The sequence below is a fragment of the Ceratosolen solmsi genome, unplaced genomic scaffold (genome assembly GCF_000503995.2).
Source record: "Ceratosolen solmsi marchali unplaced genomic scaffold, CerSol_1.0 scaffold28, whole genome shotgun sequence".
NCBI classification, from domain to species: Eukaryota; Metazoa; Arthropoda; class Insecta; order Hymenoptera; family Agaonidae; genus Ceratosolen; species Ceratosolen solmsi.
The window spans coordinates 5,031,986-5,095,830 of NW_011948429.1; the positions used below are offsets into that span (position 1 = coordinate 5,031,986).

The following is a 63,845-nucleotide window of genomic DNA, read 5'->3' on the forward strand; positions in this document are numbered from 1 at the left end:
CACACACCCGAAGCCGTCGATTGCTGAGATCCCAGGAGGAATTCCACAGCCGTTTGTTTCTTCGATACTTTTTGACACCAGGCTATCTCTCTCGGCTCCTCTCCACCCTCCCCCTTCCCCCCGCCTTCTCTGCGCTACATAATCGTTCCCTCTTTCCCGAGAACGCGAAATGTTAATTCGCGCTTTTTACCTACAGCCGACTCGTACTTTTGCCGCTCGATTATTTTATAGAAGGGATTTTGGCATAATTTATGGAGGGTCCCCTTTGCGTAATAAACGCGAGATTTGTTATTTACGAGAGTTAACTTGCCGCGCTTAAAGGCTGCGAAATATGACAAGCACGCCTGTACTTGTCAAGTGCTACATTATTGCGGCGGGAGCAAATATACGTCTCCCATTGGCGCGGATGCTTTAATAATTTTGTGTATTGTATGACACTTTACTATGGCTCGTAGTAATAAAATTACATTGCAACAAGAATATTAATATATCTTTGTGCTCAATTTTCCCTTGCGATACTCCACTACTACTTACGATTAATATTGAATTGCTCGTTTCATCACTTCAACAAGAACATTGTACTTTCATTTACAATTTATTTTACTTTGCATTATGTATATTGTGTATGCGTGTGTCTATATTATCCTAAAAATAGGTCATAAAATCTTGAATTTGTGAAATTAAATCACAACTGAATTATCGTTTCGTATTTATTGACAAGTGCGTTAAAAAAAAATGCATATATGCACTACTATTATTAATGTAGAATTTCATATTTACCATTAGCGAAAAAATAATACATCATATTAATTGATAGGATCACATTCGCCTAACTGCCATCGTTACCAAACCATTTTCCAATACATTCGTTTCAATTTAAAATATTCCTCATAATTAATAACGCACGCGCGCGCGTGTCTACATATATTTATATATGTGTGTGTGTGTGTGTGTGTGTGTGTGTGTGCGCGCGCGTGCGTGTGTGTGTGTGTGTGTGCGTGCGCGCGTGCGCGCGTATGTGCGCGTATATGTATATCATAATACATACAATTATTATTATTATTATTATTATTATTATTATTATTAACTAAGCTATTGATCTATGCTATTGGAATTAATTCATTAATTCCAATTTCATTAAGATAAAATCGTAAAACAAAAAAATAAATAAGATTATAAGAAATACAGTTATTATACATAACATTTTATTTATATTTTATTAATTGTGAATCTGTAATAATATGATATTTAATCTGGCCAAATTTATATATGATAACAACAACTATTTCATATTATATTCAATTATAATAATAAAAAAAAAAAAAGAAAAAAACAAATTCTAAAAACATGAATATTCATTGATTAATTTGTATTTGATATTGTAAATCAAATCCGCAAAACTTTTTTTTTTAAATTATTTATATCGGTACGTGTGTTCCCCCATATGGCTAATAATAATTATATATATATATAACAAATAAAATCTATAGATTTTTAATATAAAATACAAGATATAAGAGTGTATTGAAAATATTTTGCCAGTACAAGTTTTATCTCAATACTCAGCATGAAAAGTCGAATTAATATATTTAATAAAACTATACTAACATGTAATTTTATCTTACGACATATTCAATATTTTATATGTCTACAAGGTGTCACATACAAGTCAGGCAATCAACTGAGTGGCGTTTGACCTCGAAAAAAGAGACCCACCAAGAGAGAGAGAGAGAGAGAGAGAGAGAGAGAGAGAGAGAGACTTATGTAATTAATAGGTTTTATCAGTAGATACGTAATGAGAAAGTTCGAGTAGTTCGATCTACATGTACGTTGAGCGTAAATTTTTTCAAATAACCTAATAATGCAGTGGCACTCGTAGAGTGACTTGTCCCGTTAATCAGCCGACTAGAGCATTCTAACATCACGTGCCTCGCCATTTCATTCACAGGACCTCGGCAGCGCCTCCTCCTCCTCCTTGAATCGCCCGAGAGCGTCGAGAAACGTTGCCAGTGAGAGTGCTTCTGGCGTTATTCTGACGCGCGAGCCTAAAATCTTAATAATTGTTATTATTATAATATAAGGGACCAAACAAAGTCTTATAGATTTGACGGCGTGAAGTGATTTGCGATTTTCCACGCAGTTGGCGTGCGCGAGACTTGCATGTGTAGCGGACTCGATTAGCGAACCTCTCAACGAGAGCGAAAGTTGATGCCCTTCCCAGCTCTCAACCATGCGTTGCTCCTGCGCCTAATGCGAAAAAAAAAGGGTGTGTTAATTTGAGGAAGTGATGCCGAGTTAGTGGTAGATAAAAGTACGAGGAACGATGATTAGTTCGGGGTTATAATCGGGGGATAATCGAGGATTCGAGGATTGACTCGAATGGCGAAAATAACTGATTAAAACAACAAAAGATGTAATTGCGAATTGGATTTTTCAAGTTGCTGCATGCAATGCATTTAAAAGTCTTAACGTATTAAGGAAATTGTACATTAGGTAATGAGAGTCGTGTATCAAGGTATGTAAATTATTAATACGGTCATAAATATTTGCGAATCGTTACTACCAAATCTGTGCGAGAGACGCACGATTAATGTATTATCATTTAGCCTATCGCACTTATTTAACGTTGATATTATTAAATTTCAAGATCTTATAGTCGATTGCGAATAAACGATATAAACGAATACATAGTTATTCTTCTAATTAATTACCGATCTACGAATATTCCCTCTAATTGAAACATTTCCTAATGATTATCGTTTGGTCGATTGGATTCATATCGTAGATGGTTGTTGGTTAAAAAAAAATCTTAAACAGCATCTACTGTAAAGCATTATCATTATTATCATTGAATAATTGGCAATAAAATTGGAATAAAGTACTATTTAATTTTAATAAACGGAGCGATAAAAATCCTCAATATAGTAATGCATATTATTTTAATGAACTTTTGTAAGCGCAAACTATACTGACATTGCAGCTCTTTTTATTCAACATTGTATGCCATAATAAGCCGTCTTTTTCTCCACATTATTAATATTTGTCATATAATCGATTTATATAATCTTATACTAATGATTATTGCAAAAGGCTTGAACAACGATGATGTGCAGGTGCACTTATGGCCATATTAAGAATCCGTCGAGACGCAAATCGACGAGCTAAACAATTTTTTCAAAATTCTACCTAGGTTTACTAGGTTTTTCATCTCTCTTCTAGTGTTTCTTTTCTCATTCTATTTTCTTTCTTTCTTTCCCCCAATGAAGAATGGCTTACTTCAACTTCGCGACGAAGAGCAATTGTGCCATCCGCGATGTGTTAAAATTCTCACGTCCATTCCGAGGGAATAAGATTTTCACTTTCAACCGAATAAGTTTGCGCGCCTCGCAAACTTGTTAATTATATCTTGGCGCTGCATCGCTTACACTCTTCCTTTTACAGATTTTCTCCTAAAAATACCTTAAAGACACTCTCAAGACAATTCTCAAGCGCCATAAGGAGCTCGAATATTGTGATCGAGGCGATGGTTCGTTGCGTAATAGAATGCCGCGCCATGAGACCAATTTGGCATTGTCTTTCATCCACATTGATAGGATCGGCTGATCATCAATTGGCGTCGGGCAGATCGCTCGATCATCGAAAAATCGAATAATCGGCCGATCCTCCGCATCCTCCAGCCGCACCACCGCCCCGATCGCCCACCCACCGTTAACTGCCTCGCGTACGCTCTTATGTGCGATCATTCTCACGGCCTCCCGCGGCTGGCATTGGCCAATGCGCATCCGCCTTCACCTACCGCGCGATCGACTACCGTGCGCGAGCTCCTTTTGAAATAACACATTCGAGATAGCCGATATTTCGCGTGCTTGCCAGCTGTTTGACGGGCGAGTCGTCCACATCGAGCCTCCTCCTCCTCCACCTAACCGAACCATCAAGTTCACACTTTATGCCGGCGCGCTAATATGCTAATTTACGATTAATGGACGAAAGCCAAGTGATTATCGATTATGGCATTTCTCTCGTGTCGGCTGTCACGATTCTTTCACTCACTTATTGTTTAGGCGCACTTTTTGCCGAATAAAGTGTCATATACCTAATTGCGTACGACCTGGACATTACATTTTTATCCCATAGTAACGTTCATCTCCGTTAATGCAAATAATTTTGCCAATACTCTGTTGATGATGGTTCGAATGGCCGATTGATCGTAACTAAGAAATTTCCAATTATAAATTAAAATTCTCTGCGACATTTACGATATGAAGAAGACCATCCTTGTATGAAATAAGTCACGGTAAATTAAATTCGCCTATAATCCGTATGGGTGAAGAAAAATTTTATTTCTCAGATGTTAAATTTACCGACCACGTTTTCTAATTATGCCTAAGTGTTTAACTACGAATATATCTAAATATAAAGTAGAAATCCCGGCTTAAGTTAATAAACGTCGTCTTATAACTTTGTGCAACGATAATTTCTCTTTTAACGTATTTAATAATACTAATTTTATTTATGAATGTCGCGTCGTGCCTACTTTATTCTAGCATCGTATAGCGGCTCATCGATCTCGTACTTTAACAAAAACAAAATGATCATTCAATGTGAGCATATGCCAGTCGCTACATAATTGACATTGCAGTTCAAGGGCAACGCTTACAAGTCACCGTTTACATATCGCGTCGGCACACTTTAAATCCTTTTCCTCATTAGCCTCCCAACGAAAACAATTAAGTAATGCCAATTAAGCGAGCGTTTCGTTAATTATTTTCTTTTTACAAAGACTTCGGAAGCAATGCGCTATATTATCCGAAGCCACTCGGTAATTAGAAAGTCATATAAATATTGCAACGCGAGCTAAAAGAATCGGCAGGCTTCGTATGGTGAGACGGACGTTAAAGAGAAGCTAAATGGACGACAGTGGAAGCATTATACTGTCACCACTGTATCAACACTAGACAGCGCTAAAAAAAAAAAAAAAACAAACAAATACAGGTCGTGATCTAGACCGCGTCAACGCAATTGGGCGAAGGCCTTGCTCAATCGAGAGTGACAGGCGCTGTCCTCCTCCATCGCCTTCGCCGCCGCCGCTTTGAAAGCACGGAATATCCTTTTTGACATGGGCACGGCGCGACGGATGCTCGATCCTACGTATGCGCGGTTGGTCAAAAGACACGATGAGGTGAGTAAGCGTGAGCGAGAGCGAGAGCCCATTTGGCAATACCTGGGGACGCCACCAATAGGATTTGGCAATGGTCACGTTAATATCGAGAGTGAGTGTACGACTTCTTCGTCTCTCTCTCTCTCTCTCTCTCTCTCTCTCTCTCTCTCTCTGTCTCTCTCTCTGTCTCTCTCTCTCTCTCTCTGTCTCTCTCTCTCTGTCTCTGTCTCTGTCTCTCTATCTATTACTTGACGTCCGCGGGACTCGCGCTCTCTTTTACTTTTACTCGAGGGAAATCAGTGCCGCTGGAGGTATGCCGGGAAACCCAAAATTACTAGCAAGCATCGTTGAACGCAAAATTAGAGACTCGAGCGTCCATTTACGAATGTATATAGAAGACATTTTCTATCGGCATGGAAGTTTCCAATCGGTCATGGTAATTGGCACAATCGCGATACGATACGATCGCTCAAACTTTTTTCCATATTGTCGGCGATGAAAGACATTTGCCCTCCTCGCCCATTCGTAAACATTTGAACAATATTTATTATTTCTTTTTTTGGATTCATTTTTCACGATATCATTCGACTGATGTTGGATATGTAATTGTGAATATAATCCAGCTTGAAATTTACATTGCACTCGAAGAAGCTGTTAAAATTGACATATTGTAAATACAATTATGGAAATGACTTCCTTTATAAGCTCTCTATTATCGGTAATTTAAGATATCCTGATTTTATCACAATATTGTAATAAATAACTTTCATATCTTCAACATGTCGCATCGTGCTCGTGCTTTTTTTTTTGTTTTTTTTTTTTATTTTTTTATTTTTTTTTTTGTTATTTTTGTTGCTTTGTTTTTTTAAAATAAGGATCGTTGAAAATGTAATGATTTATGGGAGATATTTAGGATTAATACGTCGTATGCAAGGATAAATTTCTTTTCAACATTTTGCAAACATCCACTTTGACGTGAACTGTTACGTGGATACGTTGATTATACCAGTAATTGGTACATGTTCCATGACACTAAAATTATATTTCTGAATATTTTTCGTTTTCTTGTATAATAGATTATTATTATTCATTTCATAATTGTAAAATTTCATGCAAAATGTACGAGCTTACTATTGGATTAACATTTCTTCTTTCTTCTGTCTTGAACATCGATCAAACTTTCATTATATTTTGTTCGTAGATCGTTAATTCGTAGATAGATTTTTATAATAGTAAATGACAAATTTACAAACTTGAAAAGATTTTATTGTAATAATATTGCTAATTAATCTCAAACATGTATAAACTATACAAAATAATTCCTCCCCAAAGAGAAAATAAGAAATATTGTTTGATTATTTTCCTTTTACTATTCTTTAAAAAAGTATATTCAAAATTATATTATACCACTCTTAATACTTTATTCCTTTCTTCTTTTTTTTTTTATAAAGTATTATTCGACAACATAAATAATATTTAACTAGATTTTCATATTCGCATACGAGTGAAAAAATAAAAAATTATATTCATATAGACTGTAAATAATTAATAAATTAGAATCAATATATTATAGCTTAAGAAACTCTTGGGTACATGACATATATTTCTATTCTTACTTTTGCACTTTCTTAAATAAAAATAATATTGAAACTCTGCATTATAAAGCATGTTTATTTACGCAAAGTGTATCTCAAATATTCACTTTTACATTATAAATATAAATGAAAGAGATAGAGAGATAGAGATAGAGAGATAGAGAGAGAGAGAGAGAGAGAGAGAGAGAGAGAATGTGAGAGAGAATAGAGTCATCATCCATAAACCGTAAATAAAACTATTTTGTACTTAATTTATATCGTTTCTCGTAAAAACTTTCTATAATTGATTACTAATGACCTACTAATAGAATAATCTAACACCATCTATTTAGCCTATGACCTATTGGATAGTGTGCGATCGTGATAAATGACCTTGAACAAAGATTTCTCTAGCCCGATACGCAGATACGCAACGTGCTGCGAGAATAAATAACGAGCGAGTATCTCGAAAGAAAAATGACCAGGCGGGGAGAACAAATAAACGGAAAGCTCGCGGCATAATATGAACTCTTGATAAAGCTCTCGAGTTGGCCATAATTTTTCGTTAAATCGAACTTATGGCATTGAAGCCGCTGTCTCCTTTCTTGAGCCCCCCCACCCCCACCCCCTCACAAAATCAAGGGGACACGACCTGGCAACCATACGCTTACATTCGCGGTCGCCACTCACTCAACCTTCTACCCTCGGAAACCCGTGCAGGCAGATCTTCGAACCCACGCTTACAAGGAAATCAAAAAAAAAAAAAAAAAAAAAAAACAAAAAAAAAAAAAAAAATAAGCACATAAGCAAGCAAATAAACAAACGGACGAACATGAAAGTAAGTACGCGCACGTTCAGAGCGAGGCGAAAGACCTACGTAGGAGCGAGCTAGTGGAGCATTCGCCTTCTCCGAGTCGCGGGCGCGAGAAGGAAAAGAAAACCCCCACTATTGGCAAAAGCGTGTCGTATAGGTTATAAAGGACCGTGGCCGCTTCTATCCGGCTGCACTCTCCGAGTGAAACTCACTCAGGATCGTTCCTCAACGTCATTTGCTCGCACACAAGCATACGATCGACCAACCCTCTCACCCCCTCGGCCAGCACCATCGCACTACCGCCGTCATCGTCAATAGCAGTGCTACCGCTTACGCCGTCGTCAACGTTGTCTGTGCTACGTTTACCCTCGAATTCGGTACCTCGTTTTATCTTGGCGACGCGCGCACTGACACACCATGAGGATACTTTTGCTGGTAGGTGCCTCTTTAACTTGTCTCGCTTTAATCACAAATGCGTTGTTAATGCGCCTCACCGGGGGTTGTTAATGACCGCCGTAGGATAGTCGGGGGGTGTCGCGCTTCCAGCAACATTAGGCTGACACGCGTCAAAATCGGTGAACGAGTCGTAGTGATTATGATGTGTTTGAATTTCATAAATAATTATCGGTGTTTCGCTGTATTTGGTGAGCGTTTTGCTTGAAGAGAATTTAATCGACCGAAGATATAAATTGCGTGACCATGTGTTATTCGTAGCGTCCTACTTCCCTAACAAGAAGAGAATAAGCGAATAAACAAATTCATCTCATTAAAAAACCTTTGGAATAGCCAGCCCTAATGAATAATCGTTAGTCACTTTGTCCCGTCATTTCCTAAAAATCGCTTTTATTTACACGGAGTCGATTGTAGGCTTTTAGCTATATAATATCTCAATCGCGGTATATACATTTTGCATCAGACGGTTTGTTTAATTGGCTTTAATTGGCTTCCGAGTCTATTGGATGATGCTCTCCGGGGACTTTTATGCACAAGAGTCATTAGGCTCCTAGAGTATATAATGGACAGCTATGAACAAAAAGCGTTATTATGTGTTTACGTATGCCAGTACCCGTGCATGTAACTCGCAGACACTCATCGTCGATCTACTACTTTCACACGAATTCTTAATGCTTTTTATAATCGACGGGGTTCGCGAAGAGTTCGCTCCTGTAATGTCGTCTGGTCGTTTTATCTTTTATCTATCCTTCCCCATCTTCGGCTTTCTATGTACACGCGTTCTATACGTATGCATATATATATATATATATACACACACACACACATATAAGTATTAACTTATTCAATATTATACTAAGCTACCAATCTATAGCGTAGCTCTTACGCAAGCTATCGTTTTTGCGAAATTTCGTTAAGATTCTGATGAGTTTTGTGCATCGTTTGTTCATAATTATATACTGGAATTGCTTTTAAATTAGACACACGTGCACACGTAAATAGAAGCGCGCCCATTCACATACACGCGCACATCTTCAATAATGTTAAATACATCTATTACAAGTCTTGTGTCTCACTTGTCATTCCTTCAGATCTGAGATTTATTTGTCGTAAATCATACCGTAGAGCACTCGGATACACCAATACGTTACAACTCGAAACTTCGGTCTATATTTTTTGCTCCTCTATTGATTATGATGATTGCAAATTTCATATGCAATTCCTGAGATAAAAATTTGAAATGTTGCACATATTAAAGCATGATATATGGATGTTAAAGTTATCGGATACACGCTGTTGACTAATTAATGGAAAATTCAAATGCATTTTGTATCATATTTGAATCGTTGAATTCATCATTTTCATCAACTGATCAATCATTTCTTTCCATGTCATTTAAATCCTCGGTCTCTTGAAATAAAAGCATCAATATTTAAAATTAAATCAATGTGTCTGTAATAATTATGGGATGGAGTGAAAATGCTATTAAATACTTTACATAATGCTTCAACGGCATAGAGAATTCAAATTTGATAGCCTTAAATTAAGATCGTATTAATTAGAATTTTGAAATTAGGCTTTTAGTTAAACGACTAACATATTGATCTAAAAAAGTTACTCTATTAGCTCTCATAGTCTCAATATTGTTTATTTCTCGTTTAATAAGCATTAAAAACTTATGAATAAATTCCGGTTTTTTTTTTTGTTTTTCTTTTTTGTTTTTAATAAAATCAATAATTGTTTTCTAATACTTCTCATAGCTTAAGTCTTGTAATATATTTTAATATATTGTTTTAATTTTATAGAATATAACTATACTTTCTAGTTACAGAGTTCCCATTAAAAAGACACCAATAACTTTTATTGTAAAAACGATGTTCGCGATTTTTGCTTGAAGATTCGGTGATCGAATGCCTGTGTATTTATTCATTCTCATTAATAAAAACTCCACGACAGATTCGAAAAACATAATTCCATCCGTTATCTCCAAAAGTACCAATCTATCGGATAATTTTGATTTTAATTTGCGACATAGAGGAGATTAACTAACGCCTGCGCCTGTTTTAAAACTAAATTATACGCGTACAATGTTCGCGCTACAAGCGGCTGCCGACAGATGCGTTTTCATTATAACAAATATCTGATTCGTCAACGTCAACTTTCATTGATTACTATGCAGCCACTAACCGCTTTCTTTTATTTACGATTCTAATCTCAAAAAGGAAGATCTCTCGTATACAAAATTCATTCATCAGCTAGGATAATTAAGTATTTTTATTAAATTCATTATTAACCGCACAGGCATGAAAAATGTAATTAGAGAAAGGACCAATTAATGGTATTTAATATTATCCAGTGATTTCCCATTTAATCTAATTATCTTATTAAAAAAAAAAAAAGAAAAGCGTTAAGATAACAGCCACTGTTAATCTTACAAAACAAAAGAATTGTAACTTATATATTTTTATTTTGATGGTCTAAGAGATTATACTTATTTAGCCGGATATTTGGGAGTCTCCCAGTACGATGATTTATGGCCTCCAATTTCCTTAAAATCATAATTTTTTGCCTATGTACGTACTACAGCTCCTATACGTTTCATAATGTAACTCCGACTATCGTTCTTTACGAACGTGATGCGCCTAAATAATTTTGAAAATGAAATTCCAGTAAAGCATTTGCCTAAACAATCACGAGTCATAATAATAAGAAAGGACACTTTCTCATGGATTGATAAGTACACGTAGCTTAGTGCTCATTAGCCATTCTTAGCACGATTACCAAGATATTATATAATCGATATAAAAGCAAAAGCAAAATTTAAACAAAATTCTTACTCGCCCGATTCATCTGTCTCCCCGCGTGCAAGGCGTTGTTGCATCGAGCGATCGAAGAAAAAAATTTTGACCTGTCACCCAATTTTCGCGTAATGTTCTCATGGGACCTCTCTCCGGATGTCCCTCCCTACGCGGCACATTGGTACCTGTACACGCATGCGCATTGGCGCGCACCCATACGTACGTTATTGCACCTTTCGTAAGAAGTTGGTCTTCTCTCCTGCGGAGCGCGGCTTCCTTTCCGAAACTTACACAGCGCCGAGTTTCGTCACGCGACACGAAATTTCGTCTCACTCGCGTATGCAATGTTATTATTCTGGTTTGTTGGATCATTCATAGATGCTCGATCGGTTGATGTTATATCCACCATACGTCCAAATTGATTAGCCAACATCTCACGCTGATTGATGGTGTTTAATCGTCTCTTTCTACACCCGCGTATTTATGTTAAATTTGAATTTTGTATCGGTAGCTCGTAAAACGATGGAGTGCTATTGAAGCTTAAAAGGCAAAAATTTTCAACAATATCTCATCTAAAAGGATTAATCCACATCGATATCGATTTTAAATAATAATTACATTTATTTCCAGTATTATCTGAGAATTACAACCGTTAGACAATCAGAATCAACAATAAAGCTTTAGCCTTGTATAACATAGCCTACTCTATAACATCTTGTAAATGTAATTTTAAACATAATTAATGCCTATTTAACTGAAGTTTTAATGTTTTAAAAAGTAAGCTATGATTTAATATGACTTAATATGTTCAGGGATAAAGATCTTGTGAAAAAGCACGAATATTCTAGACAACTTTTGAAAAAACTTTTCAAAACTATATTCAATACATTGATTTTAATATTTGTCGTTGAATTAGACAAGAATTTTAATTTTGTTACCTGTAAATTTTCACATTATTTCCATTTTCTAGAATTTTTAATTAACATTTTCGTTACCTGTAAATTATTTTTATAAAAGACATAACTATGATTCTTTTGGTAATTTACACGCGTTTAATTGTTGATAAAAAGCATAATATGCAAATGCAATAGTGCGTTAATACTATGCAAATTTTCTAGACTTTCAAATTTTTCTGTCAAAATGTACATGAATAATCACTTGTCTATAGCCTACTTCTTCAATGTCCCATTTTTATTATTATGTTTAAAAAAGTCTCGAATTATATGAAAACTCAAGCTTAAAATTAATAAGAAAAATAGACATATGTAAAGAATTTTGTAATGTCATAAGTATATTCGTGGCATTTCATCTTTCTTTTTTTTTTTTTTTCTTTTTTTTTAAGCAAGCTATGTGCGTACCTTTAAGTATATATTAACAAACATCATAAGTACGTGACCGATTATAAATGGTTGCGTAATCCACTACTGTCCCACTTTTTAATTTGAAAATTTTCCTCTCTCACTCTTCCTCGCTCGCTTTCTTTCTATTTGATAGACAACAATATAGAGAAATAAAATAAATAACGTTTGCCACGATCAATGCCAAACGACCGTACAATTACTTTTACATTTCGAAGATAAAAAAAAATATTATTAACTGGCTGAGATAAGTCGTTCTTTAATTTCAAAAAGTTTCTGCATCTATTAAGTGGAGATTTTGCTCAGAAGGAAGTAGACGATTTGATTTAGTACTTCTCATAAAATGAACGATTTATACTTTCGATTAGAAAACCGAAGACAGACGTTTTGTTTACCTTGGATAGTACATGTTTTATAGAATTCAATCGAATTAATCCATCTGTTATTCATTTACATGCTTCATTGCCCGCCATTCGTACGATGAAAAACGAACAATTTATTTATAACAATCATGAAAATGATTTAATTACGATTACTTATACGTATTCAAGATATTGAACTAAATTATATGATTGAATAATTCAAAATATAAGCATTTACCAAGAATTTTATTCATCTGAATTATTTATATTTACAACTGCAGCCTCGTGGTTACATAACACTAGCATTATATGATATAATTTAAACAATTTACTACAAAATATATTTTATAAAATATAGTTTTTTACTTATTAATCAAATTTCGCAATATTTTCTGTAAATTAAAGCTAGTTGTGCGAATACATGAAAGTTATAATGATTACTTCGATACAGTTTTATAACGCCAATTTATAAAATTTACGATTCTTTTAATTTAAACAAAAAGTTAATTGATAAAATTAATTTCATTATTATGTTTAGTATATTTGTATTAGACTTAAAATCAAGAATAGATGTAATGTTTGCATGTATATATAAAGAATGTGATACTTAAGTTAATTACAAATCTTAATTACACATTTATTTTTTGATAATTTTTTATAAAAAATATTATGGGAAATTTTAGCAATCAATTATATATAAATAATATTAAATTTTAGAATGAATAATTAATTAAATCAATAAATATATATATGTGTGTGTGTGTGTATATATATATATATATATATATATATATATATATGAGGTTTTTTATATATTTATGAGGTTTAATGATATATTTAGATTTTACATTTATATTGAAAATCATCGCCAATATTTTTTATTCCTTTATATATATTTCTCATGAAACGAAAAATATCGTCCGAAATCTAGTATCAACCTTTCATTCTATTTTATTTCCTATGGAAAAGTTATTTTCTTGGGATCTAAGGCATATTGAGCCTTCTTATTGCCGGCGTTAGATCAATATCGAATCGAATAGACTTGAAATTTTCGTTCCTGAGATTCATTAATAACCACTTGAAAGATCTTGAAAGATCAGTTTCACTGCGCCAGCATTATTCGATTGATCGATCAATCAGGAAATTGAGCCTCTTTGAGTTGAACTTGTCAGCCATTATATTCGAGTCCTACGACCACTGCATCAACTGTCGTTGTATTTGCTGTCGTCGCGATTTAAAAGAATATCACGATGATTAATACATTTTAAACTGGCCAAACAACAAAAAACTTGGAGCATTACAATTGATGATTTGGTCGACTCGCTTTTTTCAAAAGTATTTTTCCGAATTACAATTATCTTTTAGAATAACGTATTAAGAGACCAGTTACATAATAATTAATCATAAAAATAGTGAACAGCCGGTTGATTTTATTTTTGTAAAATCAATATTATGCAGAGTTTCAATAAAATTATTTTAAAAAATAGTTAGATACAATTGTTTATTAAAATTCAGAATTCATGATGGAATCAAATTAATTAATTAATTCCATTATAACGAATTAAAAGATTTTTACACGATAATTAAGTAGAATTAATTTCAAATACTCTGTCTGGTATGTGTATATTATATCAAAATTTTGATTTTATTTTTTGGTGCAACATTAGAATGTTGAATTAACGAAAGAAAAAATATAAGCTTCAACGATTAAGAAGTTTTGTAGAAAATACATTGAAATGCATTCCGGAAATAAAAGTTTATCTAAACTTAACTTTCAACTTGAAAATATACTAAAACAACATTAAAATGCCAATCTTTCATTATACGATATATATATATATATATATATATATATATATATATATATATATACATATATATACGACGTCACTTACAAAATTGCACGAATATAATAAAGTAAGAGGCTTATCAATTTTTAACAATCTAGTTATAAATCCCTCCTTTTTAGTCGTCATATATACTTCGACAAGCTCTTAATGATTACTTCACGTATTTAATGATTTTAGTTTCCAGATAATTCACTCATTATATAAATGATGTAAATTTAAAAAATAATATTTTTATCGGCTGAATTTGTCTTCAGAAATTTATGTCCTACTTAAAGAGTATTCACAAAGTACTTAAATATATTTTATTCTTTTGATGTATCGACAATCTAATTATGTGTGCCCACGAATGCCAACGTATTAACAACATATCGATAAATTACGTTTTTAAAAAGACGCACGCACAATGCATCGTACGTGTAATGTTAACTTTATTTCCAATGGGTACTTCAAACATTACATCGTAACTGTTTATTTAATAGTCACAACAAGTCTTTCCCGATGTACATCAACATTCACAATTAATAATTCAGTGGATATTTTAAACGATTATCGAGTAATCCTTGTGAAATTCATAAGACTGATAAGCAAGAAAAGCGAAAAGCCAGAAGCAGATGACTTTGTAAGACCGTCGCTATTTGGTAGCTTCCAACGATATTATAACCAACGACAGCTGCACGAAGTTACGTCAAGGGGGGGGGGAGGACAGTAAGAGGGGATAAAGTCACATTTCCAACGACTAATGCACGGAGCGGCAGAAAATGACTGCATAAAATATGTATTCTCATAAAGAATAATTGCGGGTACTCGTAGCTGAGGATATCTATCCTACTACGTCTACGAAAAGAAATAACTTCATCGTCTCGAATTTCTTCGGTAATTGCGTGTAATAAAACCAATACTCGACGCTATACTCTTATCCCATGAAAAAGAGATGCCTAGCCCCTTGTCCATCTCGCCCTCTCCGTCGAGCGCTCGGTCGGAATTGCGAAAGCGAGGCTAATACACATAATCGAGGCGAGGAAGAGAGAGAGAGAGAGAGAGAGAGAGAGAGAGAGAGAGCGTGCTCGATCGCTCGCTCGCTTTCTTCCCCGAGTGCGACCGAATGTCACGTTCGGTCATCATCCTCTCGGCTTCCACGGGCGATCGTAAAGACCCGCGGCCGTTCCCCTCGTGGAAAATACCTCGGCACCCTGATGAGCCGCCGTCCTAAACTCCCAGGATACTACGCATGCTCTAATGTTCGATTAGGCCCAATACCCAATAAGCCCAAGCAACGGACTTTTGAATGCTCGCGACTATGGACGAGCCGAGGAGTTCCCCGTCGTGCTCATCTCCTCCTGTCCAAGATCTACGACCGTCGCATTTTGCCAGCCATTCGTAATTATTGGTTTCAGAGGCATCGTTTATCTTATTTCATAATATAAATATTGTGCAAATCCACGAATGGACTTGCGAAAATAGGCCCGATGCTGGCTTTTACTACCGTATGAAAATCTTTAGTGGAAACGCGTTTCTTCCAGGCCCGCTGTCGGTAGGCTAATTGATTTTTCTATTTGTATGCTCCGCTTTTCCACGAATCGCACCTATATTTAAAGAAATATTTTACCTCCAATGGTCGTGCGAAGACTTAACTCGCTGACTCGTCGAGTCATTATAATAATAATAACCATACTATCAGGTTAAAAATTGCTCTTACGCTTGTTCTTGTCAATTTTATTTATGAGAAAGTTGCTAAACTACTTTACATGATAATTTACTCGTACTCAATAACATAAAATCAATTTTATATTATGTCTAGCATTATTGAGATTATTAAAACGTATCGTTAAAAAATATCGGCCGCATTCATTTTTCAATTCATTCGCGCGTACATTATTGCGCGAGCGTTGTTTCCTTAAATAAAGTGGTTTAGGCGCACGCGTTTTTGACTATTGCCGCGGATAAATAAATGCACAGCGGATAATTTATGATCCTCTATATAAACATTAGTTCCGTTTGATTTTTTTTACTTTTCATTATTCAAGCGGCAATAGGACTTAATTTATCAATTACCCCGTTTTCACCATTATAGTCCGTTATTTATTTTTTTTTTTTTTTTCATTACATCATTCGATAGCAAAGGAGAAAACAGCATTGTGATTATTATAATTAAGCAGTTTTATATTTTCGTAATACAAATGTTATAATGCGTAATATAAAAAATAGAACACAATCCATTGTAGCACTGACATTTCATAACCCAAGCTCTTTGGCCGAATGAACTCCAAGTGGATGATTCACGAGGCGATTCGATAACCTTTAATACATACACATATAATAGGCAACGAACCTTATGCTTAATTGGCCGACTATTGAAAAGAATTTTCGTACTAAACAGGCAAACTAACACACGAACGACTCGGGCATTGTGCCCACCTCTCCGTTTTAATTGCTTCCAATCTCAGATGCTATCGGATGCTGGGCTTTACACACGCGTAGGTTAAGGTAACTCAATAGGGTGCAGATTATCTTACAAAAGCGCGTAAGTTGGCTGACCACGCTATTTCAAACTTCACGGCAAATTTCAGGAATTACACGCTTAATTAAATATCATTATCTGCTGGGGGTTTTTGTTAACCGGATAATGTATATTGATTTAATTTTCTCTGAGAAAAGACAAACACAATGTCGTTTATTCAAGTTCAATTCGAGTCTAATTACCTATTATTCAACTAATGTGCACATTTTGTTGTTTTTTTTAAGCCATTTTCTAAGTATTTTGCCTACAAGTATTATGTTTTAAAATTGTTGTTTAAAGAATTCTTTGCATTATTAAGTTAATTAACCTCTGATTTATTCCAATAGATGTAGCTTCTAAATTTTTTATAATTACACTGTATTTATTATTGTCATAAAAATAAAAATAAAAAAAACGTAGCTCGTAATTTATAATAAAGTAATGTTTCAGTATTTATTTTATTTCTACTTTCATGATTTACGATGTCGTAATTTTATTAAATTTCTGTTCTCATTTTTTTTTCCTCCAGAAATTCATTTGGCTCATAATTAATTAAATTAACATTAATTTATTGAAAGATTTACATTACAAATGCTTTTCATTAAAAATATATTTACATAAATTATTCATTATCCATAATTGTGCTTACCATTTTCATTTTACTTGTAAAAGCTATTGTTGTTTATACTAGAATATAATAGCGAGGAAGGAGAAAGTGCGCGTGTATATTTAAGCGTATGTGAATGGAAGGAAGAAAGAGGGAGAAACTATGGAAATTTAAAAGGATTTTTCAAGAAAGCAATCAATATCTCGTTCCAAATAACTGCGAAAAAATAATATTGTCACTACCATTGCAATGTTTCTTAAATTATGGCAAACTTTATCTCTGCTATCTTTTCTCAAATTATGTATTTAGATCGAAACTATGAGTAATTAAAATTAAGCATTTCAAAAAGAATGTAGGCCACGGAAATAATATGTTCGGCGTGCCACACCTACACAATTCAAAGAGACGAAGACAAATCTCATAATATCGTCTGACCTAATGTTGAAACACAATTACGTATAAATCAAATAGATCAAATATCACATATTCACATACACAAACGGGGGCGTACGCGCGAGCTAACAAACACGCATGCCTGCCGTACTCTTTCGCTCTTTCACTCTCTTTCTCCCTCCGCTTAACATCCAGATTCCGAAGAAATCATAATGGAACATTATGTCACAACTCTGAGCACAAAAAATGCGATCAAAAAGTTATACAATTAACTTCGCTGAGATCCGTGATATGCGATAAAGTGTGCGGGCGAGACGAACGCCAGGGGCCTTATTACGTGTCAGATTCGATGGGGGCGAGGCTGCGTCCGATGTGGAGACAACGATGGAGAAAGAGCAGCCTTATTGCGTTCAAGGACGTCAGCACAATGCCGTTACGTTATATCCGCCCCACCCTCGCCAGTACGCCCCTCCCCCTACGCCGCCATAACCGCGTCACGCAGGCTGAAAGGCCCCGGGGCCAGTTCACGCGGACGCCGAGTAAACCGAACCGGTCGCCTTAATACTGCAACGAAAGATATGAATTTTAATATATATATATATATATATATATATATATATATATATATATATATATATATATATATTAAAATTCATATCTTTCGTTGCAGTATTTCATGTCTTTAAGCAGTGGTCGGTTATTTTATTTCATTAAGTCGACTAATATTGCATTTGCAAATCGACGTTGCTCTTGATTCTATTACTCAGACTCTCCGTTTTAATGCCTTCGAGTTGACCTTTTCGGTGCAAAATGCTTAAATATTCGTTGTAGAAGAAGGAGAAGGAAATCCATGCTCAGACTATTGTTAGGACTTCTGAATCGACAAAATATACAAATGTAATTAAATAATTATTAGAAGTAAGATATAAATAGGATGAATTTACCTAATAATTATTATGAACTTGAAAATTACGTTCTGTGGTTATAAATTTTTCGGATTATACATTGAAACATGTCAATGGCGATGAATAATAATAAATACGCTAATCTGAAAATATTGGTAAATATTGTTTATTTATTCATTAAATTAGAAATAAATTTTAATATATTTGAGAAACTGATTTTAGTAAAATGAACTAATTTACATTAAATTATTATTTAAAAATTGAAATACTTGTTAAACAAATTCCCTATGCTACATATTGTTCCTTTATTTTACGTATTATTTAATATTATATTTGTATTAATTAATCAGTCAAATATTATATAATGGAATGCCCTGTTAAATTCGGGGCATGAAAATTAAAATTCTTGTCTGTCGATTTTAATCTATTGTAATACCTGCTTAAACGACATGTTATTTAAATAAAATTTCATTCAAATTGCAAGGCTCGTATAAAATTTTTTACTTTTTCTTTCAAACTTATTATGTATATAATTTTAACTAGATAGACAAATTGTTAGAAGTACTTGTTTGCTGACTAATTATTGGTAAAATATTTTCCTAAAACAGTCATAAATGTTTCTTCAAATTGAAGCTAGTCAAACTAATTGCTTTAAAATAAAAAAAAAAAATTATTAACAAATAAATAAATATATATATATATATATATATATATATATATATAAAAAAAAAATAGTGCACAGTATTTGTATGGACTATGAGCGATTAAATATGGCTATTCGACATTATAATTTGTTCTCCGTGTTCGTTAGTTCTGCTACTCGTACACATTAAAAATCTAAATGCACGGTTTGCTTTAGAGTTTGTTTTATGGTTTCTTAAACAGCAAATAAAGAGATCACTTCCCATGAGTAAAACGAGACTAGTTTGAATTTCGAAAGCGGAAATATTTGTAGAAATATATTGCATAGATGAGTAGTAATTTTATTACGAATCTTTACTCTATATTGCTGGTCCATTGAAATTCCGCTTCCAATATCGTCATACCAAGTATTATTATTCACAAGTTAATTGGTCTCACATATCTTTTTCATAAATATATTCATAAGCTTCCAATATTACATTTACGTAATAATGGAATGTAAATTTTCTCTTATTTTAATGAATCGATCTTTTGTTATTACCTTATTATCACTATGTTTATAAATAGAAAGGGTTTTTTTCTCTCTCTCATCATTAAGCAATCGTAAGATACCTTTACATACCAGAATCGAACAAATATTATAGTTAACTTCCGTTCAACAATCTGTTCTCTGCATCAAATATACTTATTAATATTGCATTGCCAACGAATAAGTATTTATTACGCTTATTAGCATACATTCGTAACTAATTACTTTATAGTTGTAAAATGCAGACCAAACTATGCAACAATCCAATTACAATTTTTTTATGAATATAAAAGAATTCTCATACTGATATTCAAATACCTTAAGCGCAATATATTTCGTTAAGGAATACGCCGCCCATGCGATATTACAAAATATTCATTATTAAATCACGCAACTCCATGCCTCTAGGTACACCACACTTTTGAAAAAACAGTACGCACGAATGCGTGCCTGCGTGCGTGCGTGCGTGCGTGCGTGCGTGCGTGCGTGCGTGCGTGCGTGCGTGCGTGCGTGCGTGCGTGCGTGCGTGCGTGCGTGCGTGCGTGCGTGCGTGCGTGCGTGCGTGCGTGCGTGCGTGCGTGCGTGCGTGCGTGCGTGCGTGCGTGCGTGCGTGCGTGCGTGCGTGCGTGCGTGCGTGCGTGCGTGCGTGCGTGCGTGCGTGCGTGCGTGCGTGCGTGCGTGCGTGCGTGCGTGCGTGCGTGCGTGCGTGCGTGCGTGCGTGCGTGCGTGCGTGCGTGCGTGCGTGCGTGCGTGCGTGCGTGCGTGCGTGCGTGCGTGCGTGCGTGCGTGCGTGCGTGCGTGCGTGCGTGCGTGCGTGCGTGCGTGCGTGCGTGCGTGCGTGCGTGCGTGCGTGCGTGCGTGCGTGCGTGCGTGCGTGCGTGCGTGCGTGCGTGCGTGCGTGCGTGCGTGCGTGCGTGCGTGCGTGCGTGCGTGCGTGCGTGCGTGCGTGCGTGCGTGCGTGCGTGCGTGCGTGCGTGCGTGCGTGCGTGCGTGCGTGCGTGCGTGTGTGTATGAGAGCGCGCGCGCTTGGCTATCGTTATCAAATTAATATTTATTGCATGAACGAGTTATGATATTTTCGTAAAACAAAATAAATAACAAAAGAATCGAAAGACGAATATTAATTGTTGTCCTTCTTTGTTGTCGTTGATCTCAATATTGATGATTGTACAGTACGATAAACCTAACCGTATTAATTGAATTTAAAAAAAAATCATTGCTTAGTCTGCGCATTCCCGCATACATGCGTAAGTGCAATATAACTAAATCGCGCTCAATCCTTATTATATTTGGCTGCGTGTGTCTGCACGCGTGAGTGCATTTTCTCGTCGTCGCTTTTGTCCTTGTCGTCCTCCTCGCCGTCTACACGCGTTTCCCACTAATCCAAGTTCCCGTTGAATACATTGAATATGACCTCGGCGATATTGGCATATACAGCATGCAGTGTGTTCGTATGTGGCCTAAGTCTTGCCTTGTGGGTGTTCATAGTGTCGTAGTGCCGTGGGAACCGACAAAGTATCTAATTGAGCGCCGAACCTTACTACCATACAGTTGAATTATATAGGAAACACTTGTGTGCGTGCACGCGCCCATCTGTGTTTACAGTGGTGGCCAAATGTTTTGCATAACCGGGAAGAAGTTATGAGCTGTGAGAAAGCTCCTTGCATTCGGCCGAGGAAAATTTGTCGCTTCATGGGATGCCGAACGAGCGATAACATTTGACTCCTTTAACTTTCCCTCCTCAAGCGCGCAATACTATTTAGCATTGCCATTACGAGAAATCGTGAATTGAATTGTTTGATTTTCTTTCTTTTTTCTTTACGTTCCCCGTGACAATAAAACATTTAGTGTCTATGCGTATAAATAGAGTGAACGGTTATGAATTGAGACTCATATGGTATAGGGAAAACTATTTATGCAATATTATTTGAATCTTTTGCGAGAAGAAAAACGGACAATTAGCCCGTTAACTAAATTGCACGTTGATGAATGCTTTTACTTGGACTAATTACAGAAAGTCTAGAATATTTTTCCACATAATCGTATTACGATATCTTCATATATTAACTTACGTGACTTAAATTTAATGAGCCTTTCATTATTTTATGGTTTTTAAATGAAATTTATTTATATTATCTAAAAGTTATTTACAATCCATATGTTATTATTACCTTCGTGCCTATCTTACAGTGTTGAAAATTTTGCTATTAAAAGTTGCTGATAATCATTAAATGAGAGTCGATTATACGAGCTTTTATAAATATATGGCTGAAAATTTTTAAGAACAAATAATCAAACATCACTAATACACTTTATCGATAAAATTTCAAATTCCTTAAATTAGAAAAAATCGCGAAAATATTCTGCTTTTAGTTTTCAGTATTAAAACTGCGAATTAAACGCTAATTACTACTAATCATTTCTTATTTAAATGAACGACATATTATTTATTACAATCAATTCCTTACCACTGTTCACCCATTTTAATTCAATTATTAATATAAAACTATTTTATTGATAATATACAATGTTATTTAATAATTATTGTTTTTTTTTTTCATTTAATTTTTGCATTTTAAGCACAAAGTTCTAAATGGATAAAAGACTATGGTTCCTATGGAAAATATAAGATATTCCGTAGCAAACAGAGCTTAATATGTTTATTATGTCTATCTTGGCAGATTTCAAATTCGATTAATTCCAAAGAAAATTCTCTCTCCTGTATATTAACATGGTAAAAACTTAAATTTTATGAAATTTTTAATAATTATTTTTACGCATTTACGCTGTAATATAATTGTTTGGTGTAGCATGTAATTTTATGGCGTAAACGACTATGCCTATGAATATGAACACCGGTCAATGTTTGCGATGTTTATACGCAAATGTCGCTCATATTTTAATCAACGTATGTTGTATATGACATTACTAACCTTATTAATCGATCTCAAAATCGAATAGATTCATCGATCATAGTCTTTGACGCGTTCGATCCAGACTTCCTTCAATAACTAATTGAATTAGCGATGTAATTTATATTAATGGCGCATTATGCGCTAGAAATTTTTTTCACAGAATCTTGCATAATGCCATTGTTAACTAAGGATAATTTTGAACGTTTGATTAAATTGTTTTTTTCGATAATATTAAAAATTAATAATAAACGAATACATTTAATAAAGTTCTGAGTTTAAGTTTAGCCGCAGTCTTTTCAATTACTTACTTTAATTGTCTCGACATAAATTAAACAATATACTGCTATTATAAAGATTAATATATTAAATATAGTTGGAAAAAATTCATGAAATGTGTCATATTATGTTTTACCATATTATACATTCATAAATAAGCGCCAAGTAAATAATTACAGTATTATGTTATTTATATACTTTAATGTTATTGAGATAGCAGTTAAATTATTTTTTTAATTACCCATCATAAATTTAACGTAATATTTATAATACTAATAAAGTATGTTAATTTAGTGCTCATTTGGTTATTTAACATTAAATACAAGAGTTCAGTTTTACATTTGTAGATATATATTGTCTGGAAATAATATTCCACGCAGATCTGCCATATCTATTGGATACTCGTAATTTCTATAATATTGTTTAAAAAGTTATGAACTAATTATTAAGTCTCTTAATATGCAATGGTAAGCAATGATATAAGATTGCTCTCTGTTATATGAGAGGTAATTTGCATTACGAATTGTGTATTTCGATATTTACTTGGCATATATTGCAATATACTCAATAATGACACTCAAACTATAACTATTTGTTCTTATACATTATTACGTGAGAATTAGCTTTTATTGTTATCTTTTAGATATTATATTAGCAAAATATTACTGATGTTGCTAAAACATAGCGTACGTGAATCTGAATAATCTTTATTTTAATATAAATCATGTGTAATAATTTATGCCGCGTTAAAAACGTTTAACTTTCTTTACAGACATTGAAAAACAAAACAAACAGATGAAAGAAAAAGTAGAATTCATAGTAAAAGACGTTGTAATTTGAAATTTTCGATCTCCTATAGCGTCCAAATACAATTCCTAACTAACATATCCTTCATTATTGACTAAAGATTGCACCTATACCACAAATACTCGGATTACTCGGTTGAATAAACACATTTTACGTATAACAATTTACATTGACGCGTTAGAAGAACACGAGTGAAGACACGCAGAACAAAAACAAACCATTTGATAGCAAAATAAAAACTAAATAAATTAACGCACATACTTAGGAAGAAAAAAATTGCACAATACGATCAGTCATTACTATTAGTGATGGCCTGTTTGAACATCGACAGTGTCTTGGACAAGTGAACTCGCAACCACTCGTGCGCTCATCGACTAAGAACAATGAGAGAAAAATAAAAAAACCTAAGTGCGATACGCAAAGTCAGGTGTTTCAGCATACGCACAGCAACACGCCTATTAGTTTCTTGAACTCGTCTCGTTAAACGCCTATCGTGCAACTCGCTTTTTCTCGACTTGCCAAAGAGCAAAAAGTACAAACAGCGGGTGTGCGTGCGTGCGCGCGCGCGTGAATGAGAGAGAAAGTGCGCATTGCCTTCTATAGACGACCGCAGACATTCGTCGTACGATTCGCTCTTAATTAAGCGCAGCGCCGCAATGGAATGCCACGGATATCTTTAGCTGGAGCATATATTTCGCAAAATACGCGTAACAAACTTTTCCTACCCCAAAGCAAACTCGTGTAACCTAGATACTCGGGCGCCTGTGTGCACCTCCGCATACTCGCCTTAATGTACCTCTCAGAATATTCTGTGTTTCTATTAAGTAATATGTATTTATGGTAGATTGGCGAATGACGAAGATTCTATTTCCAATTAAAACGAAGATTTTCAGGGCTTGTTGTAGGAGATGCACAGCAGGCAAAGTACTTTCTTCGCATTTTAACTTTTTTGCACAAGTCCTATCGAGATTAAAGATTAATGAAGAGATTATATGAGCAAACGATTATTGAAGGGAATCTACGGGTGAATCGAGTGCTGATAAACATCTTTTTTATTCTAATTATATGCTTAATAAATAATATAATCGATTATATATACATATGTGTGTGTGTGTGCGTGTGTGTGTGTGTATCCTAACAATAAATGTTTAAATGCTTTTACATTAAATTAGGCATCAATTACTTTCATCAATAATTAAATTATAAAACAGATTCCATTTGTAAGATATAAATTAATAAGTAAAATTTAATGATTCACAAGAAATTTATGATCCCGTAATACTATCATTATTATTACCACAACGCTTATAATTCACATTATTATGTAATATAGTGCATACTAATGTAGCTAAATGCATTAAACAAGGATAGATTTAGTTAAAATACATTTTATTGTATTACAGTGGCAATTATAAGATTTTTTCCTATCTTTCTCACCACACTTTCTCTACTTTTCTGGCGTTTGTTCACGCTCCATCTAAATACAGCGGTGAACGAAAAGCGGCAATGCACTCGGGCAAAAACTAAAAGAAGAAAAAAAAATCAAAGAAATAATGTAAGGAACGGAAGCGAGACAAAAAAAAATGAAGCCTGGTGGCATTCGGCGGTAATGCGACAGAGAGGGAAAGTGAGGAGAAGCGATTTCGCGATCGGATATCTTATGTCTGAGAATAATTCTAGCGCTCGCGAATCAAGCCAGAATCATCGACGGGGCGAAGGAAGTTGGAGGTTAGCGAGGCAATCGTCATGGGAAATCGTCCGCGGCGAGCGCGGGAAATCGTATTATGAGCGCGTCGAAAGATCGACGACTTTCTCGCTCGGCGTTCCTATGTGACTTTGGTCGAGCGACGAAAATTCTCACTCCCGCACCAGTGTTATTCTTCTTCTACTTCTTCTTCTCGCGTTGAACGCGAGCACAATGAGTGAAATGATCTTACGTTATTTCGTTGCATAGCGTATCTCACGACACGACGAGTTGCTTTTTTGTCGCAAACTCAAAACTCTTGAATCGTGTTTTCTTGTCCCTTTATTGTCTTTTTCTCTTTTAGAATTACGATTCGCTCTTTCACTAGTTAGTATGAAGTTTTGTTCTCTAAATAGTTTCAGATCGCATCATACACACACGCACACACGTACACACTGAATACATATTTTATGTATATTTGATAAGGATTGCATTATGTGAAAATACATAAAATATATAAATGAAAAAAAAACTTTAAACATAAGATAATATGAAGTATTATGAATCGTTATTTTTATTTAACAAAATGCAAGAAAGAGTTACTATATTTTAAAATAAATAACTAAATTTGAAAAATATCTCACACACACCGTTTATTGACCGGATAGTATAAAGTTTAGTGGCATAACTGTTTGTATATTCGAGAAACATTTAAGGAGATTAATGTTATCTAACTGGATAACGATTACTTTTGTTTCTATCTATCAATATTATCACTCATGAAATCTATTATTGGCTTATGATCTAATAAAAATGATCTTCTAATCAACTTGTTTGAAATCTAGTTAAATATAAAATATTCTTTAAAATATATAAGTATCCCGACAGCGGCAGCTTGGTAGAAATAAAAGAAAATAATTGAACGATATGAGATTTCAAATTTTTAAATGCAATAATATTTATTTTATGCCTATTAACAAATTGAGAAAAAATTCCATATTATCCTTATTATCTATTTAAGAAATCCATAATAATGCCTGTCTAGATTTATAATTTATTAAACTATATGCGGTATAATAAATATTTTATGATAAACCGATCATTCCTATACGATAATGAAGGCTATTAAAATATATCCTAGATATTGTTATTATTTTCTGGTCAAAGATTTTGCTTTAGCTTAGCAAGCTAATATTTTCCTTGCTATTATTACGGATCATAGGCTTTATTATTCCAGATAAAAGAAAACAAAATTCCTTGATAGCCTAATATTAGTACATAACATCACTGCTCATTAGCTTGTTCCATTATTTAAAAAATTCTTAATTTTTGTGATAAATTTTTATGTCATTATGTAGTTGATTAATATTCATAAAAATGTGTATAAAGACCGTGGTAAATTCGGTAAAATACGAACTTATAAATCGCAAAATGATATAATCATTCAACAACGGCGAAGCTTTAACGTAATTGTATTTCAAATGAATAGGACTTTTCAGTTTAGACAAAATTTCAAGAAATTATTTTAAAATATTATTAAAAAAAAATTTACTTGAAAAAGTGTCCTATATTATTAAATAATGTATTATTATGTAGTATAATAATGTATATTATTAAATTCTGTCGAAGAATTTTTTTACCAAATTCCTATAATATATACTCCATATTCTAGTTAATCAGTTACAAGTGGATAATTGAAATATAAAATGTAGTAATATTCTTCTATTCGCTTAAATTCTTTCTATGATATATTTATAATTTTAATATAACATATAACTATTATTCGAACGAACGACTAATTTAAGTAAAACAATGTAGAGTAATATTAATCATAAGAAAAATCAAACATTATTTTATACCTAAAATCCTGCTTTCATTTAATAGAAACTTTTTTCAATTAAAATCTAATAATAATATTACTGTCATATTAACCAAGCATACGTGTTATTAATGAACTCGTAGCTGTTAATTTAATGAAATTAAGGTACTGTCAACGCGACAATTATATTATAAACACATTTATTAGCAGAGGACCAATTATTTGCATTAAATGGCAGTACTGAAGCACAGATTGAAAAATTCAAAGTCGTATTTAAATGGAAATGGCTGTATTCGAAATTCAGTTGAATTAACCTCGTCATTTTTTTTCTCCAACGCTCTCCAATAATTATTGCATAATATTGCATTGAATATTTTATGAAAGTCATCGTGCTGCTCCCGAAAGAAAACAAACCACTAGAGCTACACATCCGTGTTACGATTAAAAGAAGAAAATAAGATAATTGAACACTGGAGTTTCTATATTTCATTGTAAACTCAATCACTCGAAGCTCGTTGAATAGCCACTCCGTTACTCAGTGTCCCGATTGTCTTTGCTTCGGCCACGACATAACGAAATGTTTGCACGTACGCATAAAGCTATCGGCAAAAAAAAAAAAGAAAGACATCGCCCGCCACTTTCCCCTAGCCGATACTTAAAAGCTAATCGACCAGATCGCTTTTAAGAGGGAAAACAGATCCACGACGAGACGAAACGAAGTTAAGCTCGGGCAATCGTTATTCCGCGCGCGATTTCCATTCCGCGCGGCTACTTCCGCACGGCGTAATTTAAGCCGCGCTCGCATTCACACTGGCGCGCGCGCACGTCTTACGATCCTTGATTTTCCGAAGGTCATTACTCTCCCTCGGCAAGGTTGTCGGCGCATTGGCTGGGACGGCAACGGGCGCGCCGTAAAACCCAAAGAGTCGCGCTCTCACACGGCAATAGCACCGTCTGAATATTAAGAACTCACGGACGCATTTCTCTTGCCAGGACTACGAGCTGTAAATCACGGCAAAGGAGACGAGATGTCGGTGTTGGCAATTCACATCGATCAGATTAGTTGGATTTTTCGCTCGAGAGGATTAATAAATGGACGATAGGTGGGCGAGAATTTCCGAGTGAAAAGTCACGTTTGGGAGTGTAAGCGAACGATAAAGTCGAGATAATTTCACTTTCAAGGCATTCTAAACGCGCGAATTGAGTTCTTTAGATATGATAACAGAAAATTATTATACTTAGAGATATGGTTCGCGGGTACTTTTTTTTTTTATTATTATTTTTTTTTTTAATTTTTTTTTTTTTTTTTTTTTATATTCTTTCTACAAACTCTTTTATCTACTTAATTGATATACCCATTGCTTATATAACATTTATTATCACTTTAACTTATTCTAAATTATTTTTATATAATTAATATATTATTTATTCATTGATTAATTAACAATTGATGATAAACAACATTGATAGTCAACAAGAATATATTTAATTACGGATTTATGCTTACCAAGTGTAATTGAAATAATAAAAAATATTAATTAATTCTCTAACAAGAGCTAAGTGTAAAATCGCAATTTTAATATTGAATACACATACGCATAGATTTTGCACTGCATTTATCTATTCGTCAATTATTTATTTAATTTGTATTTCCTTATTTTTCAATTTATATAATATTGTCAATATTAGAAATTTATATTCGTAATATATATATATATATATATATATATATATATATATATATATATATATATCTATATATGTGAAGAGAGCATACACGCTGAAAACCGGTTTTAATATTTTCACTCCATAAGTTCTGGAATATATCATATAGGTTTATTTCTTTTGCCTATGCTCATTAGTAACATACGAGTAGTGAAATTATGCAAAAACAATCTGGAATTTAAACCAAAAAAAAAATATTTATATTAAATTAAAAATATTATCTCTAGTATAACGATCCTTGAATGTCTAGTATTAAATTATATTTGTAAGAAAGGAAAAAAGACTTTTATGACAAGTTTAGATATATTCTGAGTATAACCTTTAGTACTTTATAATGTAAAATCTTTGCAAGACTTATAAAAATTGTGTCACAAATAAATTTTTATATGTCACAATGTATTAGAATGTAATAAATATTTATAGAAAAATTTTCGATGCATTTTTAAATCAATAATAATAATATGAATATATGTTTTAAACTATTAGCGAGAATTTAAAAGTCATTTTACTTTTAAATTAGCTCGAATAATAATTTAAGTATGTACGTTATGTAATATAAATTAAAACTTTACAAAATGTATTACCGATTAGTAGTAAGTAATATACATATATAATTAACCTAATTGTTTAAATTAAATTTTGAACTGAGAAACATATATATATATATATATATATATATGTATATAACACATTAGACATTAATATATGTACATCTTTATTTACATATAAAAATGCAAGCATGCTAAGTTCGTTTATAATGGAAGAAATTTTAATTTATGAAAATTTATTTGATACAATGCTGGTGTTTTACATCCAAATGCTCTATACGCAACGACCAAATTCAATTTTATACAATCACTTATAATGCGCCAAATAATTTACTCAGACTACAGATTAATGAAATACTATAAAATAATGATTTAATTTACAATTTTCATTAGTTATATAAAATATTAAATCTTAATTATAAAATAATATTTAATGTCGATAGGAAATTTTCGATATTGTATAAGAAACATAATGAACGACGTCGTGAAATGTAATATAATTTCATAAATAAATCGATGTTAAATTCTTACGAATTCGTTTCATGAATTATGAATACGCGACATATCCATGTAGACCGACGCGCACCGAGGAGTCTGATATAATTTTGCAGTTGGATTGTCGTTGCAAAATCAGTTTCATGTCCTAAGATAAAAGAAAATCGAGTGAATCGCAAGGCAGGCCGAAGCGAATGAAATAAGAAAAAGGTTTTTTAAAGCGATAATCCAGTGACATTCTATTTTTAAAGCGATCAAAGTTATCAGATTTTATTAAGATTCAAATCTATATTCCTATGCACGTTTAAAAAAGTTTTCAAATTCAAACTTGTATCAGAGCAATCGTATTTTTAGTTAAAAATGATTTATCTACTATCGCAATAACTTGAATATATTAAATATGCATGTAAGTTTTATCTAAGGTATAAAATCCGCTTTTATATATATCAATAATTATAATGTATGAAAAAACCATTAAAATTTAATCATAAATTTCAGATACGAGAAGCAATATAATTAGTAGCTCGTATAACGCGAAAGACGTATTGTAAAAAACGCCATTGTGATATCTTTTTTTCCTTTTTTTTTCCACTCTGTATTTAAGAATGAGATTGAAAAAATCTGAGCTACCATAATCTATTGTTCACTCTTTGACTTTATTATATCCATAAGGGATCGAAGTGAAAAACGCAATAGCAACATTCACGGTATCTGGTTTTTTTTTCTCCTCGTGTAATCCCTGCCTATGCAGAGCGTATAATCGGTAACCGAACTCCTTAACTTCGCTTAACTCGCTCTCACACACTCTCCATCTCTTTCTCACTTTCTTTTCCTTTTCATTAGTGCACTCGAATCTTACATAGACATGTGGCGAACACGATTCGCGAGGCGTGGTGTGTCTACACATACTTACCCGTGCACACAATTTCTTACAACTCGGTGGCATTTCGCGTCGGCTCGCACCTCTCACTGCACCAACTACACTACCGTTCAAAAGTATTTTGCCACTTTAGCGCTTGAAAATCAAAAGTGATTTTTTTTTTTTTTTTTTTTTTCAATAGCGAATTGAACTGAAGGGAGGAAAAATGTATTTTTAACAACCTATCATACGCAATGAAAACTTATATATATATATATATATATATATATATGTATATATCTACCCTTAAATTAAATTTAGACTACATTATTATTCGTTTGCTGAATGCTGACAATAATTGACTATCGATCGTGGATGAGACATTAAAATATTCATGTGGAAATGATAATGTAATATGAAAAGAATTGCATACATATTTTTTAGAAATTTATTTGCTTTTGAAAAGTCGCAACATTGTTGCATTTCATTAAAAGTTTGAGAGTCAAGTATACATTGCTTTTGGATTACCAAAATTTTAGTATCATTTTTAATGTGGACTTAATATGGACCAAATATGGACTTTGAAAAGATGCTGTATTATATAGAATCTTACGAAGCTTCATAAAAGCGAGACACTTTAATACGATTGTAATATGCAAGAAATTTCTTCTTCTCCGTCACGTTCACTGTCTTAGTGATCGTGATTTTCTGCTAGCCAAGCTGCTCGGTTATTAGCTTATGAGTGCGCAAAAATTGATAAATAGCAAATGAAAAACAAACTGTATTAAATTTTTGCGAAGTTGCAAAAATTGCCGTAGTCAATGATCAAGATTTTAATTTTGCGATTTATTATTTTCGGCTCCGTTTATACTTTCAAAACTTTATATACGCTATACTTTTTTTTCTTTGAGCGTGCAATTTTCGTGACTCTAATCGGATATATCATGTAATTTATTGTCAATTTATTTTTAACCATTAAATATTGGGTGAATTATTATTCATTTTGTAATGAATAGTATTAGAACGTATCAGGCGTTAGTTCCTACCTGAATTAATCAAGTATTAACAAGTAAGAAACGGTAAATTAGTTATTGGGGAAAGTTAAGCGTGTAATCGTTTGTTTGTACTTGTACATTTGTCACGTGCAATGATTTTTAAATTCATTCATATTTCGCATGAAATATTATCTCATTGTACTTTACAAATTCGTATTATTTAAATCCCTGACGATGTTGATTGTAAATTGTTTGGCGTAAGTAAGAAAGTATCGGATGTATGTTCACGTGCATAATTATAACAACAGAAGTTTTACAGTTTCACGTAAATTATATATAATTTCTCAATTATATAAGTATATTTAAAATTAAAATCATGTACATTTAAAAGAGAGAGAGAGAGAGAGAGAGAGAGAGAAACAATCTTGTTTGCCATTCGAAGTAACTTTATACATTTTTCATACACATTTTTTTAACTCGTATAAATATTATTTTAATATTATACATGTATTTGCATTCATAAGTAATAATTTTATATAAGTAAATAAATAATGACGCTTATAATAATGTGTGGAGTACAAACGATCACAATATAGAGTACTAACAAAGTATCGAGATTTAAAATAGATTAAATTTTCATCTTCCACGAGATTCATTGACCTTGATCGTCTACTCATATATATATATATATATATATATGCGTCTAATAAAAAGTTGATCAATATGATTTATGTGAGATTAGAAATTATAAAAAATCTATAGTTTCAATACGTGCGTCAAATGAGTGATCGCAGATGTAAACGTGAAGAGAGTTTTTGGTTAAATTTAAACCTCGTATAATATTAATACGGCGATATATTTATATTTAATCGTATTTTCTATGCCGCTACTCGCTGCACTTTAATTTACCCAAATGCATTTATATCTTACAGTCATCGCACAGAAAAGGGCATTTAAGTGGCACAGAATCTCAAATAGAGAAGGTCGAGAGGGCAGAGTTAGATGTAATGTCAAGTACTTTTAAATGACGATAGTGAAAAGTGGTCTGCTCGCACTTGACTCATTCTACTTAGTCCAGACATATTTCCAAATGTTCGATAACTTGTCGAATGTACCGTTTGCCCCAACTTGGTATCGTAATTCGTGGTAGTAGGCCGATCCACGAAACATATGCAACACATCCGTATTGATAAAGAGATAATGGATAGACGGACGGAAGGTAGGATGACAATAAGTAATGAGCATTCGAACATAGCTGGGCCCCAAAATCATTCGATATTATTCAATGAAGCGCACGTAGAGGCCCGTAGCAAGTAGCTTTCTCCCGTTGTGACAAATCTTCCTTATCGCAGCGGTTCACTCCACTTGGCGCATTAGTCGTCCCGTTCGCGACCAAGTGGCTCAAGGAGTCGTCGAGGCGCGGGCTCCGGGAGACTGTGGCGACCCTCGAGTCCGAATCTCACGTCAGCTTACTAAATCCTACGCCTCGCTCAACGCCTGCACGCCCGACGTATCGATGTATCCGGGATTCGGGTCATGCGATTACGCAAGCCTCGGATGTCGAGGACGTCGTCCCTGGCCGTAGTCCTCGATTTTCCAGTTTCTACGTGGTCTTTTGACGGGGCTTTTTGCCCTCGAGGAGCCGAGACTCGATCGGCTTCTCAACCGGGCGACTCGCGATCGGTCCCGATAATCGCTGGCCTACGCGACTCGATAGTTCAGCCTCGTGGGAGCTTGGCTTTTTTCATCGCCTGCTTTCTTTTGTGACGTGCCAATGCGTGGGCCCAGCTGTTAAGGAAACTTAGTGCCTGTCGGCTCGACTGTGGAATTGCGATAGTCCGTGATTTGTTTTTCCCCACTATTCGATAAAATGTTTTTTTCTACTCGCGTCATTTTGCGCATTTTTGCCACGTGGTGCTTAACTTTTACATCGTCGATCATTAATTATGGGATTAAATGTATGATTCGTAAGATTACTTTGTAAAATTGGCGCAATTACTGGTTTAAAGCTTGTTTGCGTGTCGTAAGAGTTTTAGCGCGGAAAATTGATTTCATACGGAATGTATAAAGTAGTTGAAATTTCATTCGTTCCATACGAAATGTTGATAATATGTGCTTTAAACAGAATAGACTTTGGATTGTGTACCACCGATAGAAAATATTTCTAGAGCAACCTTTCTAACTATATAAATTTCATTACTTTTAAGAACTGTTCACACGAATACGGCACATTAGAGCATGTAAACTAATAAATTCAGTCAATTCAGTCGTATGCGTCACCCCCATATACACGTATCCATATGTCTTATTAATTTATTCATTTATAAATTTATAATTTATAATTTATTCAATGCATACATGCACAGATACGATATGCGCGTATGCGCATGCATTTGAATAACTTTTGAAGACATTGGATTAAATATTGGTATTTGTATTATCTATGAGACTTAATCGAGAATAATCATGCGCGCAGCTTGGAAAAATAGATTTTCAGATAAATGCATTCGGATAAATTTCAAGGAATGAAATTTCATTCCCGTAATTCATAGTTGTAAACTCTTGTGAATACCAATTACATCGCTAATACTTTATTGAATAATGCATAGCCTTTTATAATTAGACAACGGTGTAGGATTTTCGAAAAATATAATCTAGTACAATAATAATAATAATAATAATAATAATAATAATATACAATTGAGGGATTAAATAATGATCCTTGTTAATCATGACATTAGAACACAACGCGACAGATAAAAGCATGAAATAATCATTATTATTTATAATTAATGACGGTATCTCATATTACCAACAATTTCTTGTCCAATGCGCTATATACGGTCATTAAAATCCTTAAATCCTTTCGATATGTTGACTTTAGAGTCTCAAACTATCGCTACGAGGTCTCATTGAGATTACTCAATTTTATCGAAGGGTATGGATTAAGTTTGGCAACGCTCGTTCAATCGCAAGTATCGCTGCATCGATTTTATACACGGGATTGTCGAAACATTTCGCATTTCGAATGCTGGGGAGACTGGAAAGGCCGTTAACGTCGTGCTTGAACGGCAGCTCGTCATTGACGAGACCTCATTATTTCTCGAGGCGAATAATGCCAATCGATGCCAACAAAGACGTGAGCTTCGGTGACCTTAAATGTTTTTCAAACGAAATTCAAAACCAATAGTAGAAAAAAAATTGTCAAAAGTATGAGGTTACGCGTATCGCCAGGGATTTCTTGCATTCGTATAGTCTTGCAATCCCCCGGCTCATCGACGCCAAATCCACTAACATTCGACTCAGGGTTTAATTGCACAGGCGAGTCATCCAAGGATATTGAGAACCGGAACTTCCGATTCGCGTGGGCGCGGCCGCTCGCTCTCACGTTCAGCAATCGCGCTATTGCAAGGCGAACGTGAAGGGAGAGCGAATGCATTGTGCACAGGCGCGTACTCATTCGGGTTCAGAATTCAACGACGACGGTCCGTGAAACGCTGCTCTCACTCTCGCTTAGCGCGAAAAGTCGCTCGCGCCTTCCTTGGACGCTCACCCGCTGGTTATTCGAGAAAGCACCAACTGCTTTTACGTACTTTTATTATACTTAATATGCCCACTTTTTACGAAACCGGCCATTGAGTTGAGGCTGTCATTTATAATGGCTTGAGATGTTTTTGGGATAGATGAGGATTTCAAGTTGTCCGTAATCATTGTTGCTCCTGGGATTTTATCGTCAAGCTTCCGATCACTATAAATTGAAGAAAAAAATTTCATGACTTTTAGGATTTTTTAATTTTTTTGTGATTGATTTATTCGCTTAAGCATTTTATCGGCGATTACGATGATACTTTTATAAATGTGTATATTAAATATTTTATTATTTGGTATGTAAATCCAAATTGTAATTTTCTAATTAACTATTATACTGATTATCTTAGTATACTGAATATCACAAATTATTATACATTATATATGACTTTTGTAATTTTTGATTTTTTAATTTTTTTCAAGCAGTTTGCTTATGTCTTATCTTGTTTGATAAAAATGTCGATCATTGTAAAAAATAATATAACGGCATCGAATATAATTTCAATTTCAAATTAATACATTCTGGCTATTGTAAATCTATTTTGTCATTAAGTTTTTCTTAAATAATTTAAGCATGATAAATGGTGATTTTCTCTAGATGAAAATTAAATTTTTGCTTAAAATGAAAGTTAAATATTTGAAAAATATTAATAACTTAAGAAAGGTGGCATTTAAAATGCTATTATTATTATTATTATTATTATTATTATTATTATTATTATTATCATTATTTACTTTTTATTATTATCATTTTCAACATTGTGCGAATTTTCTTAATTGCTAAATAAAGCATATAAGATTTAATACAACGTTGTGTCAATGATTTTACGAAATACATGAAATAGCTCTTTTAGCTAAATTATTTTTAACTTCCGTCCCTTTACTTTATAGAGTAAATATATAGATTCTATGTGCCATTATATCATATACTTGTTCGACATACTATTTAAAACAAATATATAACGATCATGACTTCTATTTATTAAATACACAATTTCAAATTCATTCCGAATAATAATACAAACGATTTGGTAATAAAAATTACTTGTAAATAATATAAGTCCAACAATACATCTATAAATAGTTGAAAATCTAGCTTAATTGTATAATACTTATTGTTATTATGTATTATGTATCCAGTATTTTTCATTAGTTTAACGGTAAAGTCCAGATTGTTCGTAAAATATTTTCTTCTTCGATGCTATTTAAAATCGTCATCGTCAAAACCAATTTTATCAGTTAATGTGGAGTATAATTTAAGTTTGTCGAACAAGAATTATATAAATATTATTTTACTTATTGGTGAATGTACTGTGTATTTAAGGTAGTTTCGACATTACAAGTTTTCATCTTAATACAAAATTTACTATCAACCATATCAAACGCATTCTTACCATTACCGTAAAAATAATTCTAATCGTCGCTCAAATTTGCCTAATAAAATAGATAATTAAAATGTATGCAATAGATGCCAAGAGATTTGAATGCGCCAATGTTAAATGTTATAAACAATGAATACTTAATTAAGAGAAATTGATTAAATTTCATTATTACTTATGGTTTATATATTGGGAGAAGATCATAAAAACATTGACTAATGCTGAATCGAGAGGTACATTATATTGTAGAAATAACTTCTGAAAACGAGAATGCCCGTTATTTGTTAATAAATAAAACAAATAATAATAATATGGTTGTGTAAATAATTTTATAATGATTGTAAATGATATTGCCCAGTTCTATTAATATTACTGTTGATAATTTTGTTTGTTTTTTTGATTTCAATGAAAGCACATTTCAAGTATTAATAATCGAAGTATGAATTATTGATAGGTAGTTAATAATTTAGTTAATAATCTCTTTGATCTTCCAGGTAATCCCAGCATATTTGCTTGTTCTCGCTGAAACGCGAAAGGTCCAGCTCCGAGCGCGTGCGCAGGAGCCCCAAATATATTATGAAGAGGAGGAGGAGGCTCAGCCAGCTGAGATCGAAGATTACGCTTCCCAAATAGCTTATCAACCTCGTACAAGAGCACTCGCTTCACCTCGCTCCAAGGACTCGCTACAAGGCCCTAAACAGCCTCCGGTTCAAACAATTCGCAATTACAATAAAGTCAACGACGACGGCTCGTTCACCTTTGGCTACGAAGCCGCTGACGGGTCCTTCAAGGAAGAGACGCGAGGCACGGACTGCGTAGTACGTGGCAAATACGGATACGTCGATCCCGACGGTAATAAGCGCGAGTTCACTTACGTCTCGGGCAACCCTTGCGACCCGAATGCACCCAAGGACGACGACGACGACGACGACGAGCTCGCCAAAAAGCAAGAGCCCGACGACGTCTCCGGGCCAGCTAATTATCCAGCTGTGAGACCGGTGCCGAGACCATCTCGACCAAATTACCCGACCACCACACCCAGGGCGCCCACCACTATATTCCAAACCGAGTATCAGCTCGACGACGACGCCAGCCAGGAGCTCGAGGAGGAGGCCAAACCGCAAGCGTTGCGACCTTCCGCCTTCCGTAGGCCTCAATACGTTCAGGTTGTTGCTGAGCCCTCGTCCCCGCTCTATCAACCCACAGCTACCACTAGTCCAGCGCTTTATCGCTTAGCTTCGACTGCGTCCGCGCCTCGCTATAATTCCCCCACAACCCCAGCGCCTCTGCGACAATCCAGCATTTCCTCCACCTATTACCAGCCCATTGAAACTAGTACTCGCCCGGCTGTAACGCGCGTGCGTCCCCAATCAGTAGCCATTACTCCCAGGCCACATGTAGCTCAGGTTGCAGCCCAGTACGTATCGCCCAGCAGCACCGAGAGGCCTGGCGTCGTGTTCGCTCCCCGTACGGTTGCATCGGTGCACTCGACCACTACCGCCACTCCACCTAGCCAGCATCTCGACTTCGCCGCGGAACTCGAGCGATACGTCAACTCTGTGGGTAGCTCGACTCCCAGCCCCCAGGTCGTCCAGGCACCAAAATTTGTCAAAGCCACTCAGGTGCAAGCCCAAGCCTCTTCTAGGCCCGATCCCATCTACCAGTCGGAGCTAGTTTATGATCCCGCGACCGGTCAGTACAACACACAGCTGTATCAGACTTTACCGCAGACGCTAGGCGATTTTAGTCTCAGTCATAAGCTCCAACCATTCGTAGCCGCCCAGCAGCAGCCCCTCATTGGCCTCCAGCAAAGTCCCATCTACCGGTCGGCAGCCTCGGTGCCTCAGCCGCCTCAGCAGCCCCCGTCTAGGCCCCGCCAGCCACCTCAGCCACAGGAGACTATTTACAGAAAGCAACAGAGCCAGCTGCTTCAGCAATCGCAGCAGCTCTACGCGCAGCAACAGCGCCGCCAACAGCAACCGGCCCCCTCGCAGAGGATCCAGCTGCTCCAAGAGAGCCCAAGAGATCCTCAGAGCTTCTATTACATCGCAGCTGCTCAAAATCCCCAGCAAGTCGGACCAATTTCTATCGGGCAAATCGATCAGTTCCTTCGTAATAGTGCTGGCGGCTATTGAGGAACTTTCTTTGCGGTGTTATCGAGTCACTCTATCGAGCCTTAAAGCCTTACTTACTTACCGCAAACATTCCCAATACACTATCTATTTCAATTGTGACTCGCTCTAATTGGGATTCCAATGACTCGTACAAATCCACGTCTCATTCGACCTTCATTCACGGTTCTTCTCCATCATTATCTTCTTCTTCTTCTTCTTCTTCCTTCTTCCTTCTTTCGTACATCTATTTCATTTCTCTACTAACACTGTTCTTGTAAAGGGGACGTAAATGGGCGACCGTATTATATTTATGACCCTAGTGCAAGATAAATACTATAATAGATAAATGATAAATTCATAGGCGTTACGAATATTCATAATGGAAGTTACAATGTCATATTGTTGCTGTCGTTAAGAAACTTAAGTTAGTCAATCGATATGCTTTACTGGATGAAGAAGTGCCTTCTTTCAATCATAATTGACAATTATGACAAACATGCAATTGACAGCTTAATAATCTTCTTTTTCGTAAACAACAAATAATATCAACTGCGTTATTATATATTTTTATAGAATTCAACGAATCTTTGCAAACAAAAAGAAAAAAAATACAGAAACACACAAAAAAAAAACAAAACAAAAAAATTAATTTTTCAACAGTAGTACGTATGTGGAATAATGAATTATGATTCAATACGTTTGACACTTCTTTCTTCTACTTAACTGTTAGTATTTGTATTCATTATTTTCAATTGAGCGTATCGTATAAAAAAGCAATTCGAAAATTTGCCGGTGAGATTTCATTTCGGATTATTTATCTGTAATTTGCGGGTCTGTGGCAGGGCAGTGATCAATAACAACCTTGATAATTCTCTTGGCGCGATAAGTTAAGAGTGAAAAGTGAGGCACTCATCGCGTAACAATACCTTTGCAAGCAAAAAGTACTAGCAAAAAGCTTGTGTGACCACAATTTAATAAAAAAAAAAAAGGCACATAATCGACGAAAAGTCTCGATTAACAATGCATGCAGTTGCACAAATCGATATTCCGAAGCACAATTTCCAAAAAATATTTTGAATACTTCAAGATGTTCGACAATATTACAATAAATGACGTGAATTTATATTAGATAATTATGAAATATAATGAAATTTCAAAATATTAATTATTGAAAAGATATAAACTGCTGTAATATTAGTTATGCATTAGGACAATGAATGTCCTTGTTTGATATTTTGTATTATAAATGCACGTATCATTAAACTTACCTTCCCAATGTACAATTCATAGACGATAGTAATTATCAATATTTTAGATAAAATTAATTCATTCTTCGTGTCTTCAATTTAATTTTATCAATTTGATTAATAAATCAAATTATCTTGAATAAATAAAAAATAAATTAGAATAAAATGACTAATTATCGGCCATTTATATAAAATTACACTAAATATGAAGTTCAACGATATAGAATATAGATTTCCCAATAGAATATAGAATATTTCTAATGGTTAATTTAAAGCAAAATTTGCCATAAAATTGACATTATTTCGTGATTTGTGAAAATGTAAAAGTATAAGTAAAAAATTTGCATACCTAAAGTAAAATGACATTAAAAGGAATGAAATATTGAATATTATGGCCTCGTAGAGTTATTCGCCGTGATAAATTAATTATAAAAAAGTATCAGAATTGTTTTACGTAAGTTCGATTTGATATTACAGACCTTGTTCTAATATTGTTAGAGGTTATGAGAGAAATTTCTGAAAGAAAAATTATTAGAGCACGTGAGATCTGCGAGGTTGTACTACATACACTAGTAAATCGCCAACATCAAACGATCATAACCTATTGGGATTTCCGTCTCTCTCTCTCTCTCTCTCTCTCTCTCTCTCTCTCTCTCTCTCTCTCTCTCTCTCTCTCTCTCTCTCTCTCTCTCTCTCTCTCTCTCTCTCTCTCTCTCTCTCTCTCTCTCTCTCTCTCTCTCTCTCTCTCTCTCTCTCTCTCTCTCTCTCTCTCTCTCTCTCTCTCTCTCTCTCTCTCTCTCTCTCTCTCTCTCTCTCTCTCTCTCTCTCTCTCACTCACTCACTCACTCACTCACTCACTCACTCCCAAACACACAAACACACAAACACACGCGTGAGCACGCACACATGAATACACAGCCACTCACCTGATCTATCTTTCATTTTATCATTTGTTATTAGTTCTGTCCCTATTGTGCTTCTTCTACTCCATTACTAGTGGGAAGGAAAAGATTTTTCCTTCCTCAAAGCCACGTATAATAATCATGCGCGAGCGCGGGTGAAAGCACCATCGAGCGAGAATCTGATGCAATACTCACGCATGCAAACACGCGAGATCAATTACCATAACGATATTTTCCATCTAGTTCGATCTCCGTGCTGGCTCGTGTAAACGTTACTTCGTAATCCTTTTTACTTTTGTCTATGCGACGTCATCCACGATCATTGCATCAGACATTCGCTTGTGCGATTAAATTTTGCAAGGTGCGTGTCCGATAACGAATAAGTAATTTTTTTTCGCTACAATTTTCTTATTTGTAATAAGCGCATTTTTGTATGCGCGTCGCCGAGAGAACGTTCGTTGCATAAATATCTACCTTTTTCACGTACTATCAAATAGACAAAGAAATGTATAACTGCGGAGAAAGTTATTATTATGCCAAGTTGTAATGACGCGGAGTATTGGTATGGAGCATTAATGCAGAACGTCGACTTCTTCATTATCAACCTTCATTTTCTATATAATCATAAAACGTACTTGAATTATAAAATGATGTTATTTTTGTTTTGCAAAACCATTTGTCTAAATAGTATCAAATAGTCGCAATTCTACAGCTCAATATAACTACGATAAAGTCAGGCGCACATTAGAAAGTTCAGAGCTCAAAGTGTGTTTGCCTCAAATTACCAGAAAACCGCTCGCTGTAGGTGAGTGAAATTTACCGGTCTAAGCTGTGACATGGTTAACTTACTCCAAAAAAAAAGTCTATGAATAATTATTGAGCGCATGGCAATGCAATCCGATAAAGATCTCCGTTGCGTATATCAATGTAAAGGTCAATAGCGTCGCTCCAGAAAACGCGTCAAACATGTTTAAAAAACACGAAAAATTGCCCCACTATATTTATATATTTCTCTCTCTCTCTCTCTCTCTCTCTCGATCATTCCCTCTCTGCATCTATCGTCACGCTCACTTTCTCTCCATCTCTCTCCCTCGCCCCTGCCCTCCCCCGCCGCCCCCTTCTCGTTCTCACACACTCACTCACTCACTCTCTCTCTCTCTCTCTCTCTCTCTCTCTGTCTCGCAGTTTCTCAGCCTCTCTTATGTTCTTTCTCAGCGCGGGAATCGACGAGAGATCCAATCGTAGGTAGTTGCGCAACTGCCAGTGCATGGGCTGCTAAGGCTAAAGTGAATTTACACGAAGTGTATATACGTATACGGCATATGTCTTGGGCGTGCTTGTGCGCAACGAAACCTCTCCGTCTTTTTCATTCCATTTATCTTGCGGTGCCCCTTGTACGCTACACGAGCGGGAGACTGGATTTATTACTTTTATATCGGTCGATATTAATTTATTCGGTTATATAAACAAACATCGTCCAACGTTTATGCGGCTAGGTGATGGGGAGGGGGGTGGAAAGGCGGTTTTCTTCTTATTCTCGGTGAAAAGCGGAAAAGAATAGTCACGCGTATGTGCCGTGAAAAGGGTGAAACGAAAAAACTTTCCTTCTCAACGTAACGGAAAATTAAAAGAGACGCACAAAGCGTTTAATAATACAATCGGGAGCCCAAGTAATCAGTATAGAAGTTAATTTGATTTGGAGAAAGGGAAGCGTTAATTAATTTTTGTAATAATTCTGGAAAACGTTATGCGGAAAACAATGCTGCGGCGTTACGTGATTTTCGTAAATTCTTAATATCCTTGACGCACGTTTGCCCCTAAAATTATAATGCTTTAACATTTGTACATTTAAATTCAAAATACTCGATTAATACGTAAATCGACGCTTTATCATTATCATAATACAATTGACCCTATCTTAATATTATTAAATCGATCAAATGTTTCATTGCGTTGTAACGAATAATTATTTGCTAAAGCATGACGAGGTCATTAGCTTAATATGAGAAAATATGGAGGATTCGAGTGAAAGAAAAGCGTAACGTTCGTTAAAATTATGGCCGATAGAATTATCATGTAGAAGAAGTAACTTTTATGAGGAAATCCGATCTTGCCCTCTTGACTACCGTAACAACTTTGTTTTGGCCGGGCCGGGCACAGCCGTAACAGGGGAAACTCAAGAATAACATTAAAGGCTGCGAGGCGCAACTCTTAATCATACTTCGTGCCGCTCCCCCACCCCTCGCTCCCGCACATAACATCTCCCGAGTAATTCTTAAATCATTGCGAAGCCCCTTCCGATTCACGCAAACGTCGAGAGCACAACCGGCGCTCCTGGTGTAGCGCGTCCTATTCTCATCCTCGGATGCTGCGCTAAAGCAGCCTCTCGTATCTCTCGCCGGTCGGTCTCTCGCTCGCGCATGCGCCACGGCCAATGACTGGCGGGCGCACGCGAGCGTGCATTTTACTTTCATTGGCGCGTATTAGACACGTGAGGCCAAGTTGCGGTGGCGGGGGCGGCGGGGGCGGCGGGGGCGGCGGCAGCGGCGGCAGCGGCGGCGGTGGCGGCGGCAGCGGCAGCAGGAGCAGCAACATTCTGTAACGCTCGCTTACTCCCGCGCACGTACGGTTTCGCTTTCGATGGCGCATACGTGCGCATACTGTGCTCGTAGCTTATGCGTGAGGAGGATCGCAAAGCCGCAGAACCTCGTCGGAGGTTTTCTTCCCGCGGCAACGCCAATCAAGAATTAAGAGACATTTTCACTCTTATGTGGATTATCCTCGTCCCAATTCTTAAATTCCCAATACTTATAATGCGCTCCACATCGTTCTGTCTCTCAACAATTCATCTTGCAATTTGCATTTGTACGGTCTCGACGGATTTATTTATTATGCGCGCCAACGCGGCACACGAAGCTCGTGATTGCTTTCATGGACGAAACTTCACTTTATACCGTATGACGTCGCATCGACGGCACACAATTGCGATGCCTTCTTAAATCCTTGTAAAATTTCTCACCACGTTTCCAATACTTTTGCGAATAAATGTTTATCTTGAGTTAAAATGGGAGAATACTGTTCTGTAAGACCTTATAAGGTCCTTACTACGATTACGACTGAAATAAAAATGTTGATTATAAAATGTGCACACCTTTTATCGCATCATTTTTGCCATAGTATATTTCAATGATATTCGCCAAATCTGAATCGTAGGACTTTATAGGCGAATACAATTCATGAAAATTCATCGTCCAAGCGACGTGTCACAAAATGTTAAAACATTGTCCATGACTTCGGATCACTGTGGATAGAGCCATTTTTCACAGGATACATTAGAATATCCTTAGACGACGAACATTAAGGGCGCAATTTTCATATACGTCGACGTATTGACGCATTGATACATTTCTCAAGCTTAATGTAACTGTATTTTTTATTTATATATGCGTGCTTACGTTTAAAAATCCTACTGGCGAGTAGTAGATTGGCGAACGGTGGAGTCGATCGATGCGTCCCGTTAAACGATAATAGAAATTGCAAAGAAATTTCTGTACCATGCATTATGCTGACAAAAACGGAGGAAGATAAAACAAAACAAAACCAAAAAAAAATCAAAAATAAAAAACAAAAAACAAAAAACAAAAAACAAAAAAATTGAGAACATGACAGTTTGCTTGAAAATCGCCGGTACGGATGAGTCAATGCTTGTATCACGAGACACTGATGGATCGATGATTTTTCATTTCTTTCTGTAAGAGCGACAGGGATAAAATTAGAAATTATTATTATAGATCTTCCTTTAACTATTGTTTTCCTGATACTTCTTAAAGTATTCGTAATTCTTTGAACGATGCGCACATACGACGTAATTGTAATTTACTTCTGAGGTCCATGTTGTACATATAAAATTATACATTATTTTATACAAACTGTCACTTAAGATTTAATGTATGCTTAATAGTAATACTTAATTATATTAAATACGAATTATTACTTTTCATCACTCAATTATTAAATGATAATCGAGATTATTTCGTTATGCTTATTTTTATACTGTTTGTAAGTTTACGATCGTGAAATAAAGAAAAAAGAAACACGTTATGACGAGAGTTATTATGACCGATGCCTTTATCAGTCTATATGTATGCGCGTGTGCGTGCACCCGTGTGGGTGCGCGCGTGTTTGTGGATGGATTAGTGTTAATGTGTACATTAGGCGCAATAATAAAGACAAATAGATTCTTTCGCTGTTTCGCTAATACAGCCAAAGAATAAAATTCTCCTTGCATTATTAGGTGCTGCTGATGCCGATCCTGTAATCGACTGCCCAAACAACGAGTGACATTAATTTTTGACTCCCGATGGGACTTATAATCATTTACCTGATATCTTATTGCTACAATTACCGTTTTGTTATGTGAATTCATAGTCTGCACCGCGTGCGCTTTAATCCAATGGATTTTCATAGTTTCTCGGATAATGAACGATGAGAAATTTATGGATGGGAATAATTTGAATGGAATAAATTGACGTTTGCAATCTCTTGTACAAGGAACGAACATCTACACTCGAGCCGTCAACTCTTGTTTATTTAAAATAAAATTAAGGAGAGCTGTTTACTTCTATTGAAAAAGATAATTATCTAAGCATAATAGATGTTTTCTCAAGTAACACTTTCTCAATAGGATACAATTTAATTTATTGAATTTAATTTACAGTAAATAAATAATTTCATTTTTTTTTTTTTTTTTTTTTTTTTTTATAGAAGAAACAAAGGGAATAACTTCCCGCTTTATGCGAACGAATTATTGATTTAGTGTTAAATTGCAAACTCATGTAAGAACTTTCTAATGAACAATGTAGTCGTTGTCAACATAAAATGATTTCAAATAATCTTATTTAAATAATAAAGTGCAACAGTTGTATTAATTATTCTATCGCGTGTGTTCATTATTCAAACAACAATGACTTTAATTTTTTGTTTATTTAAATAAATAATGTTATATATATATATATATATATATATATATATATATGTAAATCATACATTTATTTCATTATTTACAACAGTAGATTCAATTACAATAGATAAATTATTAAACCACAAATATACAATTATAAAAAGTATAGATTTTCTAATAATTCACTTGTAACATACATTTCAATTATTTTTGAGGCTATATTTAATATAAAATTATATAAATAATACAACATTTATTTAGTTTTTGAATAGTTCATAGAGTTACCTAAATTTTAATTGTATATAATGTAAAATACAGTCTTAAGAATACAAAATTTTCGTAATAAATAAATAAGTAAATAAATATAGAAAGAGAAATAGAATTTTTTTTTTACTGAGAAGAGCTTAAGAAAATTGAAAAGCATAGAAAACTAAATTTTTTAATTATATATAAGATTTTCATTTACCAAGAAATTATATGGTTTATTTATTTTATTCATATTACAATGAATATTATAAAAAATACAGGCGATTTTAGTACAATAAAATTCAATATGTTGAAATAATTTTTAAAATATATAATAATAAAGTTATTTAAGTTTCACTTTTGATCGTTCATAATATGAAATCTGTCAGTGTTCACTATATTCAGATATTCAGTAGACCTGAATGTTGATAAGAACCAAATAAATACGTATTTATTCAGACTCTTAGCCGTATTTACTTAAATACATATGAATATTTATTATTAATATTTAAAACATTTTAATATGAAAAATTATATTTAATTATAGAAGAAGCGGCCTTATAAATTTATGATTATGTAAAGGAATACATGAATATGTACACGATAAATGAATATAAAATTAATTGTTTTCTAACAAAAAAAAAAAAAAAAAAAAAAAAAAAAAAAAAAAAAAAAAAAAAAAAATCCTTATGAGAAATATTTAATTCCAGAAAAGGATTTCAATATTTATGCATAAATATAATATACTGAAAGATAATTTAATATACCTAGGATATTCGCATGCTAAGTGTTAGTAGAAACAGTAGTAAAGTGTAAAGTTAGCAAGTAAAGTGAGATTTAAACCTACGAAATAATAATCTTTCTAAGCTATTTTAAAATCATCTCTTTCAAATTTAAGTGACTATATGTGTAGCCACAAAACTTTAATTAATTATTTAAAAAAGCAGCTAGTAACCATTTTTATTTTTACCAAAAGTACTATAAAACAATTTTTAATTCTATATTATGGCATGTTCATCTCAATCTGTAATTACTATTTGGCGTGTAAACGTGGTAGACAAGTGAAAAGTTAACTATAGTGCGAACCAGCGATAATTCCCTATATTAAGTAATTAAATATTTCACTCTAACGAAAGCTCTATTTCGCAAAATATATATATATGTATCTTATGATTTTTCTAATATAGTAATATTAGGAAGCAATGAATTCAAAAGTGCAATGTATTCCGAAATGACGCGAGTTTAATTGAGATCATTAAAATATATCTTGAATTCATTTTGGCTAATGGGACATACGAATTTCTAAAAATAATGACGTAATAGTAAATGAAATTTAATCAGAAGTATTATTAGTTGATTATGTAAAAACAATATATATAATTCCACGGGATGAATGAAAAACAATATATCAACGCGTATTCAAGTATTAAATCATATCGTTTAAGATTTTTTTGTAATTTGCGTACGCGTACGTGAGTTTATCTTGATTATATTTGGATATTACCTGCACACATATCTTATATGTCATTTCGTCAAGTACAATTGTTTAATAATGGTAATAGAATAATATTATGCTGCTGGTTATGTAAAAATAATATCTTCCATAGAGAAAGCAATTATCGTGGAAATCTTTATCTCTTATATGAATGAAATTTAACTTAGAACAATACAATTCTGCATTGCTGCATTTGTTTTTCTCTTCGTTTAATTGCATCTTTAACGATATCATAAAGGATATACCATATAAGATTTATAATTTTCTGTAAAGAAATACTTAATACGAATAGCCAAATTAAATTATCGTTCTTTGTGTAAAAACATATAAAATTAATTGCCTCTTTAGATCAAAATGCAATCATAAGAAAAATATTAGAAATAAGAGTGAATGCATAAGTGGTATATTATTTCCATATACTAAGTATATTTGTATAATGAATGACCCTTTTATGCTCTTATCTTATTTAATTCACATTAAAAGTAACTAATTTCTGAATATTTAAAATTTTAGGTAAAAATCAACTAATATCAATAAAAAATCAAACTACTCTATCTAATAGAAATAAATTTATAGAGGGTAAAAATAAGAGAGAGAGAGAGAGAGAGAGAGAGAGAGAGAGAGAGAGAGAGAGAGAGAGAAGGCCGTAAATAAGGACAAACCGATAATCGATCCCTTATCAAATATTATATATTAATTTTCAAAAATTGTAATATAATTTTTTATACTCTGAATAAGTGATAAATGCAAAATACTCTTTGCACGCAAAAAGTTTTCGATGTACGACTGATTTATGAAAATTACACGACTAAACACAAACAATTACTTTACTTGTATTATTGGGTATTTCAGCTAATTAAAATATAAATTTATATTTATATATATATATATATATATATATATATATATATAACTGTTCGGGATTGAGATAGCTTAATTCAAATTTAAAAGTGGAAGAGTTACAAACGCTTGTTTGTAAACACGATTCAGCAATTCCAGGATTTTTTCTACGCCGTAACGTCTAAAATACGACAATATTTCCGCATAGCAACGTCGATGAAGCTTCTAAAATATTCCAAAGCTTCTCCCTCTCCCTCTCCCTCTCACTCTCTCTCACTCTCTCTCACTCTCTCTCTCTCTCTCTCTCTCTCTCTATATATATATATATATATATATATATATATATCTCACTCACTCACTCACTCTGACGTCACAACGATTTTCGGCATAGCAACAGGCACTGTTGTCGGCGTCGCAAGCTATGCCGCGAATATTTAAGAGCAGCGGGCCACGCACCGCCCCACTGTTCCTTTAACATCCATTCAGTCGCCACAGACACCTACCTGGCTCACGGTGTTTTTTTTACTATCAATTCTATTATGGCTCATTTTATTTCCACACCTCGTTCATTGATTTATGATTATTAGTTAGTTAGTGCATTTCACATACTTATAGTATCAGTATCACTTGCGCCAGCACTAACTTCAACCGAAATCTCCGACAATCGATCTAAAAGCCATACGTGCGATATTATAAGAATATATTGTAATCAGGGTATCAATTGAACAATGAAGCCATTGGGATCGTAATCATCAATAAGGTGCATCAAACACGCCTCCAAACCGGCGGGACAGTACGGTAGTTCATAAGCTACCTCCTCTCTATTAATTGTGCAAAATTAATCACTCTCGCTCGAATCAAACTGCGCGCAACACTTACAAACCCACACAATACGCTCTCAAAGGCCACACAAGGCTGAAAACGTAAAAATCACCTTCCACGTGTACTTACGCTGTCGGGGCTAGAACTCATGCCCCACTAAGCTCCGTGACAAGTCCCTTACATCATTGAGGGGACTAATTCTGATTCAATCTTCATGCCTATGACTAACACTCAAAAATTCCCACTCTCCGTTGGACTACGGTCAAAATTATGTAACAATTACTTCCTACAAACCTTATCCGCCCTTATAAAATCGTGTTTGCATTCTCTACGAATTCTTATTGATTACTATTACCACTAGCATTACCATCGTCCCATGCTCATGAAGAGCATGGTCGACCAACTCGTGCTGATCCCTACAACATCTACATTGATGATCCACATAATCTCCATAGCATCAACAACAATCAAGAATACAAGTAAGAACTCGTACCACTACAATAGAATAATTATCTATCGCGATAGAAGCAACCAACAACCATACAATATTATTATAATTCATAACGAGAATAAACAATAATTGAATTAAAAATACATTACATTGCACTTTTCAGCCCTTCCACTTGTGCCTTCTTTCTTCCTAATCGCTATGGCGAGAGATTAATCCACTGAACTATTGAATTGGCAGTTCGAGCCATAAAATAAACAACAATAAATTTCGAACAATAAAAATATAATATAATATAAATAACAATATAAATTATAAAATATATTTACTATATATAGTAACATTGTCCTTATTATTTTTATATGAAACAATTTTGATTGTCTTGAGAAATATTAATTTACTTTCTACTCTTCACAATAATATACAACTTTTTTGTACTAAAATAATCTACAAATTTATACTTTTTCAACAACAATATAGTCATGATATTATATAATATGCAATTAGAATAAAATTAAAATAAGACAATAATTAATCATAAAAGAAATTCCTTATATTATTGAATGTTCATTTAAAAAATCTGAATAAATACTTCATATACATTAGCTTTTAAGAAATGAAAATTTCCATAGATTTCAATTTCAATCTCTTTTTAGGCATAAACATAGCAAAAGTTGCTATTATCAAATAATAAATTAACAATTTAAGTTATAAACTTTCAATTTATTATAATTTATATTTATAAATATTAAATTTTTGTTTTTAGCTTATAAGAATCAATATTCATATTTAATAAAATCTTTGTTTAATTCATTAAAATACGTGGGAGGTATATTTATTTTATTTGTTGACTATACATAAAAAAAAACTTGCTGTAGTATAACACTTAATAGATAAAATCCTAATAGTTTATATAATTTATTCATTAAACAATAGAAACAATTAATCTTTATAATCAAATATTTTTAAAAATTATTGCAAGATTAATAATAGAAAAATTATCATATAAAAATTATGGTAAAAGGCGCATATGTAATGTATGCGCAATAATTATGTATAGACGAAATTAATATATATTGAATCGACATTGATATTGATATATTGATTTTTGGGAATCGATCGCTGATAATATTTATTAATGTTCTTTTTTTTTTTTAACAACTAATTTAAACATTTCATTTTTATACAGTAAAATTAAAAGTTTGTATATCTAATTTATAATTTACATCAAATTACCGCGTTGATTTTGAATAATTTTTATTATTATATTATATACATTATTATTAAGTATTATAAATTATGTGCATCGTAATATATTAATAATGAAAATGATATACTCATAAAAAAATGTACGCATAGTAATAATGATCAAATCTACCAATCAAATCATTTTAATTATTTGTCAAATTTGAAGATAATTAGAACTGTAAAGATGAAAACTATATTGGACATATATGAAAATAAAAGAAAAACTAAAAGAAATATTTTGTTTTAAATGAACAGCGATTATTATAAAATATGTTTCCTTTTCAAAATTACAAATATTCAATTCTTAATATTATGAATTAAATGTACTTTATATGAAATTATTATATTTACTTAAAAAATTAATTATTGTACAATTTATGATTTAATATGACTTAAATTCTCAATATTATACCTAAAGCTCTAACATAGAATTAAAAAATTATTGTTAATTATATAATTATTGAGGTGCAGGAATGTACAATATTTCTCCATAAAAATTTAAAATACACGTAATTACATAAAAATGTAGTTTTTACGGCTGGAAGGGAATGAAAGCGAATAAACATAGAGAGCAGAATAAGAAATTTTTTAATCTTCAAGTTCTTTTTAATAAGACTGTTTTATCTACATAATTTACATTACATGGAGTGAAGTTAAAGAGAAAAAATTAAAATCCAGAACTTCTACGAAGACAGTTGTTACATTTATGTTTTGCAATATTGCAGTAGCGGTAATATAAATTATTTTATTTAATAGATATAAAACATTTTTTATTCTTAACAGATACAAATAACTTCAAAAATTCCTAATGAACAAACAATCAATTTTAAACAGCACTTTCATTTCATTAATTTTTGTACAAATTAAAGCAAACATCAATTTTCTTTCGATATTGTATTCATGTGACAATGTATTTATACCGCAGTCTATCGCAGCCAGTAAATTGTTAAGAATTAATTAATATCTTTCAAGAAATAAGCCCAACTTGTTTCATGTAAGTTAATGAAATCTTTTCCTTTTTCAATTATTCTAAACATATGTGTGAAGACTGAAACTGGAAACAAGCAAGAATGCAAGTCAGGCATAAACGTCATTTTTCTTTTTAATACTACTCTCGTCATTATTCGCTGCTAATGAAGTTTGACTTAGCCATGCACTAATAAACACATTTACATGTATTCACATCTAGAAATCTAAATTTTTCTATACAAAAAGTTTACTTTTTACCGTCTAATATAAACAATACATTTTCGTAAAGTCATTAGCATGCGAAGAACGGGGTTAACTTATATTGTGTGGATTATCTAAGTATAAAAAATTTTCATTAAGTCGACTTCATACCGGAAATTAATGATAACGTAAAATTTCTAAAGATCTTCGAATCAGTGAAAGTAAATGAAAGCGAAAAATGCAAAGAATGTGCAGTTATATATTTTTGCATTGTGATTTCTTTTCGTTATTCTTGATTATCAACGATTAATTTAAGCAAGTAAGTTTCCTGTTTGATTACGAAACTGAAATTACAACATAATTAAAAAAATCACAATAAATTTAATAAAAATTGTAATTATTGCATTCCATAATTATAAACACATTGAACCATAGGTAAATTTAGAATATTTTTTTTTCTATTCATGATTATGTATATTACAAATTTCTATCTGGAATACTTAATCTTAACTTATGGTAAAAAAAATTTGTAAAAATTGAGTTTACTACATGCAATTGAATTACTCTAATATAATTAAATAATTATTTCATTTTATTATAAAAAAATATGAATTCTAACTTTCTTTATATGGTTTAACAGCTATTTCATCATATAATAGTACAGCATTCGTTTAGTGAAGTATATGTTGTACAATATTATAGCATATTTTTGTTGTGAGATGAAAAATTTACAAACCTATTTGCAAAAAGAATGCGTTTCCAAAATTAACAATAGCTCAGCTCAAATTCATGCAACTTTAATAATAGAAATAAATAATTAATAATATAACGGCTCAAGTAATTCATCAATTATTTGACTTCTGTATAGTTTAAATTGTTTAATTTAATTCTATAAGTTCATTTTCTACAAATAATTTTTTTATAAACTAGATTAGTCTGCACTTTAAATAAAATTATTAATATTTATAGTTTAATTAAAATTATTATTATTTATTAATATTAATATTTAGGAACGAATAATTTTAACACATTTTCATTGTCCTACTATAGACATACATTTGTATAAATATAAATAATTTTTGTATTTCAATTTTTTTTAAACTGATTAAAATATATAAAAAATTGCTATTAAGTTTTTCAACTAATTTATTATATGTTTTTATAATATTGCGTAATTAACGTTAAGTATTTTTCAATTTTATTACATTGACAAATCTTTATGTGTCCTTAATATTTTCTATTATTTATTTTATTAAAGTATATTATAGAACGTACAAGTATGTAGAAATTTTAAATATAAACAAGTTTAACTATTGTAAATAATAACGTTGAAACCCCATTTGGATTGTGGTAAATGTTTATCAACCACATAAGTTTTATTTACACATAGATTAATGTCAAATTTCGTTATTACCTTTTTTTTAATAGCTTCTAGTATTTTATTCAATAGATTAGCAACCAATTTAATTAAAAATTTACTCTTAGGCTATAAATTATGAAAATATTTTAAGAGTTCATAATCTATGTAGTTATATATACATGGAACATTGAGTATAAGATACAGTTATCTTTTCCCAATTATATAATTTCTTATTAATATAAATATATATAATTAATTTTGAATTCTTTCATGTTATTTATTAAAATACTTCTAAATACTCCATATTGTAACTAATTAAATATTTTTCATCATATTTGAATATCTTAATATCTTATATTTATACGAATTTATAGTTTATATTATTATTTTATCATCACATTGGGATTTCTTAGTTAGTGAATAATAGATTTCAATCGTTATTTCTTTGAGTTGTGAAATTTATTTAAATAGAGTATCTCGGTATAATAATTTCTCCCGATATTAGTGATTATTCAATTAAAGTCTTTCATCTTTCTTATATGCACTAAAAAAAAAAAAAAAATGAAATATAAATAATTAAATGTTTTCCATATTTATAACCACATTACTTGTTATCTCTTTTTATACTGTGTATTCGCATTAAATTACGCATAATGTTACTACGTAAGTTTTACGACTGAAATAAAATCTATTTTCATTATTAAAACAGACCATAAGAAATAAATTGATTTTAATTAATTTTTTAAAGGAAAAATTAATTATCATGTACTCCTATTTGTTTAACTATTTCGAAAATAAGTAAATACAGATTTAAGGAGGTTTTTATTTTTTTATAAAACTTTTTATACACTGTTTTAATACTTTCAAATTTGTTAAAATTTTTTTCCTTTGTCTATCGCTTGTGCGCATTAATAATTTCCCATTGCAACTTTAACTTATAGAATAAGAAGTTCTCGTCGAAACTTTATCAATACTCACTTTTAAACAGAAGACAGTAAGAATCAAGTTCTTCGTAATTATAATTAATTATATTTGATGAGAATGGTAATTATTCATTTTTATATTGATATACTAATATATTATAAGAAAAAAATGAATTTATTTGAGAATATCTCATATTATATCTCATAAAATTTATTTAAGAAATATGTACGTATAAAATTTTCTTATTTATCCACAATATCTATCCACAAAGTTAATAAGTAAGTTAATAAAGAAATTATTCGAATATAATATTAATATATAGATTTTTTACGAATTATCATTACACAATCAATTATAACCAATTATATTTATATAATGATTATATACGATCAAGACTAACCGTATTAAGCTTTTTAAATATAATATATATATATATATATATATGATGGTGATTTAAATATGATATTTATTATTAAATTGATTTTCTGAAAATTTATTAATTTAATCGTGTTAGTGCATTAGCGATTTCATACTATTTACCTTCAACTCTTGTATAATGCACTCAAGGGAATCAATAATAATAATGCGTTTTGTCGCTTTGGATATCGATAGGCTTGGACTCGTTCATTATTGGTATGTCAAAGTTGATGGGTGGGTAAGGTAGTTCCGGTTTTGCGGCGAGGATTATCATCCTTTCGTTTTCGTTGCACCTGTTCTTATGACTCGGTTCGATGGATAACATCTAAGCGGTTCTCTCGAACTCGCATTGTCTTTATTTTTTTGTATCTCTTTTTGTAATTTTTTATTTTTACCGACAGATATACATTTGTACTTGTAAAACGCTTTTGTAAAAATAATAGCAACTTATCTCGATAATCTCGCTTTCGTTATTCTATGCGATTACAGTATGCATGTAATATTGAAGTATAGCCAGCTTCACCAACAGTACACATTTAAAGTGAGGGTTCTGCATTGCTGGAGCCACGTGGCAAAATAACTTCTATAAGTTTAATCAAAATTTCATTTTGTTTTATTATAAATTTCTTGAGAATCCCCTAAAATTTGAATGAATTTTTTTTTTCACCTTTTTTTTTTTACATAGAATAGTTATATTGAAATAAGAATTTTTTTTAATGATACTAATTTATTATTCGTTGGTGAATTCTTTATTTTCCTGCACTTTCATCCGAGTTAGTTTCATTAAAAGAACTAATTTAATTAATCAATTTGAATGGTTCTCTAAAAAATAATACATTTAGAATGAATTTTATAATTAATTTGTATTATTGCAATTATTGTTGTTATTATTACTTATATCATTGATCTTATTATAAATTGTACTAATATTCTATTTCAGTAACATACTCTATAATATACAATATATTAATGTATTTTGATTATGCACCTTAAGTCTTCAATTGCTTTAAACTCATTAAACAAGTACATTGAAAACAAAAATATATTTAAATTTTCTTAATCCTTAAAATGATTCATTTCATTTTAAAGTATCTGATATTAAATAAAATATTAAGAAAATGTATTGATATTTATATATCAGATTTCTAATCAAATCTTAATTATATTTTTTAAACCCGTAGCGTTATACTGAACAACAATATGATCCTTATATTATGTTAGTATTAAGTTATTTTCTTATTATTATTAAATTTAATAATTCTATTCAAAACACTATCAATCAATCAAAATTATAAATTTCTTTCACTAGTATCTCCAATTGTATATAATTATATTTTATACGATATTATTATTTACAATTTGTAAAATGAACTATAATTTTATATAATAAAGAAAAAATTATAGTATATATTACATATATTGTTGAAAGTACGACAGTTTTTTCAAACAGCTATTATACAAGTTATATGACATTTAAAAATATTAATAGTCCCTTATCAATCAAGCAATAAGTTTTTGCAGCAAATTAAGTTTGACTTTCCATTTATCATAAAATTATTAGATCTCTAATATATGATTAGGAATGGCTCGTTCACTTTCAATTATTTTTTACACTGAAGTAATAAACTTCCTGTAAAATATAACGGTTATTATGTTGAAATTTTTATATCATAATGACTCCTTTTTTTACCAATTGTCTTAGAAATGAAATATATATATATATATATATATATATATATATATTGATTTACATATGAATTTCAAAATAATTATATATAACTGCTCGATGGACTTGATAACTTAAAACATTATTATTTATAAAATAAAGTAAAATGTTTTAAACGAATCGGTAAATCTATTATGTTCTAATCTCTTGATTATTTGTCATATAAATAAAAATATATATATTATCATATAACGCAACAGCTCATAAAATAATTTTCTATCACTGTAATGAATATTAGTATATTTCGATTTCAGATCGGCAATAAAAGCATAAAAACGTTGAAACAGGTTTTAATTAAATATTTTTATTATATTCAAATTCATTAAATTCTTAAAATCTTGAAACATCATAAGATCTTGTATTAACACGTCATTGAAATTTTCTCTACATCAAGCATTAAAATTGAACTAAGTAATGCAATCAAAATACAAGAAATACTAGATCAACTTTCACATAAAAATACCACATTTCTGTTTTGATTAAACAGATATTTAATTTTATGTATCTGCGTATCTATGCATATCAATAGAAACTAAAATAATCATACAGTAAGTAGTATTAGGTACATCGGAATTTAAAAATAATTACTGTTACGTGTATTTCAATTTTAAAAATGAATGTTCTCAGAACAAAAAATTTATGTTGCGTTCATTAAAAATTATCCCAATTTTGTCGAAAATAAGGACCAAAAAAGGTTTTACCAGTTAAAATGAATAATTATGTTCCAATATTAATATTTAATTGCTGCCAAGCAAAATCTTTTCCAACCTACTTAATTGTGTAAAATTTGTTTCCATGAATACACGTAATAAGAAATATGATTTTTATTATAAAATATTAACCAATCATTTTTAAATAACGAGTATCCGAGTTCTCGATGTATAAATTAATATAAAATGGATCTTTGCTTTAAATTCTAAAACATTTTATTTTATTACAAAAGAGCAATTCAACATTATTAGTATTACCAATTCAAATAAAATATCACTTTAATGAATGAAGTTTTAAATAAAGAAATAGCTTTTCATTAAACGTATGATTATCTGTTGGAAATTTTATTAACAAGACAGTACTAATCTAAACTTTAAATAAGAACAAATTGTTTCATAAACATTAGATACGTAATTGTAAAGTTTATATATAAGAAATAAATTATCAAGTTTTAAAATAAAGTAGATTATTTTTTAATTAAATACTCTGAATTATAAATTTTATTTCAGAATATAAAAAAAAGATCTTATAATTACTTAATCTGGATTATAATTTATTTTACTAATTTTATTTCATAGAGTCCATTTTGCTCTTATACTTATGATTATGATTCATAATTGCACGAAGATTAATGAAACTAACATTGTATATCGTAAAGTTTTCTTAGTATTAATTATAACTAAAGAATAAATCCAATAACCATATGTAATAGATAACTACAAAATATAAAAAAAGATTATTTTATTACACATTACTTTATAACTTATAATATAATTATGTTCTCTAGTATTTCCTTTCTGTATATTAAACAAATTAATTTTCAATCTATCTTCAAATAGAGAAAAATGTAATTCTTCATTCTCTATGATGAAAAATATAATCATAGCCCTCGTGATATATGTATGAAAATGATGTAGCAATAATTTATTATAAAATCTAGATAAACAGTTGATCAAAAAGAGTTAGTTTTTTTTTTTATATTTACGTAAGTTCAAAATCAACAAATTTCCGAAAGTTATTTAGTTAATTATATCAAATTGCATATCGCTTATTCCAATTGTGAAATAATAAAAATAGATTTATAAATAAAAATTAGTATACGACTCTAATAGTATTTGAAATACGTTTTTATTATTAGTTGGAAAATTTATATGATAACCAGTAATTTGCATAGCCCCTTATAAACGCAAACCGACACACCTTGAAGTATAAACGGATTTCTAGTTAAGGAGCATTGTAACTATGATTACTTAATTTAAATGAATGTATAAGACGTATAATTAAAAATTATTATATATATATATATATATATATATATATATATATATATATATATATATATACTGATGCCAATTATCAAATTGTTTACTATAAATTTTACAACTAAAAATAAATACATTTTAAATTATCAATTTACAGAAGAAAACAGATTTTAAATCATTAAGTACAACTTTATTTGTTCAAATTTACATTTCAAAATAATTAATAATGATATACATTTACATATTATCGTTTCGCTATTTTAGAAGCACTACCCAAAAATTGCTATATTAACAATGACATTAGAATGACTATTTTTAATGATATACATAAAATCTTTTCTTTTTAAACAATTTTGATAATTTGTATTTGATAGTAGAAGTCTATCAGTTCTGATTATTAGAAAATCCTTCAATTCTTTAAATATAAATTAATTACTTTTCTTAATTCTAAACATGTACAAATTGTATTTTCTAATCGTCTTATTTTAATTGTCTCATATGTTCTCTTAAGTATGCTAATTTGTTTTTTTAGTTCAATTTTTAGTTCAATATCCTTATATATTATTATATTTGTAAAATCTTTAATACTCTATTACATCTAATTACAAATAATTTTAGATCAATCCGTTGACACTGTTCAATTTACTAGCAAAATAGAAAATAGATAAACTTATATCGCCGTTAAATTATGCTCAATATTATATGCATATTTTTTAAATCTCGAAAACGATATTGTAAATTTTAAACAAATATGAATGAAAAATATATCACAATTAGCTACATTATAAATGATAGTTTATAAAAAAAAAAAAAATTAAAATTTGTTAAATTTACTGCATTAGGTAAATTCGAAATATTAATTTCTCGTGTCTTTTTCTTTTCCCTAATGTTTATAATGAATTTCCCCTTTTTTGCTCTAAAATTCATAAATTCCTTTTTTTTAATTACTATTTGTTACACGCTCAAGAGATCTTAATTTATAATTTAATTACATTTGCAATATTGTGTAAAGTAAATAATATTCCATTTCATAATTATATAATTTCCTGTACCACCTACTTTGTTTCACTTGTACAGAATATTTTTCAAAAAATTTTATATTATCAATAGTGTTGTATGATATTTTTAATAAGCATAAGTTTCAAATGCTTACAAAGATATATATGAATTTATTATGGATTATTGTTAAATAATATTGATAGATCTATATTAATAATGGCATTAAACACGTGTATAATATTATTAGTTCACGTATTGAACTTTCCAATCACGTACCGGTAATCAGCATTTTCATACTTATGTAATAATATTTTAACGTAAATTTCTTAAATATAGCTTTTTCCTATAGTCATTTGTTATGGCCCATTACTTAGTATATTAATTGCTTTTATTTCTTTTATAAACTTATTGTATATATTATTATCAACTTGTCCGTTCCTATTAATAATGTTATGTAATTCTCTATAAAAAATTAAATCTAAACAACGACTAGAATTTTTTTTCTTTACTGCCTTATGTATTATTATGCAATTTAGCGAAATCTTTATTTACCTGTCTAAACATAATCAATAACTTTGTAAAATACATTAGAAATAGCATGAGCAATAATAGATCGATAAGATATTGAAAAGTTTAAATAATCAAACTTATCGAATCGATTATTAAATGACTTATTTAAATTTTCTGAAATTCAATAACTTGATATATTTAATCATATTGAATTCTATAATTTTCTTGTATATTGCTCCTAAATGCTTAATGCTTTTTTTTTTTTTTTTTTTTTTTTTTTTTTTTTTTTTACCATATATGTACATAGAAAATAGAAAATTTATCTTTATTTATAATATTTTATATTCCCTCATTTTTATTTACATGTAAAAGATTCTATAATTATTATGGGGACAGTTATATTTACTATTGTTTGTAAATTTGCATATTTTGTTTAATTATAAATTATCTACAAAAGGAATATTATAAAAGAAATAGAATTTTATCATTAATGCCATTGGTACTTGGTGATCAATTATGTTTAATCTCTATACTTTAATATCTATATTATGATTATGATAATGCAGTATGGACTTTAAAATATTCATAATAGTTTTTTCAGTAGTAGTTTAAAAAAAATTACGAATACATGAGCGTTTAGCAATATAATTTACTTTAATGACTATAAGTGCAATAACTATAAGTGACCGTGACAACCAACATAACCGCAGATCATAATTTAAATAATAAATTGATAAAATTTAATAAATGTCTAGGAAAGTGCAAATTAATTTGATTAATTTCTACATTAATGCATAGCCGTTGGTGCATTTGTACGGCGAATTTAACGAGGACTAATCCATACATTAAAATCATTATTATCAATTATAAGAATAATTACAGCAATTGCGTATTGCATGTCAATAAGTAAATAAGAAATTTAATAAGGCCCGCACTTACGTAAAAAGTGAAAAGAATGAATTTATGATGTTTGAAAAATTGTTGGTCGTAATAAAAGGTAAAAAAATAAGGACACTCGAGTGAAAAGTATCTCATAGTTATCTGCTGGCGTAGTATGAATTTCCTGAACTGCTTTACATTAACCATGTGAGAATTAAAATAAAAGCCTACTAATCATGTTTAGATCAAGATATAAAGCACTAACAAAATGTAATTTAGGTAACATAATTGATAACATAAATGCGTCATCGCTTGTATTGTCCGTTGTGAGTGTGGAGAAGTGTTGCAAGGCAATAATTTTAAAGGAAATTTCGTGGCAATGCGATAATAAAAGTCGTCGCGAAGCCAAGAAGAATGATGGGTTCTATATTTCCTTTTGAATATCGCGATTACTTTGAAATTGCAATTGTCTGCAGCCGCCACAGAGCTAACAATAACAATACTTAAATCCTTTGCCCACTATGCGCAAGCAAATTTATTTGCTATTTCACGACATTTTTCGACATATTTCGCGACCTCGATAACTCAAAGCATTAAATATTTTGATAGAGCATTCATCATCGATCGTGCAAGCTTAAACGAACTGGTAATAAATTTAAGCTCTTGTGCCCTTTACGTTATTGCAAAATCGTCACTACTTATTCATTCAAATAACATTCGCATCCAATAGACACAATGTTCATGACTTGGAAATTGTTTTCTAATTATTTGATAAATATTTTTTTTCTGAAAATATAGTGATTTAAAAAAAAAAATTTTTTTCATTATGACCACATTGAATAATACGCGATTAACATTGTGCCGAGGCTGGTTTTCATCTTTTTATGATCGTTACATCAGTACGAGAAGATACTTTATTAAATGAGTATCATAATATCTTGGCAAGAAAGTGGATTAGCAGCGACTGCAATCCATATGATCATGAGGTACTTTATGTTTTGTTTAACTTGATGTTGTAACGCGTCTGCGAGTATGAATACGTCGGATGCAACCATTGTAAGTCTGGAGTGCCGAAAGAGGAAGACAATTAACTAGTTCCCATGCAGACAGAGAATGTTGGTCATTTCGTGGGTAAAGAAGAGGGAATGCCAGTAAGATGTTTGAGTACTTTGGGCTTCAATTTATACTTGACAACTCAGACTTTTAATTAAGCCAAGCCGTAAAACATCTCCCGACCTGCTTAATAAATTGAATTATTGATTGTTGTTTTTTTTTCTCCTTTCAGTTTAAAATAGTTCATAGGTGTGCCGCAACAAGTCGTCATTATTATAAATCTGTATCACGAGTTCTGTAATTACGTTCGGTTATTTTAAATAAAATATACGCTACTTAATTGTGAAATGCGGCAATGGCATTCGTATAAGTAAACGAATCCATGATTTTCCCTTGTGAATTTTCTAATCAATTTTTTCAATTTTTCAATTGCTGATTACGATTTTACTTTCAAGTGTGTGACATATTTCATTTAATGTCATTATTCGAATGTGACAAAACTTTGTGTATATGATTCTATTTTTCACAGCATCATTTTTTAATGCCGATATATTAATAAATAGCGTTTCAATTATTATAAATTAAGATAGATAATTGGAGGAAATTAAACCCTGTACAATGTAGCAGAAATTCGTAAGATACGCGTATAAATAAATAAATAAATAAAGTAATATACGAATAATAGATATTTTATGCAATGATGTGCTGTAAAAGAGAATGAAAAATCAGTAATTTTATTGATCGTATATTTAGAAAATTATACGTGTTTATACAAATAGCAAGTATTATTTAGGCATCGATGAATTTATCATTTTCTCTTCCTTTTTAGTATCCTAACGACAACGAGAGAACGGAAAATATTCTTCAAATTCACAGATACAGATGCTTGGTATTGTTACATACAAAACTGCAATTAATTACCAATCGTCGCTTGAAGGTGTAGTAACTTTTTCAAGTTCTTGGCATTTAATATCCAGCACAAAGCTCTACAATTAATTCTATCTAATGATCGCATCTAACGGCAATCCAACTATAATTAAAATATTCTCGAAACGTCAGTCAATATATTTATCGTAAAATCCAGTCTACAGAGTAATTATTAATAATTTCGCACAATGGATGAATTACGGCGGAGCAATTTTAGCCGATAAATGAAGCAGCATCGAAACTTTCATCTTCGAGCGTGCGTACAGCATTTTGCGAATGATATTTTTTCTCGCGCCTGTCTATCCAACGTCATAGAAAGTCTTCGCCTCATAGGAAAGAATATTCGCAAAGTGTGCCAAAACGCTAAATGCTAGCGATAAACCATCTTAATCGCCCGTTGCATATTAATAGGGAGTAGCAGAGGCGAATGAGCAGAGAGCGAGAACAAGAGTCTCGACGCCTCGCAACTATCCGACGGGCGGTGGGGGGTGTGGTGTAGGGGCGCTTGATAGTGTTGGGGTGTAGGGGGTTGGGGGGGGGGGGGGGGGGAGGAGC

The 63,845-nt window shown here is 32.1% G+C and overlaps 1 protein-coding gene across 2 annotated transcripts; it reads left to right on the top strand.

Moving 5' to 3' along the window:
- The first annotated feature begins 7,745 nt into the window (after nt 1-7,745).
- LOC105363834 (mucin-5AC) lies at nt 7,746-39,367 on the top strand. Of its 2 annotated transcripts, XM_011501632.1 has the most exons (3): nt 7,746-7,981; nt 37,525-38,722; nt 38,807-39,367. In XM_011501632.1, the coding sequence occupies exons 1-3, from the start codon at nt 7,964-7,966 to the stop codon at nt 39,163-39,165; spliced, it is 1,575 nt and encodes a 524-aa protein (XP_011499934.1). In that variant the 5' UTR covers nt 7,746-7,963; the 3' UTR covers nt 39,166-39,367. The 2 variants fall into 2 exon arrangements, with proteins under 2 accessions (XP_011499934.1, XP_011499933.1); XM_011501631.1 differs by having other exon boundaries at nt 37,525-39,367.
- The last annotated feature ends 24,478 nt before the right edge of the window (nt 39,368-63,845 follow it).